The 72089-nt window shown below is 33.1% G+C and overlaps 2 protein-coding genes, 2 long non-coding RNA genes, 2 other non-coding genes and 1 pseudogene across 8 annotated transcripts; 3 read left to right on the top strand and 4 right to left on the bottom strand.

The window, feature by feature from the left end:
- Positions 1-2336: 2336 nt before the first annotated feature.
- LOC133688365 (probable NAD(P)H dehydrogenase (quinone) FQR1-like 1) lies at positions 2337-5660 on the bottom strand. Its single transcript, XM_062107838.1, has 4 exons — positions 5486-5660; positions 3766-3859; positions 2847-3109; positions 2337-2732 (listed from the first exon to the last, which is right to left on the bottom strand). Exons 1-4 carry the CDS (start codon positions 5506-5508, stop codon positions 2501-2503), a joined length of 612 nt encoding a protein of 203 aa, XP_061963822.1. The 5' UTR covers positions 5509-5660; the 3' UTR covers positions 2337-2500.
- Positions 5661-9285: 3625 nt separating this feature from the next.
- LOC133687017 (uncharacterized) lies at positions 9286-11007 on the top strand. Its single transcript, XR_009840372.1, has 3 exons — positions 9286-9487; positions 10038-10094; positions 10783-11007. It is a non-coding gene; the product is annotated as an uncharacterized LOC133687017 (long non-coding RNA).
- A 3004-nt stretch (positions 11008-14011) lies between these two features.
- LOC133678246 (uncharacterized) lies at positions 14012-49539 on the bottom strand (annotated as a pseudogene).
- On the top strand, positions 21201-25418 carry LOC133704428 (uncharacterized). 3 transcript variants are annotated; one of them, XR_009844069.1, is made up of 5 exons: positions 21201-21461; positions 21660-22013; positions 22740-22848; positions 24351-24406; positions 25220-25418. It is a non-coding gene; the product is annotated as an uncharacterized LOC133704428 (long non-coding RNA). The 3 variants fall into 3 exon arrangements; XR_009844070.1 differs by having other exon boundaries at positions 21683-22013; XR_009844068.1 differs by having other exon boundaries at positions 21794-22013.
- Positions 40365-40482, bottom strand: LOC133681247 (small nucleolar RNA Z278). Its single transcript, XR_009836481.1, has one exon. It is a non-coding gene; the product is annotated as a small nucleolar RNA Z278 (small nucleolar RNA).
- Positions 40644-40734, bottom strand: LOC133681245 (small nucleolar RNA Z223). The gene has a single exon (XR_009836479.1). It is a non-coding gene; the product is annotated as a small nucleolar RNA Z223 (small nucleolar RNA).
- Positions 49540-58581: 9042 nt separating the features above from the next.
- Positions 58582-62211, top strand: LOC133688853 (G-type lectin S-receptor-like serine/threonine-protein kinase At4g27290). Its single transcript, XM_062108478.1, has 7 exons — positions 58582-59962; positions 60103-60219; positions 60569-60720; positions 60804-61014; positions 61134-61371; positions 61541-61691; positions 61768-62211. Exons 1-7 carry the CDS (start codon positions 58678-58680, stop codon positions 62074-62076), a joined length of 2463 nt encoding a protein of 820 aa, XP_061964462.1. The 5' UTR covers positions 58582-58677; the 3' UTR covers positions 62077-62211.
- The last annotated feature ends 9878 nt before the right edge of the window (positions 62212-72089 follow it).

Genomic DNA, 72089 nt, shown 5'->3' on the forward strand with positions numbered 1-72089 from the left:
TTGCAATATATATAGAGTACATATATTACACTTCCACATGCATGTGATTCGTAGAGGAATGAGAGGAGTGGAAACTAGCTAGATACAGTTCCTCTTACTCAAATTGTCGAAGAAAAGATGATGTATCCACAAACCCTTCAAGGAAAAATGGAAACAAACAAAGATTCGTACTGTAGGAGCTTTGTTTGATTCAATCCTTACACTTTAAAAGCAAAAATCCTACTCTTGAAATACACAAGGTTTGCAATGATCATAAGTATCATATCCTCTTTTATAGATTATAGATACAAGTTCCAAGGCCCGATGCCTCTAGAGTAGAATGATATTAGCCCAGTATATCGAACCCAACAACATTGCAACAGATCATTAGGGTTTGAATTAGTTTAAAACCCTCATTATCTTGCATTAATTAGTAAATCTCTTGCCTGCTGGTCATGACACGATACTCTCATATATTTCAGTATCTACAAATGAAACTTCCTAATTGCATCTTTTTGTCATCATGTGGATTAGTTTAAAGAACTGTTTTCCACTTTGGTCTCATCTTTTGTCACCCAGTGCTGCAGCAAAGATACAACTGAGTGGGATTCATATAGAGTTAAATCTAATATCTATCAGAAAAGGAGAGCCATACTTTAAAAGAAGGAAATAATTATAAAGGGAGTGGAATCTTGTAATTGTATAGGGTAAAAATGATTGCCCCGAGACTCTAATTTAAAATAAAAAAAGTTTCTTTCTCTTGTTCTAGGTCGTGCAATGGAGTAAAAAATGTTTTCCATGAGAATTTATTGGTCAACGTGCACACCAACTGGTGTTCGAGATTTTATTATTACTACTAGTTAATGGGCATCCAACTATGCAAGCATGAGCATAAGCAGAGGGCAAGATATGAGGTAACACATGACATCAACCTAGCTACCTTGAAATTCGAGCACAGAATTCTATCTCGAAACATGTGTTTAGTTCGAGATACTATTGTACAGTGATTTTATATATACACTGGCCGGAGAAGATCACGAAATTGATTACTGCATAGGCATGAAAGTAAAGCATGTAGGCAGATAAAAGAAAAGCTTTAGGTTAGGTACATGAAAAAAGTGGCGAGACAGGATTTCACATGCGGCTGGATGTTTGGCCAAATGATGGAAGAAACAAGTTTGAGAGTTACAAGACTTCTTTTGGTGGCACTTATCTGATTCCAGTAATCCGAAGTTCATTGATTGCGAAGGAGCCGAACCCTTTTATGCATAGCAATTCCTTATAAAAAGAAATGTCTAAGTAAAATGATGAGAAGCAAAAACCTACCCAGCAAGGGCATATTTGTTCATCTCGATGCAACTTGCTGGTGCTTAGTTTATATCTACATTTTTTTTTAATCATTTTCAATATTAATATGGTTAAACTTGGTTGATTAACTAGCCAAGTGCATTCCAAAAACTTTTTATTTCAATTCTTTTAAAAAAAAAATATTATTTTTTTTAAAAAAATTTATCCACAACAATATCATTTTAAGATAAACATGATTTGACGTAACAAATCTACTATCTCGATCTTAAATCGGGTTACATGCTGGGTCGAGACTATCAACTATGGAGGAAAGTATAATCCAATATGCCATGGTGCCCCCTTTGCTATAAATAATTTGTAACAAGAAAAAGACGCTGTTATGTGTTACATTGGCACCCATTTTAATCTCTGAAACACCATACACCCATGACCGCGGAAAGCTTGCTTGAGAGCACCCTTTCTAATGAGAACAGGAGTCTTGATGGTTTGGAGAATTATATTCATATATTCTGAGAATAGTTTGGTTCTCATAGGACATATCAGCTCAAACAAAAACTAAAAATAAAACACTGATGAATCAAATTCCACCTAATATTTACCAAACCATCAGGTACTGTATATTCTTTCTTGTATGTGTGCATGAAGGTTAGGTTATGCTCAAAAGTTTGTGTAACGTTGACGCTATATTTTTTGTTAGACATGGCTATACATACATCAGTGATTAGCCTAAATTTGAAAAGGTTCTAAAGAATGACAGACAGGAAAACTGCAGGTGAAAGGATCAATGTCATGATAGAGGGACTCTAAACCATGTAGGCATCATTCAGATTTTCAAAACTTAAGACCTGCATTCACTATAAATTGTAGTGTTATGGTTCAGGTTTCTATGGTTTCAATCCTTACGCAGGTCTCTGCCGTCTTTGCCTGGCATTAGCTTCAAAGTGGTTATTGCTTTCAATTTGCAGGGGCAATTGATTGAAATTATTAGGGTTCTAAGTAAGACAGAGGAATGAAGAAATCATATTATGATGCATTGGGAATGGAATAAATGAAAACAAAACCAACCTTGATATCATTGAGACAATAATCACTGTCGTGTTACACACATGAAAAGCATATAATAAACAGTAGAATAAGAATTATTCTTTGCAAATGCATATTCTATAGGGTGAAAAAATGGAAGACCAGACCGTATTCTTGTAATTGAGTAAACTTAAGCAGCTCCTTTGAGCTTCTTCGTGATGGCAGCAATGTACTTGCCCTGGTGGAAAGCCTGCTCCAATTCAAGCTCGGTTGGCTGTCTCGACCCATCCCCAGCGAAAGTTCCTGCGCCGTAAGGACTTCCACCTTTCACCTTCTCCATCTCAAACATGCCAGCACCAAATGTGTAGCCAATGGGAACAAATATCATCCCATGGTGAACAAGTTGGGTGATAGCAGTCAACCTGTTAAAATCTCAACATTTTCATAAGACATCGTTGCTTGTGCTCCCTAACAAGTTTTTCGAGTAAAAAACTTAATTTGGTAGTTAATTTGGTAGCAGTGACACGGGGACTTACGCTGTGGTCTCTTGGCCACCACCTTGCGATCCAGTGCTAAAGAAGATTCCAGCGGGCTTGCCAGCAAGTTGCTGTGTTCTCCATAGACCTCCAGTTGCATCCAGAAAAGCTTTGAATTGGGCAGCCATCATTCCAAATCTTGTCGGGAATCCAAACACAAAGCCATCAGCTTCAGCGAGTTCACTAGGTGTAATGATTGGTACATCACTCTTCGGTGGTGCACTCATCTTTCCAAGCACCTCTTCTGGCAGTGTCTCAGGAACCTGTCACACATGAGGACTAGATCAGTATATATTTCTTTTTGCAATTTCAGAGAAAACCACAACAATGAGGAGCCTCGACTTCAAAAATAATCCTTGCCACCAGTTGAACTATCATGTTGCATTCCAAATACATTAGCTTACACATATCAGTGGCAAGAAAAACTATAAATAGCTATGCCTTCACAACCCTATAGATAATTATTATATGTGACAACTGACAGAGATGTCTAACCAAGAAAAAGGAACCATAACTGTGAACAACTCCATCACAGGTGCAAAGTTCTAACAGGACCTTGGCGCATATAAGCAACAGGACATAACCATGAGAGATATTAAAAGTTGTAATACTGATTTTACTAAAGGCAACAACATTAAAAAAAAAAAAAAATTAAAACTGCATGCAGCAGTTCACATAAAGTATGGAAGCCATGAATGTTGATGATGAATTCTGATAACCTCATAACTTCGCACGTAGGAAACATGCATTTTCAGAAACAAGTTGAGTTCATGATTCTCAAACTGTGTTCCTTTTGAATCTAAAATTCTTGTGGCATTCTACTTTGTATCATCATATACAGGCCACAGCATGCAGGTCAAATAGCTCAACATCACAAGAGCATGGACTGTGAAAGTTGACATCGGATGCACTTCCTCACCTGCCATAATTGGGCCTCAACACCTTCAACAGATGAAGCCCCTTTCTTAATCTCTTCTGCCAGTTTCTCTACATGTCCATACATGGAATAGTACCTGTAAATGCAACAATAAATTTTAAGAGGCAAAGTAAGCACGAGGAAAATAGCAGAAAGGAGAAAGAAAGAGCGTGAAGAGCATTTGGAGCATATAAAAATAACTTGCATGAAATTGTAACATAAGAGGTCAATAATGTCTTTAAAGGCAATGCTTTTTCTAAGTTTTTGAACCAGATCCACTATCAATTTATAAGATCATCTAGTCCAATCCAAAAGTGGATCTAGTAAATGAAAGTTTTTGCCAATTGAAAAACCTTGAATAGCAATGGTTAATAAAGATTGCAAATTTGCAATACCTCAAAACACCATACATCATGTTCCAGCACAGCCGATATGTTCATATGACAAATAAATGGGAGGGGACCTCAAACCCATTAGATTAAAAAATTGCAACAGAAAGTCATTACAGCACTGAAATCAGCGTGTTGACCGAAACAAATAATTCATCATGTGTAAAATGATTTTATCCTAGCTTTCTAGATCTGAAAACTAGACAATTGCAAATGCACCCCCATTCAAACACCCACAATGCCAAAAATAAGTGAATTAAAAAAAAAATTTCCCTTCTTGGATTTTGTATTTTATTAGCAATAAACCAGCTAACACGAAGTGATAATCCCACCAAATAGTGGATGCCTACACAGAGCCCACTACCCCACTATGTATAAGAACCTTCAGCCACATGAAAAAAAATAAAATGCTAGTACAGCTGGGAAAGTACTTCATACCAATAACATGACAAGAACCACCAGCTAAATTGACAATTCATAGTGAAATAATAGTGTATGCAAACTAGTACCATATCCATGCAACTGGTTGAAAATCATGAAAAAAAAGAAGAAGTAATCCATTGCAGCAGCCAATGTCTTCTTTCAATGGAATTTGACAGGATCTTTAGTGAATTATCTCAACTAATCCAGCAGAATTATCTGGAAAATAAAAGCTAACAAACTCTGACTTCAACCCTTAAGGGAAGCAGTAATAAAAATTTACTTCACTTCGCACAGAACACTTAAACAGAGTGACAAATGAAATACAAGAAAGCTCGGTATCACCGGACAAACAAGGAAGCAGCAACAATAATTACTAGACTTGATAAATAATCAAATTTTAACTTCAACTGACATGAGAAAAAAAAGTATCTGCATATGCGTAGCACAAGACCTCTAGCTACATTGCATCGCAAGATCAGAAACACATTTATATCTTAGTACTTATAAATAACCAAAAAATCCATTCCTCATTGATGTGCAAGGGTTTCCTCATTATCATTTTCGCGACTAAGATGAGCTTATCAACACTAATTAATCGAATAAAACAAAAATAATTCTAAACCGATTAATTAGAGATCTAATAAAAGATCAACACACGAAAACGCAGCGCAGATAATCATACTTTAAATTACAAAAGCACCATTACATCAACCCTGGCTCAAAGCACTTAAACAGAAACGATCTTATAAAGCAGAATAAAAATTATAAATAAATAAATAAAAACTAGAAATCCTAGTTCAAACCAAAAAAATAAAAAACAAAAACTCAAAGTTCCAAATATAGAAAATTAGAAAAGAAAAATGGTGAGGACATACAGAGAGAGAGAGAGAGAGAGACAGAGAGAGACTTACACAATATACACTTTGGTCGCCATTGAATCGGCAGAACTCTGCAAAGCTAGCTAGCTTACACTCTCCTTCTCTCTCTCTCTCTCTCTCTCTCTCTGGGTGTTAGTTGGTTGGTTGGTTGCGTGTGTGATTTTAAAAGGATGAGAAAAAGAAAAGAGCGTTGACGTTTTTTATAGAGAGGGAAGGGAGTCGCTGTAACGCTTATTTATAGTTGCTGACGGTGGTAAGGAGATTATTTTATTTAATTAAGGGGAAAATGAAAATAAAGGATTATTCAATTTTTAAAACCAATGAATAATATATATAGTAAGAGTTCTTGTTTATTATTATTATTATTTTAGTTAGTTAAGTTGGGTTGGGGTTGGACGCCGTGAAGAGAAACGGGATTTAGCTGTTAATAATTTTCAAACGGAAATGATTAGTGATTAAGGATGATGGAATATTGTGGTCATGCTTATAATCATGATCGGAGTGGTTGCTGCAAACTAATTTTTTCTAGAAGATGTGATACTGTTCTTCTTTTAATTTTTTATCATAATTATAATAACATTTTTTAATGTTTTTTTTTTCACAAAGAATAAAAAGCATAACTCAGTCTTGAACCCAGCAAACCTTGAGAAAAAATTATAGTAAAAGAGAATTATATTGATAAATTGATAAATTATTATATACAAATTAATGTGTTTGCAAAAGTAATTGAGTATTTGGAAACGCAGTAGTACCATCATTTTAAAAAAAATTAATTTTTTAAAAAAATTAATTTTTTATATGTTTTACATCGTTTTAATGTGCTGATCTCAAAAATAATTTTTAAAAAATAAAAAAACATCATTTTAATGCATTTCAGTATAAAAACATATTTTAAAAAACAATCGCAACCACACTTCCAAACAGACAAGAATAGTAGAAAATGAATCAAAATTAAAAATGAATAATAAATAATGAAATCTTCAATTGATCTTGATTGATTGTTAAAGCGATCGCATGCTTCAAAATATTCACTTCATTGTATTCTACAATAAAACTGATGCAATAAAAATATAAAATAAAAATAAAAATCTAATTCAAATATGAATAAATAAAATTAGAAGGGTGTTGGTGGGGGGCAATGAGCTGTGTTTGTTTACTTGTTTTGGAGTATGCATTTGGATTTTTTTAGAGTTTCGAACAATTCCAATGTTAATATGATTTTTTTTCCATTTTGTTCATGAAAATGGAGAATTAATTGGTCGATTTTTAGTTTTGAAAAAAAAAAGTGGATGACGTACATTAGATTGCATGCTGACCCAAAACTAAAATGGTTATCCAATTTACAAATATGCCATTCAAAATCAATTATTTTTCTTTTTTTTTTCTTTTCCATTAATCTTCCTTGTGCATAATAGAAGAGGAACTTCAGAAATTAAAAAATAAAAAGGAAAATAGAAGGGGGAAGAGCTACCTAGTACATTTTCCTAGTATGATAATCACTAAACAAAAATGAACAAGTTATACATGACAGTTATTCCTCTCTTAAATATGATACATAAATGTTTTAATCAGAAAATAGTAAGACACGTGTACAAAAATAAAATTAATTAAGGATCTTGACTAATCCCCCATTTTTTTCATAGAAAAAAGAGCTATAATTGAGAATCACAAGTGTTACAGGGGAGGTGGGTGGGGTGCATCAGAAACTTCAAGCACAAATACAAAAATTGCCTGCCGAATATTGCCATAATTTCATGGGCCATTATTTCTAACAAGTTGGATAACTTTTTTGTATTGTGAGTAAATAAAACACAAAAAATAAAAAATAAAATGATGGGCATTTCCTTGGATAGTGAGAAAACTCCATTATCATCCTTCATGATGATATCTCACAGAGGCCCACGCCACAAGGATAACATTAGCAAATTGGCTGTCGCTTCAAGGATAGTATAGGCTCTGCCACCTCCCATGATGTCAAGCAATTTTCCTACGTTTTCCTTGTTCAGAAAGCTACGTTTTTTTGACCAAATGTCTCTGTTACTGTACTTGTAATTGATTTTACATGCAATATTTAATATTAAAGATACTCGTATGGTATGTAAAGGTGGTCTTGACTTGTAGGCATGTTTATAAACGCGGGTCAGCTTAAAAAATTTATTTTTTAATATTTTTAGATTATTTTAATATGTTAATTTTTAAAAATAAAAATATATATTTTTAATGTATTTCTAAGCAAAAAAACACTTTCAATCGCAACCGCAATTATAATTCTAAATAGACTATTTAAATTTCATGTACTTTTGATGACATTTTATGCTTCACCATCTTGAATATATGTTTTTTTAAAATATATTTTTTTTCCAAAGAATTTCTTTGTGTCCCTTTTTTAAATGTTCATGTCTTTCCATCTAATAAATTTGTTAACGAGTAGTCATATCTTTCCATCTCAAATTAAATTGTGAAGAGTTTTCTATCATGCCTTTCCATCGTTGGTATATTCAACTCTATAGAATATACCAATAAAATTATTTTGTTAGTGATCTAATATTTATGGTGGTATTTGCAGTAATTCTTTTTCATCTCCCTAAAAAATACTAATGGAATCATTTTGTCGGTGATGTAAAGTTACAGTGGCATTTATAGTAATTCTTTTCTAGCTTTTTGGAATATGCCAATGGAATAAATCCATCGGTAACCCTGTCCGTATGAATTTGAAAATATTTTTTTAAAAAAAAAATTATTGAACAAAAATAGAAAATAATTAAAAATAAATAAATTTGTATAAAATTCAAAGTATTTAAAAATCAATTATCTTAATATAAAAGTTAAATATTTCTTACAAATTTATACATTCAAATACAATGAAAGTAGAACAAAGACGGTGCTGGAGGAGGAGGAGGAGATTGGTCGTTCCTGGAACTGTGGGGTCAATAAGGGGGTGTGACACGACCAAAAGATTGATGTCTTCTCCTAAGTGTAGGAGTGTCGAAGTAATAAATAACCCCGGCAAGACTGGGGTCGAACCACAGGGAGGTCAACTGTATAAACTACAAATAAAAAAATAGATAATAACAGAAAAGGAGTTGAAAAGAGCTATGAGATGTGATGTTGATGTAAGGATTTAAAAAAATATAAAATAATTGTCAAATTTAGAGGATCCACTAATAGTATTTCAAACAAGTATAGTATAAACTCTTTTTATTACTCAACTGGAAACCACACACAAAGAAGGTGTAAAACCTCCAGGCGAAAAATCATAAATTGACTAGTTTTATGTAAAACAAAAAAATTCATGACTCTTGATTGGGTTATCAAAAAATTCTGAAATTTTGCGTGAAGCCTTCTAATATGATACCTTAGCTTGGGTTAAAATTTCAGAATTTTTAGAGAAATTCAAAAATTTGACGAAAAATCATAAATTGACTAGTTTTATGTAAAACAAACAAATTCATAACTCTTGATTGGGTTATCAAAAAATTCTAAAATTTTGCGTGAAGCCTTCTAATATGATACCTTAGCTTGGGTTAAAATTTCAGAAGTTTTAGAGCAATTCGAAAATTTGACGAAAAATCACAATTCGACTAGTTTTACGTTATTGGATGTAATTTTCAATCCGACCATCGGATTGAGCTGAAATTTTATGATGAACCTTAAAATATATTGAATAAAATCTGGTTAAAATTTTAAGATGAATAGAGCTCGGTAGTGCTAGAAAAAAAAAATAAAGACCGTCAAAGAGGAAAAAATATTCATTAAGGGTATAATAGTAATTTGCCATTGAAAACAAAACATATAAGCTCTCCTTCTCTTCTATTAACTGCCGAATGGGCAGAAACAAAAACTGAAAAGAGAAACAGAGCATAACGTGAGAGAAAGAGAGAAAAATAAGGAAAAACAATAAGGAAATTGAGAAAATACCTTTATAAGCTTGCAAGTTCAACCTCTAAAACACTAAAGCAAGTGAAGGAAGGACGATTTGAGAAGGGGAATTCAGCTAACTTTGGAAGAGAAGAGAAATTGGAAGAAAAGCAATAGGTAAGCATGAGAAGTTTGGATTTAATGTTTGATGTAGATGTTTTCTTAAGCTTATTTGATTAAGTTAGGAAGTAATTTCATGGAATTTTACCTTAGTTTCCCTTAAATCCTAGATTTTTGAACTTAGGGTTCTTATGTGAATTTGAGGGAATTAGGAGGGGAAGGAAAAATGATGAAATTGAAGTGGAATAGAATGAAAATAAGTTGAAATAATAAGTAAATTCAAATTAAAAGAGAAATAAACTAGTTAAAAGAAAATATGAAGACAAGATGTCTAGATTGTGTTTGAATATAGTATTTAGATAAAATGAATAATATGATGTGAGGGTATAAAGAATAGAAGAATTATTTGATGGAGGAATTATGAACATAGAGTAAGCAAAGAAGTAACTTGAGTTAAATATGAGGTTGTATGTAAAATAATGATGTTATATTTGAGAATGAATTTTTATTAGAACAAATTACAAATAAAAATATTACGTGCTTTGTGTTTCAGCACGTAAGAAAAATATTGATGGACTAATGATATAATGACACTCGATTGATTTAGGAGTTGTGTCTGGAGCTGGTTATCAGACAGGAGGAGCTGGGTCATCCCGAGCAGAAGGTAGGTGATTCGTCACCTTATTTTGTAATTTTTAGTTTCCCTAATAATCTATGTTGCTTATTTAATTGATATTAAACGAATGGAGCAAATGAATAAATTGAGTTATGATTATGTGAATTACCGGTAAATTATGTGAAATTACCGGTTTTGTTGGTTAACAAAGAGGTTAATCGGATATGAGGTAATTCGTATGGAATTACCGGATTGTTTGGCTAATAAAAGAGGTTAGCCGGATGCTGGGTAATTCAAATGGAATTACAGGATTGTTTGGCTAATAAAAGAGGTTAGCCGGATGCTGGGTAATTCAAATGGAATTACCGGAATGATTGGCTAACAAAAGAGGTTAGCTGGATGCTGGGTAATTCGAATGGTAATAATTCGAATGGAATTACCAGATTGATTGGCTAACAAAAGAGGTTAGCCGGATGATGGGTAATTCGAATGGAAGTACTGGATCTATTGGTGACTGAGGAAGGAAACCAAATTTATGAGTAATTATATGGAAGTGTTAGATTTATTTGGTAATTAAGATGAGTTAGTTGGATTTGTAAATTTTGAAAAGATTATGTAAATTAAGAGATTAAGTTAGATTGAAGTAGAAGTATTAAATTTCAAAGGTTAAGAGTAATTAATTAATATTAGAATAATATAGTGAGTAAGTTACTTAATATTGTTATTGTTGAAACAGGTACACCACGAGGTGATGCAGATCGTTAGATGTAGGAATACTCCTGTTTATGAATTACTATTTTGGAATGTAATATTCATGTCTTTACTTTGAGTGTAAATCCTTTTGTGTTGTAAAAATTAAGTAGAAGGTGTAATATGTAGTGGATGTATTATATATATGTATAGTTGTTAGTATGACCAAATCATTTTCAAAATGATAAGATAAGATTTATTATAAATATAATATGACTTTTAATCTTAATGTTGTATTTATGTAGTTTAAAGGTTTATATGTAGTTAGTAGCATGTATTACGTTTAATGATGAATTTGTTTATCTTTTGAGTTGTTTTGGTAGTACATTTATGTTGATTTACTAATTGATATTATGAGACTTGCATATATTGATAAGTATAAATATTGAGTTATTGTTTGATGAATGGAATGTGATCCAGGATGATTGGATCAAGATGGAAGTCGTAATGACATATAATAGAAGTGTTGTCGATAACTTGGTACCAACAAAAATAGAGGAAACTCTGCCGAAATTTTCAAAAAAAAAATCCCATAATTTTAGACATATTACCCAATACTTGACATTGGTAAAGAAATGTTGGGAGATTTCATGATATTATAATTTAAGGGTGTTACATAAGGTTCCAATCAGATTATAAATTGTTAACATGATTACATTAGTTATCTTATTCAAATAATTCTAATACTTGTAAATGTTGTCAGGTATTCATAATTATAACTTATGTTAACAACAAATCAAGTTCCTTTCATAGCACAAGTGTCGGTTATACCATACGATTGCGCTATGAAAGTGTCAAGTATTTGTTGTACCAAGGGTTATACAACATAAATCTAGATTAACCATTTAACAAGCAAAGTATTAAAAGTGAACAAGATAACAAATACAAAACATGATAGTAACAAACATTAAAGTTCATGTTGAGTTTATACTATACTTATTCTTACACCATTAGTGTAACCTTTTCACATTGACATGATAAACTTAACTAAACATAATGAAAGAGAGAAACATAAATAAACAAGATAAGAACATAAATAAAATATAAGTTAACTAAGTAAAGGAAAAGAAATGAAAGGCATAAACAAGAGATTAATGAAAGCAAAACTTAAGCATTACAAAAATATAAAGAAAAAGAGCAAGAACAAGAGATATAGGCTGAACACTGAACAATGTTTGAGCTGCAGGACAAATTCTGACTTCTCCGTTGTTGCTACAATTTGAACTTGAAAATGGTCTTTTTGAATCTTGGACTCTTCATGAAAGTTTTAGGCCTATGTCTTAGCTTTCCATCCATATAGACCGGACCTAAATCCAAGTTCTACAGCTCCAGTTATGATCCAATAACCTAATGGTGTTCCAGTTTGAATTGAATCAGCATCTCTTTTCTAAGCTTAGCCTCTTCTTTGTCCTTTCACTTTCAATAGTTAATCATATCAATCAATCCTTTGAATTGTGAGATATGTCTGCATTTAAAATAAGCATTTACCATAAATTAAAGCTATTTTATATTATCAGACTTGTTATTATAAAACATGCTTAAGTTAGAGAATTTAATGATACTTTAAGTGCAATATGATGATATAAAACCTTGATAAAAATGCACTTTTAAGTACTAAAACCTTGATAAAAATTTAATTTAGTCCCTAGTAATCAAAGCGTTCAAATAGAAAAACAATTTGCAAGTTCCACAAAGCAAGGCATTCATCATTCAACTTCCATTAATCTATCCAAATAAATAAACTCTCATTAAATTTATATATTTGCTTCATACTTCTTAAAAAAAATATTAATAAACCTTTCTTTTGTGCTCAATATATCAACACATAGTTATGGGGCTTTACTTGGAAGAAAACAAAATTTTGTTCTAATGTTTAAGGTTAACTTCCTTGAGTTAGGATTATTATATTTTTTTTCTTTTTTCTTTTTTCTTTTTTTTCTTTTTTTATATATACATATAACTTAAAACATAAGGCATCTTTAACCCATGTAATGAGCTTTAGGCTAATGACTCCTAGACCAGTTGGTCTTAGGGCATTAGGTGTTGAGACACCCCTTCGAGCTTAGTAACTCGGGTTGGAGATACTGATACGTAGATAGTGTAATGTTTGATTCTTTTAAGCTTTTCTCCTCAACCCATGTAACAAGCACTAACCCAATAGCTCCCAAGTCAGTTGATTGTAGGGTATTAGGTGTTAAAACACCCTTTCGGGCTTAATTACTTAGGTTAGGGAGACTACGAAACCAAACTTATCTACGTTTTTATTATCATCAATATTATCAATTATTCTTTTTTTTTACAAATTATATACTATCCCTTTTTCTTATTTGTTAACTTTAACAAAAGAACATAAATAATGTAATAATCCAATATACAACTCACAATCATATGTTAAAGTGTGTGTGTGAAAATAAAGGTTTATGAATACTTGTTAGCTAGGTATATGAGCAGAATCAATTGATAATAATGCAAGAGTTTGTTAACCTGAATATTTCAAGAGAAGTATGTGATAGACCTTGTTATGAACATTGCAAATAACCATTAGAAAATGTTTACCAAGATGCGTCTCAAGAGTCAATAAAATTCTCCCTTACTCTGTCATTGATGCGAACCCTAGCGGAATTTAATGGTATTCGCGACCCCAAGATCAATCTAACCCAAGTTTGTTGAGATTTGAATGAGCTTATCACAATGGAAGACTTGCTCCAAGGCAACAAGACTATAAACCAACTCGATCACAACGCCTACACCTGGAGACGAGCAAAAGAAGTATAAATTCACAACAAAGAATGGTCAATTCTTTGAAAAGTTGAAAGTTTAATCAAGAACCAAGATTGAGCAACCAAAAGTCGGCTACAATGCTGAAAATATTATCCAAAGTCTGCCCTAAAATTATTCCTAAAGAGTATTTATACTCCAAGCCAAAACCCTAGTTTCCCTAATGGGTCTCACATAAACCCAATTTAAATAATAATCAACCCAAGCTAAAACTAGCCCAAACTAATTAAAATAAACAAAATAAACAAGTCTAAAACCCAAACAAATTGTCTCCTCTCAAAATAATTAAAGTTTGATAGCCCAACTAATTAAATAAGACAAGTTCGTTGTTTCTGCAATCTGTCTGGCAGCAGCAAGGCCCAACTTAAAATGGATGGTTCTCTCTCATCTTAATGAATTAGAAGGCGTGCCATATACCGTTGGAAAGTTATGGAAGTCTAGTTTCCAGCCCAACTAGAATCACATAAAAATTCGATCTGTAACTCCAGTTATGACTAAAAGAGTAACGAAAGGTCAAACTGTCCGAATCTAATCCTCTTCTCCCAATCCTTGTGTAATGGTCTTGGTTCCACCAACAAGCCCCTCTTGAACATGAATCAGATTAATCAAGGCTTACTCTTTATTATTACAAATCCTCTTGAAGTCCACCTTAGCCCATGTATCTTGAAGAAGTCCATTGAAAGCTTCTTTGAACTTCTTAGCCCTAAGGCTAGTAACTGGACCAATTGGAACCTCCAATGGATCCTTTGATGGTTGGATCGCATCATCCCCTCGCTCCTCAAAAGGATTTGGCCTCGAATCATCACCTACATCAAACGAAGAAAGATCGGAAACATTGAATGTAGCACTAACACCATACTCACCTGGTAGATCCACTTTGTAGGCATTATCATTAATCCTTTCTATGATCTGATAAGGACCATCTCCTCGAGGCATCAACTTTGATCTTCTTTGTTCATGAAACCTTTCCTTCCTCATATGCACTCAAACCCAATCACCTAGTTCAAATCTCACTAATTTTCATCCCCTATTGGCTTTGTGTGTATATTATTCATTCTTCTTTTCTATTTGTTGCTGAATTTTTGCATGGAGATCTTTCACCACCTGTGCTTTTTGATTACCATCAAGACTAACCCTTTCATCAACAGGCAAAGGAATCAAATCTAATGGTGTCAAAGGGTTAAAACCATAAACAATCTCAAATGGGAAATAATTAGTAGTAGAATGCACACTACGATTATATGCAAATTCAATGAATGGCAAACAATCTTCCCAATTTTTAAGATTCTTTTGAATGATAGCCCTTAACAATTGAATCAAAGTCCGGTTAACAACTTCAGTTTGGCCATCTGTTTGTGGATGACAAGTAGTAGAATATAAAAGTTTAGTTCCTAACTTACCCCATAAAACCTTCCAAAAGTAACTCAAAAACTTAACGTCTCGATCGGATACAATGCTCCTAGGAAGACCATGTAGCCAAATGACCTCTCTAAAGAATAAGTCAGCTATATTTATTGCATCATCAATTTTATGGCAAGCAATGAAATGTGCCATCTTAGAAAATATATCCACAACAACAAATATAGAATCTCTCCCTTTCCTAGACCTAGGTAGACCCAAAATGAAATCCATAGAAATATCAACCCAAGGTTCTTTAGGAACAAGCAAAGGTGTGTATAGTCCATGAGGCATTACCTTAGACTTAGCTTGTCTACATGTTATGCACATATCACATATTCTTTGCACATCTCTTTTCATATTAGGCCAATAAAAATGCTCATGCAGAACCTCCAAAGTTTTAGTAATTCCAAAATGCCTCATTAAACCTCCCTCATGTGCTTCCCTCACAAGTAATTCACGTAAAGAACAATTACGTACACATAATTTATTTTCCTTAAACAAAAATCCATCATGCCTAAAATATTTATCCATGGCCAAAACCTTGCATGTGTCATATATAGCACCGAAATCATGATCATCAAGATACAATTCCTTAATATACTCAAATCCTAGCAATTTAGTATTAAGAAGAACATACCTTCGAGACAAGGCATTGGCGACCACATTTTCCTGACCTTGCTTGTATTTAATCACATATGGAAAAGTTTCAATAAATTCAACCCACTTAGCATGTCTCCTACTTAACTTACCTTGACCCTTCAAATGTTTCAACGATTGGTGATCAGTATGTATGACAAACTCTCGAGGCCACAGATAATATTGCCAAGTCTCCAAAGCCCGCACCACTGCATACAACTCTTTATCATAAGTGGGATAGTTAAGAGTTGCACCATTGAGTTTCTCACTAAAATAAGCGATGGGCCGCTTTTCTTGCATTAAAACGACTCCAATACATATTTCTGAAGCATCACATTCAATCTCAAAAGCTTTATTAAAATTAGGTAAAGATAGTAAAGGTGCCGAAATCAACTTTGATTTTAACAAGCTAAAAGCATTTTCTTATTCTTCTCCCCACTTGAAACCCACGGCTTTCTTAACAATTTCAGTCAATGGAGAGGCTATCGTACTAAAGTTTTTAACAAATCTCCTATAAAAAGTAGCCAAACCATGAAAACTCCTAACATCTGTTATGGATTTTAGTGTAGGCCATTCTTGAATAGCCTTAACCTTAGCCTCATCCATTTCTATACCTTTTGCACTAACCATATATCCAAGAAAAACAATCATATCAATGCAAAAGTCACACCTTTTCAAATTAGCATATAAGGACTCTTTTCTAAGCACATCAAGAACTTGTCTCAAATGACTTATATGCTCATCAATCTCCTTACTATAAATCAAGATATCATCAAAGTAAACGACTACAAACTTACCAATAAAAGCACGCAACACATGATTCATCAATCTCATAAAAGTACTAGGTGCATTAGTAAGTCCAAAAGGCATAACCAACCACTCATACAAACCATATTTAGTTTTAAAAGCAGTTTTCCATTCATCCCCTTCTTTCATCCTAATTTGATGATAACCACTTTTCAAATCGATTTTTGAAAACAATTTAGAACCATGTAATTCATCCAACATATCATCTAATCTAGGAATGAGATGTCGATACTTTACAGTGATGTTATTGATAACTCGACAATCCATACACATCCGCCAAGTTTTGTCCTTTTTTGGAACAAGAAGCACGGGAACTGCACAAGGACTCATGCTCTCTCGAATGTATCCTTTCGACATCAACTCCCCTACTTGCCTTTGAAGCTCCTTAGTCTCTTCAGGATTGCTCCTATAAGCCGACCTATTTGGTATAGATGCTCCTGGAACAAAGTCAATTCGATGCTCAATACCTCTAATTGGCGGTAAACCACTAGGAATGTCATCCGGAAAGACATCCTCAAATTCCTTATCATTGATTAGGCATCTAGTATGGAAGATGTTCTCCTTTTATTGCTCCACATTCTCTTCCTTAGTCTGAACACTAAGTGACCTTCTAATCACCAAAACTTTATCACCAACAGCATACTCTAAATCACTAGCATCCTCAAGTGGGGGCATGTCATCACAATCAGACTCCTCACTAGTAGACACAATCTCTCCATCATCCCTTAGAATCATAACTCGACGATTTGCACATTCTGATGCATAGTGTCCCAATCATTGACACTTGAAACACTTTATATCATGATTACGCTTCAGTTGAACTTCTCCCTTAAGTTTTTGATCATTGATCGAAACCTGCATCTTCATGGAGTTAGGTTGGGTAACTTTAGAAGTCACCAAAGGCTTCGATGACGCACTACCCTCTCTCCTATAATTCATCTTCCAACCCGAAGAAGACCCCGTATAAGCTCCAGATCGTGTATTACCCTTCCTTTTCAATTGTCCTTCAACCTTAATGGCTAAGTGTACTAACTCCTCCAAATCAACATATGATTGCAACTCCACAACATTAGCTATGTCTCTATTCAAGCCATTCAAAAACCTAGACATCGTAACTTCCTTATCTTCATTAACATTAGCTCTAATCATAGCCACCTCTAATTCTTTCTGATACTCCTCCACACTCTTATTACCCTGTGTAATCATTTGTAAACGATTAAACAACTCTCGATAATAATGTTTAGGAACATACCTCTTCTTCATTATTGTCTTCAACTCCTCCCATGTGCTAACTAGTCTTTCTCTATTCCTTCTTCTTTTTACCACCAATCTCTCCCACCAAACCATGGCATAGTCAGTAAACTCCATTACAACTAACTCAACCTTCTTTTCTTTAGAGTACATATGGATGTCAAAAATCATCTCCACCTTTTTTTCCAAATCTAAATAAGCTTCTGGATCAGTTTTTCCCTTAAAGGCTGGGATTTTTAACTTAAAACTACCCAAATTTCGGTCTATATCTCCCAAATCATCAAAATCCCCTCTATGCTCAAAATCCCTATGTGGTCGAATATGTCCCCTCCTTGACCGATTCTCATACCTCTCTCCCCTATATGTACGGAACCCACTACCACGGTTAAGATCATCCTCGACTTCATCTGCAGAGTTTCCAGCAACACTCTCCTCCTTCCTAACTTCTCTACCCCTTTCACTACGCCCTCCATCAGACCTAGTCTCTAATTTTTCAATCCTAGTCATCAGCTCACCAAACATAAATTCCATCTGTTGTTGTATTCTCGAAAGCCCATCTTCTTGGATTTCACCGTTCTTCTGTGGCACACTATTAGAAGACATTATTATTTTTTTAAACCTGCACGAAAATCGTTAGCAATAAAAATAACACCTCACACACTCGTGTTTCGCACAAATTTATAGGCTTTTCACTCGAATATGCTCCCTATGCCTTTTTCCACTCAAATTGCCTTTCTTTAGTTCTTGAAATCACTTAGCAACAATTCAGAAAGAAAAACAACCAACTATGCAGTGAATTTATAAATTTGATATAGACTCTAGAAGCAAGAAATTACGAAACTAACAAAACGAACCTCGATGACAAATTCATGAATAGCAATGCAAATTTGTACGAATAATATGACAATTTGAAGACATGAAAAAAAATCAGAAAAGAGCTAAAAAATTACGAATTATCAAGAACTAAGGATTTAATTCAAAAAAATTCCAGAAAATCAACTAAACTACCCAAATTTTCAAGAAACACAAACAAGACTACTAAAAGATTCGGCCAAAATAGAAAAAGTGAATTTTTTTTTTGTGCGGCAACAATTAAGATTTCAAGATCAAGCCTCCTTTTATATATATTGGCAAGAACAAAAAAAAATCAAGAACTTAGGTGTGTATGTCGATTTTGATTAAGGAAGCATAAAAAAAAAGAACACTAACTTATAATTAAGTGTTCAACAAAGCAATAAAAAGTAAGATCCATATTTTTTTATATGTTTTTTATATATAGGTGGCCAAATCTATCAAGAATCAAACAAGAAACAATAAAGACTCAAATTGAAGGATATAACTTGTGATTAGATCAGCTCTGATACCAACTGATGCGAACCCTAGCGGAATTTAATGGTATTCGCGACCCCAAGATCAATCTAACCCAAGTTTGTTGAGATTTGAATGAGCTTATCACAATGGAAGACTTGCTTCAAGGCAACAAGACTATAAACCAACTCGATCACAACGCCTACACCTGGAGACGAGCAAAAGAAGTATAAATTCACAACAAAGAATGGTCAATTCTTTGAAAAGTTGAAAGTTTAATCAAGAACTAAGATTGAGCAACCAAAAGTCGGCTACAATGCTGAAAATATTATCCAAAGTCTGCCCTAAAATTATTCCTAAAGAGTATTTATACTCCAAGCCAAAACCCTAGTTTCCCTAATGGGTCTCACATAAACCCAATTTAAATAATAATCAACCCAAGCTAAAACTAGCCCAAACTAATTAAAATAAACAAAATAAACAAGTCTAAAACCCAAACAAATTGTCTCCTCTCAAAATAATTAAAGTTTGATAGCCCAACTAATTAAATAAGACAAGTTTGTTGTTTCCACAATCTGTTTGGCAGCAGCAAGGCCCAACTTAAAATGGATGGTTCTCTCTCATCGTAATGAATTAGAAGGCGTGCCATATACCATTGGAAAGTTATGGAAGTCTAGTTTCCAGCCCATCTAGAATCACATAAAAATTCGATCTGTAACTTGAGTTATGACTAAAAGAGTAACGAAAGGTCAAACTGTCCGAATCTAATCCTCTTCTCCCAATCCTTGTGTAATGGTCTTGGTTCCACCAACAAGCCCCTCTTGAACATGAATCAGATTAATCAAGGCGTGCTCTTTATTATTTCAAATCCTCTTGAAGTCCACCTTAGCCTATGTATCTTGAAGAAGTCCATTGAAAGCTTCTTTGAACTTCTTAGCCCTAAGCCTAGTAACTGCACCAACTGGAACCTCCAATGGATCCTTTGATGGTTGGATCGCATCAGTCATCCTAGTAATAATAGTTTTGTCAAATAGTTTTAATAATAGCAAAAACAGTTAGTGAGTTAGTTTTTTTTAATGTAAACTACTATCCTCTCCCCCTAACCAAAACGAGACATTGTCGTTAATGTCCTAAGGTAGAAAGATAGAGTATAGAAGACATCACCTAAAATAGCAAACACTAACAAACCTGAAACACACTTAAACAAATATAAAAAATAACAAAACAAAATAATATGCTATTAATAAAACCAAAAGATGCAAGGTTTCACTAACGAAGGCTTAAATCCAATCTAAGCTTTTTACGGCATTCCATAGTTAACCAATTTATGCGACTCATGGAGGGATCAATTACAGGGATGAAAGATTGTAGTTGGTCAATCAATTGTTCAGTAGTAACAGCAGAGATTATGATTTGTCGTGCCGACGATGTTACAAATTTATGTTCCACAGCTTGATCAAGAAAAGATAACAAATTATCATAAAATTCATTGACATTTAACAAACCTATAGGTTTATGGTGAATGTGCAGTTGAGCCCAAGAGCAAATATGAAAGATCTCTTCTAATGTGCTCAGACCACCTGGAAAAGCAATGAAGGCATCAGCATGGTTAAACTTCGCATTCATTCGATCAGACATTGTGGAGACCTGTAGTTCCTCTCCAATTATTTTTCCAATGATGTCCCTTTTTGCTAAAGCTTTGGGGACGACCCCCAAAACTTGACTGCCTCCTAAAAATGCAGCTATTGACACACCCCCTATTAACCCAAGTGTAAACCCCCGTAAATAAAAATAAATAATAATAATACTAATAATAAAACCTAGAAGATATGTAAACCCAGGTCAAAACACGTATTTTGACAAATTAATGATAAATGTGGTAATATTGAATTTATTGAGTATAAATTAAGGGGAAATGTCACGAGGATCTAAGTAAATAAATTAATGCATGAAATTCAGATTTTAGCGTAAAAGACATTGATTGTCTAGTTTTACGGTATCGATGATATATCTCAATCCGACCGTTGGATCGGGCTGAAATTTTATAAAGAATCTCCAGACATATTATTTTATATTAGGTTCAAATTTCGTGTCAATCGGAGTTTGGGAAGGATTTATGAGAGCACTGAAAATCGGGTAAATTGAAGAAGATGACACAAGGGGCATTAATAAGGGCATTTTTGTAATTTTATCAAAACAAATACTCTCCTCTCTTTAAAAACAGAGCACGTCCTCTGCAAATGGAAAAACAGGAGGGAGACCATTTGTTTTGTCCCATTTTCTTCATTTTCTCTTCATTTCTTCAAGCTAAATCAAAAGGGAGTGTGCTTAGGAGGATTATATCCAAGAAAACAAATTAAATGACAACTTAGAGAGTTATAGAGCTTAAGAGAAACAAAGAGAAGAAGCTGGAAATTGGAAGAGGAGGACATGATTTTTGTAAATTTTTGCAAGAATTCATTGAAATAAGTTAAAGTAGCAAAGGTAAGCAACATACCCTTTAGTAATTTTGTTTTTCTCTCTTGTTCTTGCATGAGGAGAAGAAAACCTCAAAGTTTAAAATTCTAGGGTTCATGTAAATATTTTGGGGGAGTAATTGTTCATGTGAATTTCAAGATTAATTGCATGATAATGGCTTGATTTGATGAAAAATAGAAGGAATAAATTGATTTGAAACTATAGGTTTTGGGATTGCAACTGGGCAGGAACTTCGGCAGCCATATTTTGACTTTGAACCGTTGGATTAGATTGATTTTTGGATATGTTATTATAATCAATGTCACCTACATTCGGACCTGAGGGATTACAAATATCAGACTTCGTTTGAGGGCTGTCACCGGCGGAACATTTCTGGAAAATCACCCTTCAAGACAGCTTTGTTCGTCGGCCGTTATATCATCGTTTCACCGTTGGATTGGTCTGGATTTTGGATATGTTATTCATCCAGATGTTATATAAATTCTGAACGGTTTGGATCGGAAAACAACACTCCTACCAAAAATTATACTTCCTGAACAGCAGGTCTCCAAATTTCAGGTCAGTCCAGTATTGTTTTGATATCGGGAGGTTTAACCGTTGGATGTATGTTAATTTTGGATATGTTATTCTAATGATGATGATGTATAATTCCACCATGTGGATTTATTGAATTCTAAATTTACAGAATGATGTTTTAAGTTTGGTTTGAGAAATATTGAATGAGAATATGAGGTTTAGCATAAAAAGTATGTTTTTGGACTAAGGGTAATGGCAATGGGTTTAATGATGATGGTTGTGTTTGTGTTATGTTTGAGTCATGTTTTATGTGTTGATAAGTGATGATATAGTTAAATTCTATAAAGAATAGTGATTGACTAATACTTTGGTTGTGTTAGAATGAGAAATCATGTTGTAAGTTGAATTATGATATAAGGAATCATTTTGAGTGTGCTTTTGGAAAAATTTGGCATGTGTAGTCATTGATGAAATTTAAGTTAAATTACATTGTTTGGTGATAGATTAAATGTCTTGGGACAAAAGAAAATCGGTGACGAAAAGTCATGCCCTTTGGACATTGAAGATCATTGATGAAAAATTGAATTAAATGGGCGTTTAATGTTAGTGTAAATAAATTCTAATGTAAATAAATTTAAATGACAAGTAAGAAAATAAAATACATTCATGGAAATTGTTTACGGAAGTATTCGATTTTGTGAATTTATGAATATTATGAATAAATCGGGAAGATTCAATAATGATTCAGGATGTTATATAAAAATGTAGGAGAAGCATTCACTCGACTTCTCAGGAGCTCGTATAGTAGGAGCTTAAGGAGGGACTGCAAGAGAGGCACAACAACAACAAGGAAGAGCGAGTTGAGCTTCTGCAGCTGGTAGGTGTTCTATACCTACACTTTTTACGTGGCGTTAATTTACTAACTTATTAAATTCTTGGTCTTTGTGTCTATGGGTGAAACCACAAAGAGAGAGGATAAAGTGAAATAAATGAGAAATTAAAAATGGATTTGAGTACTTGACTGGGTTAAGAATATGGATTACACTAATAGACTTCGTTGATGATCATTCCTCGAACTTGATTAGCTGGTCTCGAATGCGGAGGCTAATGATGTTAGTAAGGTTTACTAACATCAGCATAATCATCCCTGAAAACGAGGGATGCTGAACTTGATTAACTATTCAGGTGAGAATAGTTAATGATATTGACCGGTGCTGTCAATATCGGCAATCACACGAAACTTGATTAGCCGGTCCCGAATGCAGAGGCTAATGATGTTAGTAAGGTTTACTAACATCGGCATAATCATCCCTGAAAACGAGGGATACTGAACTTGATTAACTATTCAGGTGAGAATAGTTAATGATATTGACCGGTGCTGTCAATATCGGCAATCACACGAAACTTGATTAGCCGGTCCCGAATGCGGAGGCTAATGATGTTAGTAAGGTTTACTAACATCGGCATAATCATCCCTGAAAACGAGGGATGCTGAACTTGATTAACTATTCGGGTGAGAATAGTTAATGATATTGGCCGGTGCTGTCAATATCGGCAATCACACGAAACTTGATTAGCCGGTCCCGAATGCGGAGGCTAATGATGTTAATAAGGTTTACTAACATCGGCATAATCATCCATCAGCATAATCATCCCTGAAAATGAGGGATACTGAATTTGATTAACTATTTGGGTGAGAATAGTTAATGATATCGACTAGTGTTGTCGATATCGGCAATCACATGAAACCTGACTAGCTATTCCTGAAGTGAAAGCTAATGGTGTCAAGAATCTTGACATCAATATTTCCGGAAATATTCCTAGATATTATGGAAAGAAAAATCTGATTGGCTATTTCATGTTAGAAATAGTCGATAACATCAATTAGTGGTATTAATTTTGATGTTTACAATGAACTTGATTAGCCGATCCTGATATGGGAGACTAATAACACTAATGAAAATTTATTAGTGTCAGCATTCCCTTCCAAGTTTTAGGGGAGGTATTATAATGATATTTCTGATAGGGAATAATTAAAAATATTAATGAAATGGGGATTGACATCTTGATAGGATTATTCATTCGGCCTTGAAGAGGCGGATATTGATTGGAAATTATGGAATAAGATGGGCGGAGGAACTAGTTACCCGGTGATGGGCTAGTGGCATTAGTTTTGTTTTCTAACGACCGGAATATACAACTTGAGTTAAAACTTACTTGTGTAGTGTTAATATTGTCAGGATGACTGACTTGTCAGATTTTAAATGGAATGTTGGACGATACCTAATTGTTGAACAAAAATGGTAATTTATGTTCATGTTGTGGATTATTGAAGAAAAAAAAAAGAGAGAAACTGATGAAGATCTAATTCTTGTGAAGGATGGAGGCAAATATCGTATCGCTTGGGACGTGAGAATAGAAGTTCATTAACCATGGTAGGTGTTATACACTTAAGGAATGCAATGCTATATATATATATATGTGTATTTTGAATTAATTAATGAATTGTAATTGATATAATTTGAGAATCATGTCCTGCGCACATGGAGGATGTCAAAGAAATTATGACTAATAATGTAAATATGTTGTAGTAAGGTTTCGTGTTGTTGCTGGCATGATAAGAATTTGGTGATAATTATAATAGTGTAATAAAATGCCAATAATAGTGATAGATAATGAAATTTGACCTTAATTATAGTGGTTAAATGAGATTAGATTGATGAATTAAATAGAATGATGTATGCATGGTATTCATATTATTTGAAGATGGATCGGATGTGAATATTGTGAAAATGATGGCAGGTTCCATGATAATGAGAGATTTTACTGAAAATCTAAAGAAACATTGGAATGTGTCGAAATGGGCACAAGAAATTTGTAAGTTGAATATATTTATAAACTAAAATTGGACCGAAATCATGACGAGTTTGACAACTTATATGGAAAAGCCATAATGGGTATAATAGATGTTGGGATTGAAATTGATATAAAGAGATAGAGTAAGAGGGAGAGAAATCACATGGTAGATATTATAATGGATTAAATGCGCTCGTGAGGTGAAACAAGACACAAAATGAAAATGTTGAATGATTCTAGGAAGGATGAATAGAGACGTAATAATGGAAGGATAAATGAGAATTTTAAGGAACTATGATTGCATATCGTTGAATATATGTTTAATTACTTGTGCATGTATTGTGTGATTTTCCTTTTATGCTATATTTATTATATACATTACGAAATTGCAGGTCCTTCAGATTCACGCCAGGAGTAGCGTTTTAGGTCCTCTAGTCTCCTTTTGTATGATTGAATAAGAAGATGAACATTAATGTATTTTGTCTTTAAGGAACTAAATGACTTAATATGTAATAGTACTCCTTTTACATTAAGTGTCGGACATAAAAATGTATTATTCTGTATTTGTAATCTTAGTTTGTTTACTTGCAATTGTTATGAATTATGTGTGTTAATGGGAAAGCAATGAGCATACGAAATGTGAGGCATGTACCATGAATGATGTGTTGTTAAGGTTCTACATGATTATGATATGATTGAGAAATGAGTATAACTATACAGGATGATTGTCGATAACTTGGGACCTCCAGGTATAAAAGAAACTCTGCCAAAATTTCAGTGGAAATTTCGGCAACTCTTGGATAAGTTCGGTGGATGAAAAAAAAAATACCCGTTTTTTTAAAAGTTAAGGCTCAAAGTTCTTTTATGAATGTACTAAATTACAGGGTGTTACACAAGGCTGCTTTTCCTATACACTAAATGAATTTTTCTCTTAGCTAGTACCTGACCAAGATGATTTGCTGATTCTAAAAACACCTTTTCTTTCCCAGGACTGGATCCATCAAAAACACAAATATTTCTTATGTGGTGACTTGATGAACCTGCCATTTCTACAAACTTTTATATTTCTTATGTATGGGTTGAGTAGAAATGAAGGGAAGGAAGAGAAGATTTTATAGATGAGAAATTAAAAATGCAATCATACCACCTATATATGTAGGCCAGCCTCCTCTCACTCTTTCTGTCTCTTTTATTATTATTATTATTATTATTATTATTATTATTATTATTGAAAAAGCATGTGTATATACAGGTAGTTGTGATTGTGGCTCATATCTTTCCTTGGTTTTACATCCAAGAACGACTTAAATGCCCTCTATGGGTCGGGGATAGGCTTCCCATCCAGTTTTCTTAAAAACTAGCAAACAAAGTCTTTTTTAGTCAGATTCCCAAAACTATGTCGAGCATGTTCTTTATGAAATAGTGGCCATAAATCATGAATTGCACGATGCACATCTCCACTAGGATGCATCTCAAGAGTCAATCTAAAGACTCCTTACTCAGGCCATCCTTAATGAATTGTATTTTATGTTCATAGTTTATAAATATCATTCCTAAAGAATAACATTGTGTATTACAAGTCTATCTGGTACATCGGTAACAGACTTTCAGTAGTTTTGCACGATGTTTCTTTGCAAAAGTACTTTTACCTGTTCCAAGTATGTATGAAATGAAAGAATTGGAGGACTCACCTGATAATCAAACCTTTGCTTCAATTAGCCAACGAATATCTTCAGGAATTCCATGATTCATTAACAACCTCAATCTTGCACACCTAGCACGGTAAATTTTTGAAATTGCATTTGGAGGCAAAGCGGGAAAATAATTTTTCAATTTTTCAGGATGGTGTTCATTTTCAAATGAGAATTGGAGAAGAGATGAAAAGAAAGGAGAAAGAGCAAAGAATTGCACAAATATATACACAGATATCAGTTATCATGGGAAACTGAAAGAACCGACTTAAGAGTCACGGAGTACCGTTATCCGCCATTTGACCGGGTTGAGAGAGACTACAAAACAAAATTCACACCAAAAGAAACACAAAAACAATGTGAGAGAAACAAAATAATCAACCTTTATATACAGGATCATTCAAACTAATGAATTCATTTTCACTAGGAAAATTATTAAAGTAAGCTTTTAAACGATGTCTATTTACCTTAAAAACATTGTCATTCTTTGGATTCTCAATATCAAAGGTCCTATAAGGATACATATGTTTCTCAATAAATGGATCGTTCCATTGTAATCTTAGCTTTCTAGGAAATAAATGGAGTCGAGAATTGTAAAGCAAAACATTTTGACCAATATCAACTTTTTGACAATTTTCACAAGTTTTGTAGAATGCATGCGTGTCCTTGAACATGGTGGGCCAATAAAATCCACATTGTAAGATTTTTGCAGTTGTCTTATTTGATGAGAAATGACCCTTACATGCCTCAAAATGACAAAATTTAATGACACTACTTACCTCATTGTTAGGAATGCATCTTTGAAATATTTGATCAGGACAATATTTGAATAAGTAAGGGTCATCCCAATAAAAGTTCTTCACTTTGTTCAAAAACTTACTTTTATCTTGGGTACTCCAATGAGCTGGCAAATCTTCTGAAGCAAGAAAATTGATATTTTTAGCAAACTAAGACATTGAACTAAGAGAAAGTAAAGATTCATCAGGAAAGTAATCATCGATTGGTGTGATGTCGGATGTTGAATCTGTTGTCAATCTTCATAAATGATTCGTATCAACATTTTCGATGCCTTTCTTGTCCTTGATTTCTTCCTAAGAATAAATCATTTGCAATTCTTTAGATTCATCAGACTCAGTTTTACTCAAGGTATATTCAAATTGATCATAAACTAATTATTCAATAACATCTACTTGTGAATCACTATCATCTCCAAGTTACTTGCAAATGTGTTGAAAATATTCATCTCCAATGTCATGTTTTCAAATGATAGCTTCATCACTCCATTCCTACAATTAATCAATGCATTAGAGGTTGCAAGAAATGGACGTCCTAAAATAACTGGAATTGAATTACATGTTTTAACAGGTTGTGTACCCAAGACAACATAATCCACAAGATAAATGAATTTATCAACTTGTATTAACACATCCTCAACTATTCCTCTAAGCACTTTTATAGATCTATCAGCAAGTAAGAGAGTTACAAAAGTTAGTTTTAACTCACCTAGATTGAGACTCTGAAAGACTGAATATGGAAGTAAATTCACACTAGTTCTCAAGTAAAACTCTTTCAATTTTATGTTCTTCAATAAAGTAAGAAATTGTAGGACAACCAGGTGTCAAACCTGACATCATGGCGGCCTTAAAAAATAATATTGGAAAAGAATGGATTTCTGGCATCTTGTTATTTGATGGGGAATGGTCTTGTTTAAGGAGTCACCACCTAATATTATGGTCAACATGAACCCTAACTGGTCAACAGAGATTCTATGGTTCGGGACTAGTTACATAAAAAGGAAGATATTATCACCCCTTAAACGTTTTGCATGACGCCGACTGCATTGCTGGTTTTGTCTTAAATTGCTAAATATTTATTAATTTTTGCTATGATGATTTGCTTATAATATTCCTGATTCTAGCGCTAGTGAATATTCAATTACGGATATTTTCAACTCTGGTGTTGGTAAATATTACGTAGTTATAAAACAAAATAAATTTAAATCCATATTTTTATTCCTGATTCTAGCGTCAGTGAATGAAAAAAAAAATTTATTTTTATGCATACTCATATTTTTATTTTTTTATGTAGCTAAATAAAATAAAATAAAATAAATTTAAATCAGTATTTTTATTCCTGACTCTGGCGTCAGTGAATAAACCAATAAATCTATATTATTTTTTTATTTATGCATGCATATATTTTTTTGGGCCTGGGCTCAGCTCAGCCCATATGGACTGGGCTGGGCTCAGCTAGCCTGGCCCGGTCACTGGCCTAAGCCAGGGACCGGCTGGCTGAGGCACGCATGCGTGAATTATTCACGCATGCTGTGCACAGTGGGAAGGTAATTACCTTCTCACTATACTTATGCAACTATAAATGAAAGGGAGCGGGAAGATTACCTGGACGCAGGAACGAAGACGATGGCGAAGGCGTGGTGGCTGGCTGTTCTCTTCTCTGTTTTTTTTTTATTTTCTGGTTTGTTTCAGTTCGTTCACGCCCTGTATAATCTTTGTCTATTCTCTCCTTCCTCCTCCTGTTCGTTCGTCTCCTCTCTGCTTCTGGGTTTTTTCTTAGAGATGAAGGAACGAAGATGATGATGATGATGCCGGTTCTCTCTGTTGGTCTTGATTCTGGGTCCTTCTTCTTTTTCTGCTATCTTTTTAGTTTTCTTGCTTTCTTGTTGCTGCCTCCGGTTTTTATTTTCTCTGGTTTATGTTTTCGATTCCACTCTCTCTCGGTCTCCCCTGTCTTTCTCGGTCTCTCTCTTTTTCTCCGTCTTCGTCTGTGTGTCCCCTGTTTTTTCTGTTTCTGTTCATGGTCTGGACCCTACTTTTTTTTTTCTCTGGTTCTCTTTCTTTGTCTGTGTTTGTTCTTCTCCTGACCTTCCCCCTAGTGTCTCCTCTGTTTTCTTCTTTTTTCACCCGCCAGTTCCTCTCCTGCGCTCTCTCATCTTCTCTGGCTTATAGCCAGAGAATGCCAAGCATTTGAAACGGTCTTCAAGCCTTTACTCCAGAAACGGTTCCTAGGAAAGAAGGCGAAGAAGGCAATGAATAATCTTCTAAAAACGGTTTGTGTGATGGGAATAGCCATTTTTAATCTGGTCACTGAAGTTCTGAAATCATGTAATCAAGCCCCTGGGTAAATTGTAATTGGACCCCTGTATTTCGGCGTCATTTTCAAGCTAGTCCTTGGATTTTAATTTTTGCAATTTGGACCCCACTTAAACCCCAAAATTTGATATTTCTTCAATTAAGTCCCTAATTCTATTAATTAAATTAATTCCAAGTTCAATTAAGTCTAAAAACTTATCAATTCTCCAATTAAGCCCTTGATTTGATTAATTAAACTAGTCAAGAGTTTAATTAATTTCTAAACTTCCAAACATGTTGCCCTTAACCTAAATTTTAATTCATTTTTCATTTATTTTATTTATTTTATTTTTTCATTATCATTTTTCATTTTTTATTATCATTTTTCGGTAAATAAAATAATAGTAATAATAATAATTAAAATAAAAAAGATAAAAAATTGGGTTATGACACCAGGGTCTTTATATTTCAAAGCATTATTATTTTGAAGAATGACACTTACTTGTTCGGTTAAAAAGACTTTCTTTTTCACATTAAGTTGTACAAGTCTTTCAAAAATTTAGCATAAGAAGGTACCTATTTAATAGCATCTAACAAAGGTATATTGATCCTTTCCTGTTTGAAAGTTTTAAAGATTTCAGAGTTGTGATTGACTTTCCTTTGTTTGGTCATGGCATGAGAAAATAAAAGTGCTGGTGGGGAATCAGTCTTTTCTTTGCAATGTTCATATTCAACCCTTTCCTTACCCTCAGAGATTAACTCATCATCTTTTTCACAAGGTTCAATAATGAGTTTTTCAATAATCTTACCACTGCGAAGAGAGATGACTGATTTGACTTGATCCATGTGTTGGCTTCTGGAATTACTTGCATTTGCATTGTATTGCCCCCTGGGATTTTGCTATGGTTGAGATGGAAACTTACCTTTCTCATTAAAACTGAGAGCAGATGTGAATTTTGCAAGAGTATTGACATGACCAAAATATTGATGTCTTCTCCCAAGTGCAGGAGTGTCGAAGTAATAAATAACCCGGTAAGACCGGGGTCGAACCACAAGGAGGTTAACTATATAAATTATAAACAACAACAACAACAACAACAATAATAATAGTAATAATATAGTAGTAGTAATAATAATAGTAGTAGTAGTAGTAGTGCTAATAATAAGAAGAAGTTAAAGAGGACTTTGAGATGAAAGATTAATGTAAGGATTAAACAATGATAAGAACAATTGTCAAGGTTAGAGGATCCACTAATGATATTTCAAACAAGTATAGTATAAACTCTTATTACTCAACTGGAAACCACACACAAAGGAGGTTCCAATCGGATTATAAATTGTTAACATGATTATATTAGTTATCTTATTCGAATAATGCTAATACTTGTAAATGTTGTTTGGGCATTCATGATTATAACTTATGTTAACAACAAATCAAGTTCCTTTCATAGCACATGTGACGGTTATACCATACGGTTTAGGCTATGAAAGTGCCAAGTATTTGTTGTACCTAAGGTTATACAACATAAATCTAGATTAACCATTTAACAAGCAAAGTATTAAAAGTGAACAAGATAACAAATATAAAACATGTTAGTATCAAACATTAAGGTCCATATTGAGTTTATACTATACTTATTCTTACACCATTAGTGTAACCTTTTCACCTTGACATAATAAACTTAAGTAAATATAATGAAAGAAAGAAACATAAATAAACAAGATAAGAACATAAATAAGATATAAGTTAACTAAGTAAAGGAAAGGAAATGAAAGGCATAAACAAGAGGTTAATATAAACAAAACTTAAACATTACAAAAATATAAAGAGAGGAAGCAAGAGCATGATCTTGATCTGAAAACCAAGATGCTTAAATGCATGGCAAATGCCTTCTTTTATAGGCCAAAATTTGAAACTATTGATTTGATGACTAATTATTGAGTGGGTGGCCACATCTTGACTTGGTGACAATCCTTATCTTCTTGTCTGAACAAAACGTCATTGATAATGTCAGAATTTGAACATACTTAAATCATGAAAGTTCTAGGAAATTGTCTCAGCTTTCCAGGAAAAAAACAATTGAGGTCATTTGGACTTTTAGAACTCGAGATATGGACTGAACACTGAACAGTGTCTGGGCTGTAGGGCATATTCAGACTTTTCCGTTGTTGCTACAATTTGGACTTGAAAACGGCATTTTTAAATCTTAGACTCCACATAAAAGTTTTAGGCCTTTGTCTTAGCTTTCCATCTATATAGAGCACACCTAAATCCAAGATCTACAGCTCCAGATATGACCCAATGACCGAACAGTGTTCCAGTTTGGACTGAACCATCATCTTTTTTTTATAAGTTTGGCCCTCTCTTTGTCTTTTCAATTTTAGTAGTTAAACTCATCAATCAATCCTTTCATTTATGTGATAGGCCTCCATTTAAGATGAACATTTACCATAAATTAAAGGTATCTTATAGTATCAGACTTGTTATTATAAAACATGTTTTAGTTAAGGAGTTATTGATACTTCAAGTCCAAAATGATGATATAAAACCTTGATAAAAATGCACTTTTAAGTACTAATCACACCCCCCCAACCAGCTTATTACTAGTCCATAGTAATGAAAGCGTTAAAATAGAATTTTTTTTGTAAATTCCACAAAGCAAGTCATTCATCATTCAACTTCCATTAATCTATCAAGATAAACAAACTCTCATTAAATTTATATATCTGCTCAATACCTCTTAAACAAGATATTAGTAAACCTTCCTTGTGTGCTCAATATATCAACATATAGTTATGGGGCTTTACTTGGAAGAAAACAAAATTTTTGTTCTAATGTTTAAGGTTAACTTCCTTGAGTTGAGATTATTATCTTTTTCTTCTTTTTTTTTTTAATATATATACATATAACTTAAAACACAATGCATCTTAAACTCATGTAACGAGCTTTCGGCTAATGAGTCCCAGACCAGTTGGTCTTAGGGCATTAGGTGTTGAGACACCCCTACGAGCTTAGTAACTCGGGTTGCAGATACTGATACGTAGATAGTGCAATGTTTGATTCCCTTATGCTTTTCTCCTCAACCCATATAGCAAGCGTTGGACCAATAGCTCCCAAGTCAGTTGACTTTAGGGTATTAGGTGTTAAAACATCATTTTGGGCTTAATTGTTTAGGTTAGGGAGGCTACGAAACCAAATTTATCTACAGTTTTGTTATCATCATTTTTTTTTTGGTTTTTTTTGCAAATTATAAACTATCCCTTTCCTTTATTTGTTACCTTTAACAAAAGAACATAAATAATATAATAATCCAATGTGCAATCCACAATCATATGTTAAAGTGTGTGTGTGAAAATGAAGGTTTAAGAATACTTGTTAAATGAGTATATAAACAGAATCAAGTGATAACAATGCGAGAGTTTGTAAACCTGAATATTTCAAGAGAAGTATGTGATAGACCTTGTTATGAATATTGCAAATAACCATTAGAAAATGTTTACTAAGATGCGTCTCAAGAGTTAATAAAATTCCTCCTTACTCTACCATCCTAGTAATAACAGTTTTGTCAAATGGTTTTATTAAAAACAAAAGCAGTTAGTTAGTTAGTTTTTTTTTAATGTCAACTACTACCCTCCCCCCACCCAACCAAAATGAGACATTGTCCTCAATGTCCTAAGGTAGAAAGATAGAATATAGAAGACATCACTTGAAACGGCGAACATTAACAAACCTGAAACACATTTAAACAAATATAAGAAACAACAAAACACAAATATTATGCTATTAATAAAACCAAAAGACACACGGTTTCACAAACGAAAGCTTAAATCCAATCTAAGCTTTTTGCAGCTTTCCTTAGTTAACCAATTTATACGACTCATGGCAGGATCAATTATAGGGATGAAAGATTGTAGTTGGTCAATCAATTATTCAGCAGTAGCAGCAGAGATTATGATTTTTCATACCGAAGATGTTAGAAATTCCTGTTGCACAGCATGATCAAGAAAAGACAACAACTTATCATAAAAACCATTAACATTTAACAGACCTATGGGTTTATGGTGAATGTGCAGTTGGGCCCAAGAGGAAATATGAAAGATCTCTTCCAATGTGCCCAGACCTCCTAGTAAGGCAATGAAGGCGTCAACATGGTTAAACATTGCATTCATTCGATCAGACATTGTGGAGACCTGTAGTTCCTCTCCAATTGCTTTTCCAATGATGTCCCATTTTGCTAAAGCTTTGGGGATAACCCTCAAAACTTGACTACCTCCTAAAAATACAACTATTGACACACCCCCCATTAACCCAAGGCTGCCTCCATAACTATATGTTGATATATTGAGCACACAAGGAAGGTTTATTAATATCTTGTTTAAGAGGTATTGAGCAGATATATAAATTTAATGAGAGTTTCTTTATCTGGATAGATTAATGAAAATTGAATGATGAATGCCTTGCTTTGTGGAACTTGCAAATTGTTTTTCTATTTTAACGTTTTGATTACTAGGGACTGGTAATAAGCTGGTTGGGGTGGTGTAATTAGTACTTAAAAGTGCATTTTTATCAAGTTTTATATCATCATATTGCACTTAAAGTATCAATAACTCCTTAATTAAAACATGTTTTATAATAACAAGTCTGATACTATAAGATACCTTTAATTTATGGTAAATTTTCATCTTAAATGTAGGCCTATCACATAAATAAAAGGATTGATTGATGAGTTTAGGTACTGAAATTGAAAGGACAAAGAGAGGGCAAAACTTAAAAAAGAGATGCTGGTTCAGTCCAAACTGGAACACTGTTCGGTTATTGGGTCATATCTGGAGTTGTAGATCTTGGATTTAGGTCTGCTCTATATGGATGGAAAGCTAAGACATAGGCCTAAAACTTTCATGTGGAGTCCAGGATTTGAAAAGGCCGTTTTCAAGTCCAAATTGTAGCAACAACGGAGAAGTTCGAATCTATCCTGCAGCCCAGATACTGTTTAGTGTTTAGCCCATATCTCGAGTTCTAGAAGTCCAAATGTCCTCAATATTTTTTTCCTGGAAAGCTGAGACAATTTTCTAGAACTTTCATGATTTAAATCTGTTCAAATTCTGACATTATCAATGACGTTTTGTTCAGACAAAAAGATAAGGATTGTCACCAAGTCAAGATGTGGCCACCCACTCAACAATTAGTCATCAAATCAATAGTTTCAAATTTTGGCCTATAAAAAGAGGCATTTGCCATGCATTTAGGCATCTTGGTTTTCAGATCAAGATCATGCTCTTGCTTCCTCTCTTTATATTTTTGTAATGTTTAAGTTTTGCTTTTATTAATCTCTTGTTTATTCCTTTCATTTCCTTTCCTTTACTTAGTTAACTTATATCTTATTTATATTATTATCTTGTTTATTTATGTTTCCCTATTTCATTATGTTTAGTTAAGTTTATCATGTCAAAGTGAAAAGGTTACACTAATGGTGTAAGAATAAGTATAGTATAAACTCAACATGGACTTTAATGTTTGATACTAACATGTTTTGTATTTGTTATCTTGTTCACTTTTAATACTTTGCTTGTTAAATGGTTAATCTAGATTTATGTTGTATAACCTTTGGTACAACAAATACTTGACACTTTTATAGCCCAAACCGTATGGTATAACCGTCACATGTGCTATGAAAGGAACTTGATTTGTTGTTAACATAAGTTATAATCATGAATACCTGACAACATTTACAAGTATTAGCATTATTTAAATAAGATAACTAATGTAATCATGTTAACAATTTATAATTCGATTGGAACCTCCTTTGTGTGTGATTTCCAGTTGAGTAATAAAAAGAGTTTATACTATAATTGTTTGAAATACCATTAGTGGATTCTCTAATCTTGACAATTATTTTATCCTTGTTTAATCCTTATATCAATATCACATCTCAAAGCTCTCTTCAACTCATTTTCTGTTATTATCTATTTCTTTATTTGTAGTTAACCTTCCTATGGTTCGACCCCGGTCTTGCCGGGTTATTTATTACTTCGACACTCCTACACTTGGGAGAAGACATCAACTCTTTGGTCGTGTCAGTAATGAAGCCTTAAGATAACTAATGTAATCATGTTAACAATTTATAATCCGATTGGAACCTCATTTGTGTGTGGTTTCCAGTTGACTAATAAGAGTTTATACTATACTTGTTTGAAATACCATTAGTGGATCCTCTAACCTTGACATTTATTTTTATCATTGTTTAATCCTCACATTAATCTTACATCTCAAAGTCCTCTTTATTACTATTACTATTACTATTACTATTACTATTATTGTTGTTGTTGTTGTTGTTGTGGTTGTTGTTGTTATATTATTATTGTTATTTATAATTTATATAGTTAACCTCCTTGTGGTTCGACCCCGATCTTGCCTGGTTATTTATTACTTCGACACTCCTGCACTTGGGAGAAGACATTAATCTTTTGGTCGTGTCAATAATTATAAAAATTTCAATTAAGTAAACGAAATAACATAATAAATAGTAAAAATCTTAAGATAATACTAACCTTAAATCTTGTAAACCATACATCAACTTGTTGTTTCCATTCAGGATGTTTAGAAACCTGGCTCCATTGAAATAATGAAATTTCCATCGATAATTAAAATGCCAATGTTATTATTCTGGCAGCCTCAATGTTTGTGAACTTTAAAATTGATAAATTTAATGAAATATTATTTATTCATAAATTGTTAAACATAAGCCAACTCAAAGCAAAACAAATTTACATTGAAAGGTCATCTTTCCACTACGCCTTGTACTTTTAGGTGAATACATCCTGTTATGAAAGGACCCCGCCTTGCGTTGCGGCATCGCACTCGAAGAGGCAACGTTGTGAGTCGACGCATGTGCTTCAGGTGCCTCTTTTTGGTTAGCACCTAATGATACGTTGTTGTTATCATCGCTACTAGAAGAACTAGCAGTGATCTTATGCTCACGATGTGCAATTGATTTTCCCCTATGCATCTACACAATTACAGAAAAAAATAAACAATTTTGAGTTTTCTTTATAAAAATTCGGCAGTACCTCTCCTATATCGGAAACTACCCAAAATGTTTATTGCTGCAAATAGACAATATATATGCCACAAACCAGTTAATTTTATTTTACTTCTGCCAACAATTTTGAATAATTCAATTTCATAGAAAATAAGAATTTTCTACGTGATAATATTTTTAATCCTAAATTGACAAGAATTTTGTTTAATTAAATTTAATCTTATATATTCAATTGAAATTGAACAATAAATTTGAAAATAACAATTAAAATTCAACAAAACAATAAAAAATCATTGCAATAACAACTAAAATTCAACACAACTATTACTTCATAAAATTATAATGAACAAATAATTGAACAAAAATAGAGACAAAAAAGAAAAAAATAATGCATAGACAAATAAAGAATAAGGAATAAATTATTACCTTAGTGGCATGCTTTATTTCATATTTGAAGTAGGTGTGATACCAAAAAAACAAAAATAAAAAAGAGAAATACGTTGTTAAAAAAACCACAAAAAAGAAGAAAAATAAGTAGAAAGTATTCAAAAAAACAATATCTATAAATGCCTATTGATTGTGTTGAGAGAAATGAAGCTTAATTTGTAGCCTTGATATTTGAAAGACAGAATTGACGAATAGACATATAGAAGACAGAGAGAATAAGAGAGAAGAGTAATGTTTTTAAGCCAATTGAAGAAAATGAAGGTCTAGTGCGCCCATAAAGTTTTTATATTAGGTTTTACGAATAGAATTACCGATAGACTATTAAATATTATTATTTTTAAATATTTTGTTGATGATTCCGTCTATAAAATCCTTTTAAATTTTCGTTTCGCACTAAGAATTTCAAAAACCCCTATGGATTTTTTTCATTCCGTTCGTGATTTTGTTGGTAAAATAGTAAATAGTTAATAGTAAAAAATGCATTAATTACTAGCGCGTTGGAATTCATAGTCCGTTTGTGATTTTGTTAGGAAACCTGCCACTCAATTAGTAAAAGCATTAAGTGCCAACGCGTTATAATTCGTAGTCCGTCAGTGATTCTGTTGGCAATATGAAAACTTTAATTGTTATCACCGACATGTGAAGGGAATAATTCCCCTTGACTTTAGAATATACTAATGGAAGCAGACCATCGGTATACCCATGTGTAATTTATTCCATGAACAGTGCCAGCAAGTAGGAAAACAATTCCCCTCACCTCTGGAATATGCTAACGGAAGTAGACTGTTGGTATACCCGTTTGTAATAAACAAATCATCAGTATTTCCATCAGTGTGAAACAATGTCTGATGCCATATTGTATATGTATTTCTTATCTATCAATCTTGCAAATACTTAAATTGATAGCTACACGCACAACACAATAACACTAGTTCACTTAATAATAATAAAATAATACTTCTTTGTAGAGAATTTTGTTAATAAATATTACATTATAGTTTATGGCATTACACTTTCATGTTTTAATAATGAGTTAGGATTGTCTTCTTCTTCTTCAATTGACTCGTCATCAGCTCCATCACAATCTTCTATGTTAATTTCATTGCTATAATCATCTTCACCGACTTGTGCTTGTCCACTGGAGCTTAGAACAACATTTAACTCCTTAGCGTTAATATCAACAAGAATATTCTCAGCGACGTGAAAATTTGAATTTTCTTCTAAGTCAATCGATGGAGTAACTCGATATGAATCAACTAACTCACTAACTTAAAAAATATCATCTCTCATGTTTGATTAATCATTCTCATCCTGAAAAACCTTGACATGACTCCTAGGTTTGGTTTTCAATACAGATAACTAATCAACTCTTGAACGATCATTTCTAAAGGAAGGGATGTATGTGTAATAAACTAGTTGTCATTAATTGGCAAAAACAAAGACATCATTGATGTCTACCATTATGTCGGTATCAATGCCACATCACTTCACGGTTTTCCTATTTGAACCCTACTATAATTTTGTTGGTAATTGCATCTATAAAACCTTACACGCCATTGCATTGTTTGGCTTTTTTTTTATTCTTTCTATTCTGACTGCGATTCCCTCAGTATATATTGACAATATTTTTCCATCAGTGTTTAGAGATGGGGTTAGCGATGGAAAAATTTGGTCAGTATATATCATCACAAAATACCAACGGAAAAAATCCACCGGCGTTTTCATTTGTATTTGTTAATTTTCTGGTTGTATCTAGTTTTTTTATTTTCAATAAGGTCCTTTTTCAATTGATGGGATTAAGATTTGAGATTGGTTTTTTGATTCGATTGTCTTAATAAGATTCTTGTGGTTGCAAAAAAAATAATTCAACTTTGAGTTAACGCTCGATTTTGTTAAAAATAGTTTGACTATTTTGCTTTTCATTAAATTAAAACTGAAAGGATTGGGATTGAAAGAGTAGAAAAAACAAAGGGCTTTCATTTACCAAAATAAAATGTGCATGAAATGAGGGGAGGAGAGAGAATGAAAGTGAGAAAAGAAAGAGAAGAAAACATGGTTGTCATAGCCAAACCGAGTCTCTATAGTCGACACATGTTGCCTTGGTAAAACAACATCAACTTGATGAATCCACATGCACCAAAGAAGATTGGTTCTAAAAGCTGCATGAGGGCATACATGCCGCTTAAACCATGACAACGCCTTATATGTTATTGAGGCGTAATATCTTATATGTGATTGTGTGAATGTGTATTTTCTCATATGTTATTGGTTTATTCATTTTAATTAATATACAATTGTGCAGACATGCCATCTTAATGGTGCTGTTATATTATATGTAAAAAATGTAATTTTACTTTTCCTAAAAAAAATGTAAATAAAGACTTGTTTTTTTTTTCTTTCCAATGAATCAATGTGAGAATGATATAATTCTTAAAAGGGTTGTCGCACCCTTGCGGCGATCCTCACTTGATTTCAGAGTTTTTTTTTTCGTTTTTTTGTGAATAACAAAGTCGCCACCTAGTATTATGGTCACTAGGAACCCTAACTGGTCTTTCAGAGATTCTAAGGCAAGGGACTGGTTGCATAAAGGGAAGGTATTAGCACTCCTAATATGCCCTACCTAAGGTAAGCTTCTTGGTATTTTGTTTGCCTTATAATTGCTATGGTGTTAGTGTTTTCTAATCCCATCAGTTTTTCTAGGATACATTTTGCTATGATGAACAAACTCGAACTGAAAGTCTAAAAAGAAAGAACCCTTGGTCAATGTGGATCAAACCCTTAGATGTGTCTACAAAGTACCAAGGAGAACCAATGCAGATCTCGTGAAATCCGTGTTCAATTCAGATTAAACTTATTAAGATAGAAATCCAAGGAGATTCCATGTGCTTTTAAAGCTCATTTTTCCTTTAGTATTTCAAGAGTTTGCGACTCGTAAATCGCAAGGAGGAGGGACAAAAAAGAAATATAATCAAGGTTATATTAACAATTAACATGATATATGACTCAAACCTTGCATCAAGTCAACTATTATTCAAGTTTTAAAATTATAATAATAATTATTTTTATTTTTATATTAATACAGATCAACCCGATTAATTCTTATGCAAAAAATTTAACAATCTTATTCTACTCCTTTTAATAAACAAAAATCTCCACTGGCCTTGTATAGAACAAAAAATAAATACTCCAACAAAACTTCCCAAAAATATAATACCGTCCAATCCATTTTTTACAGCATATCGAACACTACATAAATTTCAAAATCAAATTACCTCAGTTAAATCCATTAATATCATCGTAATGTAGCTTCCACCAAGTAGGTTCTCCCTGATAAACAGGGACATGGCTCCACTACACCTTAAACAAATTGGATTATATCATCATAGGCAATCTTACATTACAATTTTGCTCAAACCAAAAATTACCATAGCCAAGTCTCAAAAACCTTAAACCTCCTACATATTTCTTAACATTAAAAATAGATATACAAGGAATTCATGAATGGATGCAATGTAATAAGCTATTCAAACTATTTTGTATCTATAAATTAAATGGCTCAGAGTTATAACAGCTCTATCAATCAAGAATTTTCAGTAGCAGAACTGGCATTAAAGCTGTATATTAATCATCACTGCCAAAAATTTCTGGAAAAAAGCATAACTTTAATCACAGAGCAAACAGAACCCAAGATCAATCAATAAAAAGAAAACTTGATGAATCCAATCAAAACTTGATTTATCTCTTTGCTTCATTGATTTCTCTCAGAAAAGCGATAACTCCAATCTAATAATCGCCAACGAATTCAAAAACATAAAACAATCAAAACTTTGGAGGGACTTTTTAGAGGCAAAACATTGACACAAAGGGTATAAGCCCCCAAGTGAACAACACCAAAAAAGACTCAATCACATATAAGAAATATAAGGAAATTCAGGGCGCTTTAAAAGCCTATTTTTGCCTTAGTGTTTCATACCCTCATGACTCGTAAACCGTGGAGTAAAAAAAATTGAAATGTCCTTGATTATAATCAAGGCTTCTTTCAAGGATGTGTAATGACTTATTATTCCTAGAAAATTATTTTGGATATTTACCACTTAGGGTTTCTTTATCAAATATTAATAGTGAATAATAACCAATTATTCCCAATAATATTTTGGATATTCATCCATTTGAGATTTCTTTATCCAAACATTAACGGTGAATAATAGATAAATTCCCCACAAAATAAGATTTTTATATTTTTTGGAATATTGGCCAATACCCTTTGGAATTTTACAAACATTTTGTAAAATCCAGAAATGCAAAAAAATAATTTTGTTGTGTTTAAGAAATCCATGCAAAAACACATTTTCGAAAACTTCCAATATATTTTTTTATATAAAAGAAAAGAACATTCAAAACATGTTAGGGTATTGGCCGTATGTAACACACAAGAAAACAAATTTTGATATATATGCATATTTGCCGTAGTTGCGTCGAAAACTGGGTATTCTAAATATGAGATTGGTATATATTTTTTTTACAACATAAAAAAAATTCAGACTTTAAAATAAATATTCCAGAAAATAAATCTCTTTCTCTTTCTTTTCATTTTTTTAATTTTTTTTTTAAAAAGAATTAGGTCCGGCCGGGTCACTTGCCTCAGCAGGGGACCCAGCAGGACACAAAATTTAAACAATTGTTCAAGTGAATTATAATTCACATGAACAGTAACCACAAAAAATTGCACAGTAACATATATAATTAAAATGCAAAGCAAAGAGAATGCATGGACTTACCTGGCGCTGAAACAGGAGAAGGAGATGGCACTGCAGTTGCTGCACCCGGTCGCTGGCTACTGGTTTTGGCGAAAAAAACAATGGCCACGCTGGTTTTGGCCTCTTTTCCTTGCTTCTTCCTGTTTTCTTCTCTTCTCTTTCCCTCCTTCTCTGTTCTGCTTTCTTTTTCTTTTTTTCTCTTTTCACAGTAACGAACAAAAACTCCTGTTATTTGTGTTTTATCTACACGTCTTTGGCTATTTTTTTCTACTATTTTCTCTCTATTTTTCTCTTCTTTTTATCCTCTTTTTTTCTGCCCCTGTTAGGTCATTAGAAGGGCTTATATATAGTCTAAATATATCTCTATTTAGGAAAGATTCAATACATTAATTCTAGGATGCAAATCCCTACTGATTTGCAGTAAAAAAACACAAAAAGGAAACTGCAATACTTTGATTTTGATTTTGTGCTCACGTCTAATTTCTTTCAAGTTTTAGAGGATGGTGTGGCTCTTTTCTTTCCTTCCATAGGGCCAACTGCTCCCTTTGAAATGAGTCAATAAAAACATGGTTTGCAGCTCTCCATTCAAGCGAGAGAAACATGGAAACCAAAAAAAGGAAAGAAAGAAAACAGATAGCTGTGCAGGTAACGTGTTTTCTTCAATGTCTTTCCTTCGGCAGAATTCCTTTCTATTTTTTATCTTCAATCATCCTCCTTATTTTAGCACTTTTTCCATTTGGTCCTTGGTCCAAAAAAGGATTCAAATTGGCCTACAATTGGTCTTCAAACTTTAAGCATCTTGCAATTGTGTCCTTGCAAACTTGGGCAAAAATCCTTCTCGCGACAGGAATCCCTGCTTTCACACTAAATATTCAAACGGGAATATCTTGAGCTTCTGATATTGAAATAAAGCGATTCAAAAGCTCAAATTCATCTATGCGTCCAGGACTACAACTTTGATGAAGGAGTCAAAGGGAGATAAAATTGTTTTAAAGAACAGAATCTGACAGTAATCTGGTTGATCAAAAAAGGTCTCCTGATCTAATTTAGAAACTGACAATGCCGAGAATTCTAATATGACTGAGAGAGCTAAGAACAAATCATCAAAATTTGTGAAGAAAATAGAGTTTTTAGTGCAAAACTCGGGTCAGGATCCTTCTCGCGGCAGGAATCCCTCCTTTCACACTAGATATTCAAATGGGAATATCTTGAGCTTCTGATGTCGAAATCAAGTGATTCAAAAGCCCAAATTTATCTACGCGTCCAGGACTACAACTTTGATGAAGGAGTTGAATTGAGATAAAATCATTTTAAAGAACAGAATCTGGCAGTAATCTAATTGGTCAAAAAGGTTCTTGATCTGACAATACCAAGCAATCCAAATCTGATTGAGAGTCTGCCCTAAGATCAGTGATCCCTAGGACCTAATAAAGGTTTAGGTTAATTTTTCAACATGTTATGAGTGACAAAACATAGCTAGAATGGTCAGATATCGTACGAAACCAAGTCAGAATTAGAGCCTAATTTGGAATAAAAAATTACGACAGTAGCAGAATCAATTTTTTTTTAATGCAAATTTTGAGGGATTTATCCAACCTTAAAAACAAGATAACGAAGGAACGAATTTAGCATTATGAAGACCCTTAGTCAGTCTAAGAAAATCTGATGTTTTTGGCAGCAAAGGGGAAGGATAAAGAGAGCAGAAAACAACTCAAACAGGGTTCAAAAAAAATATTTCTTTCTCCTCCGCTTTTGTCAATTTTCTAGCAAACATGAGCTACACTCCTACACTTGGTTCAAAACGGGTATGCATCATCTCCAGCACATGGGGTCCAAAATTGAGTAACAACAAAGGTTATGATCACGAGAAGTTGAAACTTCGATGGTTTTCAAAAAATTAAATAAAATTTTTTGTTTTTTTATTGAAGAATCAATCTATGAATTGTATAATCCTTAAAAGGGTTATATTCATGAAGTTGAAACTTTGTAATTTTTAAAAAATATAAAGTTTGTTTTTATCAAAGAATGAACTTGAGAATGGTATAATCCTTAAAAGGGGTTATATCCTCATGAAGTTGAAAATTTACTTCTTTTCTTGTTAAAAAAATAGAAACATGTTCTTGTAAATATTGTTGTGCCCCACACGCGATGTCGAACAATGCCGAGTCAACTTCCTAAGAGGTGTGTTGAAAAGGTGGTTTGGGCATAAGGTTATGATTATAAGGTTTAGGAGTCGCCACCTAGTATTATGATTATTAGAAAACCTATAGTCTGCGAGAGTTTGGGTAAAGGACTAGTTATGTAAGGAAAAAAGCATCACCCCCAGTACACCCTACCTAAAATAAGCTGCATTGTTGTTTGATTGTTTTTCTAGGTTGTGTTTCTGTCTATTGATCTTGTCTGTGATTCAAGATAGATCTCCCATCATGAGGAAGCCTCTATCTTATTGAATTAAATCCCAACTGTTCCAAGGTCCAAATTTATTTATTTCTTGAATATAACTAAGTCCTAGAATTCTAAATAATAAAATAATTGTTATGGGTTTTTTTTGTATTTTAATCAAACCCTAATGGATAATCATAAACTGGTTACGATATTTATTTTTGCATTTTTTTTAAAACATAATAAAAATATGATTTTTATCTTTTAGAAAATATTCATGAAAAACCTTTAGGATTTGGTTGTATGTAAGAAAACAAAATATTTTTTTTTGTTTTTTCAAAGAGGAAATTAATTTGATAATTTGATAAATTTTTTCAATTTTTTTTAAAAATTAAGAATAGTTTCGGAGAAAACCAAGTATTTTAATACTGGATCTATATGTTACAGTGTAAATATACAACAAGATATTATGCAAATTTTTTGAAAAAACATGCAAGAAAATCACAAATATTATGAAAAGACACTTGGATTTTTTTGTTTATTATTATTATTATTATATTTGTTGGGATCGACTTAAACACTTGGGCTGGCCTTAGTTAGATCGGGTTAGGCCGACAAGCAGCCTAACAAACTTGGCCTCCCTCTCCCTCTCGCTCTCTCTATTTTTTTTAAATGGGCTGGATTAAGCCAAGCCATTTGGGTGGGGTCCAGCCCAGACCTGCATGGTCACTAGCCCAGCCTAGTGAGCAAGGAGTTAATTATTTTGGCCACTGCATGCAAAATGTAATGGCATAGGCAGAGTTCGAGAAAGAAAACGAAGAGGAAAGCTTGCCTAGCCAGAGGAGCAACATTCCTAGTGGTGCAAGGAAGACCCGTGTATTGTTGGTGGTGGCAACGGTGGTGGAGGCATAGTGGTTATGGTAGTGCAAAGGAGGCTGGTGGAGGAGAACAAAAAAAACTATGGAAAAATTGATTTTTTCCCCAACTTTAATTTCTGATTTCTTGATCTCTAAAGCTTGGAATGCAGCCCTATTTATAGGGGATAAAAGAGGAATACTTTGTCTTTATTAGGGATAATTGGCCCTTGATTTGAATTGGAAGTGTCCCAACTGTTGGTTTAAAGTTGCAATTATGACCTGAAAAAGTTAGCAACTAAAGGCTGCCTGAGTTATCCAATTTGGGCGACTTTGCGGCAGCTGTAGGTACAGTTGGTAGGCAAGAGTACTCTAGGGTGTACGTAGGCCATCATGGTGGTGTATGGTTTGTCCGGTTTGGTTGAGAGATGAATTATTAAATTCCCCAGAAAAGTAGTCACCTAGATAGCTTTTTCAGGTGAAAAAAGAAGAAGAAGATGGTGGTGTATGATTTGTCTTTTTTCTTTCCTTTTTTTACTGTTCAAAACATTGTCATTTTGGACTTTTTAAGGTTTTAATTTAAGGGGTTGGCCAAAGCTCAATTTTGTCCTCCGACTTTTAATTTCTTTCAATTGCATCCCTAATTAACCCTAAAATTCTAATTTTATATGCAATTTTGCCCTTGTAAACTTCAATATCAGCCTCGGATTTCAGCGCCCTTTTTATTTTGGTTCTTGGTTTCGGATTTATGCAAATTGACCTTTAATTGACTATGAAACTTTCAAATATCTACCATTTCACCCCTGATTTCATTAAATTTTGTCCCTAGAGTTTGACATCTTTTTCTGAAAAGGTCTTTAGCTGTGAATTTCTTCAATTGTTTTTATCATTGTTTAATCCTTATATCAATATCAAAGCTCTCTTCAACTTCTTGTTGTTGTTGTTGTTATTACTATTTATAATTTATATAGTTGAACTCCCTGTGGTTCGACCATGGTCTTGCCAGGTTATTTATTACTTCGACACTCCTGCACTTGAAGACATCAATCTTTTGGTCGTGTCAATAAGAGAAGGTTGTTTTGGACCTGTGTACAAGGTAAATTTCTCAAAATGACTATATTAACTTCTAGTGACTAGTTTTATTGAGATAAGCATAAGAATCTGGGGATACCATTTTCTAGGGTACTCTAGAAGATCGCCAAGAAATAGCAGTAAAAACGCTATCAAAGAGTTCTGGACAAGGATTAAATGAGTTCAAAAATGAAGTTATATTGATCACGAAGCTTCAGCACTGAAATCTTGTAAAATCTGCATTCAAGGAGAAGAGAAAATTCTGGTTTATGAATACATGCCCAATAGAAGCCTCGATTCCTTCATTTTCGGTACTTTTCTAAACCAGAAAAGCTTTGTTATCCTATCATTACATAGTTCTTTGATTTTAATACAATCAAGCTCATGTTTTAGTGGCATGTTGCACTCACAAACACTTACAGATCAAACAAGAGGCAAACTATTAGACTGGTCCAAGCGTTTCAGCATTATATATGGTATTGCTAGGGGGCTTGATGCGAACCCTAGCGGAATTTAATGGTATTCGCGACCCCAAGATCAATTTAACCCAAGTTTGTTGAGATTTGAATGAGCTTATTACAATGGAAGACTTGCTCCAAGGCAAAGACTATAAACCAACTCGATCACAACGCCTACACCTGGAGACGAGCAAAAGAAGTATAAATTCACAACAAAGAATGGTCAATTCTTTGAAGAGTTGAAAGTTCAAACAAGAACCAAGATTGACCAACCAAAAGTTGGCTACAATGCTGAAAATATTATCAAAAGTCTGCCCTAAAATTATTCCTAAAGAGTATTTATACTCCAAGCCAAAACCTTAGTTTCCCTAATAGGTCTAACGTAAACCAAATTTAATTAATAATCAACCCAAGCTAAAACTAGCCCAAACTAAATAAAATAAACAAAATAAACAAGTCTAAAACCCAAACAAATTATCTCCTCTCAAAATAATTAAAGTTTGATAGCCCAACTAATTAAAAAAGACAAGTTCGTTGTTTTCGCATTCTATCTGGCAGCAGCAAGGCCCAACTTAAAATGGATGGTTCTCTCTCGTCTTAATGAAGTAGAAGGCGTGCCATATACCATTGGAAAGTTATGGAAGTCTAGTTTCCAGCCCAACTAGAATCACATCAAAATTCGATCTGTAACTCCAGTTATGACTAAAAGAGTAACTAAAGGTCAAACTGTCTGAATCTAGTCTTCTTCTCCCAATACTTGTGTAATGGTCTTGGTTCCACCAACAAGCCCCTTTTGAACATGAATTAGATTAATCAAGGCTTGCTCTTTATTATTACAAATCCTTTTAAAGTCCACCTTAGCCCATGTATCTTGAAGAAGTCCATTGAAAGCTTCTTTGAACTTCTTAGCCCTAAGCTTAGTAACTGGACCAACTGGAACCTCCAATGGATCCTTTGATGGTTGGATCCTTTCTTTCTTCTCTCCACTCATTTTCTCTCCACTCTCGGCCTTCTTTTCATCTTTTTGTTCTTGGCCATGACCCTCCCCTAATGTCCTAAGGGCTGAAACTTTGTTCCCTTTTATTTTCAACTCATGACTCACTTTCTTTTCTCTCTTCCTCACATCCTCACCATGTTGTTCAGCTTGTTTTTCCATTTTAGCCAAATCTTTTTGTTCCTCCACTTTGGCCGAAACATGTTGCTCTTCCTCATAACCCTTCTTCAATTGAATTTGATCTTCATACACTTGCTTTGGTGAGAGTGGGGCAAGTCTATAAATCCTTCCATCATTCTCTAATGAATACCTGTTCTTAAACCCATCGTGTTTGAATTTTCTATCAAATTGCCAAGGCCTCCCTAGTAACAGATGAGTAGCATGCATAGGCACAACATCACATAACACTTCATCCTTATATTTGCCTACTGAAAAAGAAATCATCACCTGTCTATTCACCCTAACAACACCACATTCATTCAACCATTGAAGTTGATAAGGCCTCTCATGCTTTATGGTATTCAATCCCAACTTTCTAACCAAATTAACACTAGCAACATTAGTACAACTACCACTATCAATGATCATACTACATACCTTATTGTTCATTAGGCATCTAGTATGGAAGATGTTCTCCCTTTGTTACTCCACATCATCCTCCTTAGTCTGAACACTAAGTGACCTTCTAATCACCAAAACTTATCACCAACAACATACTCTTAATCACTAGCATCCTCAAGTGAGGGCATGTCATCACAATCAGACTCCTCACTAGTGGACACAATCTCTCCATCATCTCTTAGAATCATAACTCGATGATTTGCACATTCTGATTGCATAGTGTCCCAATCATTGACACTTGAAACACTTTATATCACGATTACACTTCGGTTGAACTTCTCCCTTAAGTTTTTAATCATTGGTCGAAACCTGCTTCTTCATGGAGTTAGGTTCGGCAACTTTAGAAGTCACCAAAGGCTTCGATGACGCACTACCCTCTCTCCTATAATTCATCTTCCAACCTGAAGAAGACCCAGTATAAGCTCCAGATCGTGTATTACCCTTCCTTTTCAATTGTCCTTCAACCTTAAAGGCTAAGTGTGCTAACTCCTCCAAATCAACATATGATTGCAACTCCACAACATTAGCTGTGTCTTTATTCAAGCCATTTAAAAACCTAGACATCGTAACTTCCTCATCTTCATTAACATTAGCTCTAATCATAGCCACCTCTAATTCATTCTGATACACCTCCACACTCTTATTACCCTGTGTAATCATTTGTAAACGATTAAACAACTCCCGATAATAATGTTTAGGAACATACCTCTTCTTCATTATTGTCTTCAACTCCTCTCATGTGCTAACTGATCTTTCTCTATTCCTTCTTCTTTCTACCACCAATCTCTCCCACTAAACCATGGCATAGTCAATAAACTCCATTACATCTAACTCAACCTTCTTTTCTTCAGAGTACCTATGGATGTCAAAAATCATCTCCACTTTTTTTTCACAATCTAAATAAGCTTCCGAATCAGTTTTTCCCTTAAAGGCTGGGATTTTTAACTTAAAACTACCCAAATTTCGGTCTATATCTCTCAAATCATCAAAATCCCCTCTATGCTCAAAATCCCTATGTGGTCGAATATGTCCCCTCCTTGACCGATTCTCATACCTCTCTCCCCTATGTGTACGGAACCCACCACCACGGTTAAGATCATCCTCGACTTCATCTGCAGAGTTTCCAGCAACACTCTCCTCCTTCCTAACTTCTTTACCCCTTTTACTACGCCCTTCATTAGACCTAGTCTCTAATTTTTCAATCCTAGTCATCAACTCACCAAACATAAATTCCATCTGTTGTTGTATTCTCGAAAGCCCATCTTCTTGGATTTCACCGTTCTTCTGTGGCACACTATTAGAAGACATTATTATTTTTTTAAACCTGCACGAAAATCATTAGCAATAAAAATAACACCTCACACACTCGTGTTTCACACAAATTTATAGGCTTTTCACTCGAATATGGTCCCTATGCCTTTTTCCACTCAAATTGCCTTTCTTTAGTTCTTGAAATCACTTAGCAACAATTCAGAAAGAAAAACAACCAATTATACAGTGAATTTATAAATTTGATATAGACTCTAGAAGCAAGAAATTACGAAACTAGCAAAACAAAACTCAATGACAAATTCATGAATAGCAATGCAAATTTATATGAATACTATGACAATTTAAAGACACGAAAAAAAAAATCAGAAAAGAGCTAAACAATTATGAATTATCAAGAACTAAGGATTTAATTCAAAAAAATTCCAGAAACTCAAGAAAATCAACTAAACTACCCAAATTTTCAAGAAACACAAACAAGACTACCAAAAGATTCGGCCAAAACAAAAAAAGTGAATTTTTTTTTGCGGCAACAATCAAGATTTCAAGATCAAGTATATATATATTTCAGCAAGAACAAAACAAAATCAAGAACTTAGGTGTGTATGCCAATTTTGATTAAGGAAGCATAAAAAAAAAGAACACTAACTTATGATTAAGTGTTCAACAAAGCAATAAAAAGTAAGATCTATATCTTTTTTATTTTTTTTATATATAGGTGGCCAAATCTATCAAGAATCAAACAAGAAACAATAAAGACTCAAATTGAAGGATATAACTTGTGATTAGATCAGCTCTGATACCAACTGATGCGAACCCTAGCGGAATTTAATGGTATTCGCGACCCTAAGATCAATCTAACCCAAGTTTGTTGAGATTTGAATGAGCTTATCATAATGGAAGACTTGCTCTAAGGCAACAAGACTATAAACCAACTTGATCACAACGCCTACACCTGGAGACGAGCAAAAGAAGTATAAATTCATAACAAAGAATGGTCAATTCTTTGAAGAGTTGAAAGTTTAATCAAGAACCAAGATTGAGCAACCAAAAGTTGGCTACAATGCTGAAAATATTATCCAAAGTCTGCCCTAAAATTATTCCTAAAGAGTATTTATACTCCAAGCCAAAACCCTAGTTTCCCTAATGGGTCTCACATAAACCCAATTTAATTAATAATCAACCCAAGCTAAAACTAGCCCAAACTAATTAAAATAAACAAGTCTAAAACCAAAACAAATTATCTCCTCTCAAAATAATTAAAGTTTGATAGCCCAATTAATTAAATAAGACAAGTTCGTTGTTTCCGCAATATGTCTGGCAGCAGCAAGGCTCAAATTAAAATAGATGGTTCTCTCTCATCTTAATGAATTAGAAGGCATGTCATATACTGTTGGAAAGTTATGGAAGTCTAGTTTCCAGCCCAACTAGAATCACATCAAAATTCGATCTGTAACTCCAGTTATGACTAAAAGAGTAACTAAAGGTCAAACTGTTCGAATCTAGTCTTCTTCTCCCAATCCTTGTGTAATGGTCTTGGTTCCACCAACAAGCCCCTCTTGAACATGAATCAGATTAATCAAGGCTTGCTCTTTATTATTACAAATCCTCTTGAAGTCCACCTTAGCCAATGTATCTTGAAGAAGTCCATTGAAAGCTTCTTTGAACTTCTTAGCCCTAAGCCTAGTAACTGGACCAACTGGAACCTCCAATGGATCTTTTGATTGTTGGATCGCACCAAAAAGTCTTACTTTATAATTCTCGACTCTATTTATTTCCTGAAAAACTAAGATCAAGATGGAGTGGTCCTTTTATTGTGAAACATGTGTATCCATATGGGGCCTGTGATATCGAGAATCTAAAGAATGGCAATGTTTTCAAAGTAAATGAACATCGTTTGAAAGTTTACTTTGATAATTTTTCAGTTGAAAATGATTCTATTGAATTGGGTGATCCAATATATAAAGATTGATTCTTTTTCTCATATTGTTTTGTGTTTCATTTTGCTAGTTTCTCTCACCCTCAGTCAAATGGCAGATAACGGTACTCCGTGACTTAAGTCGGTTCTTTCAGTTTCCCATAATAACTGATATATGTGTATATATTTGTGCAATTCTTTGCTCTTTCTCCTTTCTTTGAATCTCTCCTCCAATTCTCATTTGAAAATGGACACCACTCTTAAAAAATTAAAAAAGTATTTTCCCGCTCTGCCTCATAATGCAATTACAAAAATTTACCATGCTAGATGTGCAAGATTGAGGTTGTTAACAAATCATGGAATTCCTGAAGATATTCGCTGGTTGATTGAAACAAAGGTCCGATTATCAGGTGAGGCCTCTAATTCTTTCATTTCATACATGCTTGGAATAGATAAAAGCACTATTGCAAAGAAACGTCGTGCAAAATGATTGAAAGTCTATCACAGATGTGCCAGATAGACTTGTAACGCAACATGTCATTCTTTAGGAATGGTATCTGTAAACCGTAAAGATAAAATACAATTAATTAAGGATAGCCTGAGTAAGGAGTCTTTAGATAATCTTCTATTGACTCTTAAGATGCATCCTAGTGGAGATGTGCATCGTGCAATTCATGATTTATGGTCACAATTCCATAGAGAACATGTTCGACATAGTCTTAGGAATCTGACTAAAAAAGACCATGTTTTCTAGTTTTTAAGAAAACTTGATGGGACGCCTATCCCCGACCCATAGAGGGCGTTTAAGCTGTTCTTGGATGTAAAACCAAGGGAAGCTGTGAGCCACAATCACAACTACCTGTACATACATATGTTTTTTCAAAATAAGTAAATAAATGAATAAAGAGAGAGAGTGTGAGACTCCAGCTGGCCTACATATAGGTGGTATGATTGCATTTTCAATTTCTCATCTATAAAATCTTCTCTTCCTTCCCTTCATTTCTACTCAACCCATACATTCAACAAATATAGAAGCGTGTAGAAATGACAGGTTCCTTAAGTCATCACATAAAAAAATATTTGTGTTTTCGATGGATCTAGTCCTGGGAAGGAAATATAGTTTTTAGAATCAGCAAATCATCTTAGTTAGGTACTAGCTCAGAGAAAGATTCATTTAGTGTATGGAGGAGGCAACCTTGTGTTAATGAGGGGTGTCAATAGCTGTATTTTTAGGAGGTAGTCAAGTTTTGGGGGTCATCCCCAAAGCTTTAGCAAAAGGGGACATCATTGGAAAAATAATTGGAGAGGAACTACAGGTCTCCACAATGTCTGATCGAATGAATGCAATGTTTAACCATGTTAATGCCTTCATTGCCTTACCAGGTGGTCTGGGCACACTGGAAGAGATATTTCATATTTCCTTTTGGGCCCAACTGCACATTTACCATAAACCCATAGGTCTGTTAAATGTTAATGGTTTTTATGATAAGTTGTTGTCTTTTCTTGATCATGTTGTGGAACATGAATTTCTAACATCTTCGACACGACAAATCATAATCTCTGCTGCTACTGCTGAACAATTGATTGACCAACTATAATCTTTCATCCCTGTAATTGATCCCTCCATGAGTCGCATAAATTGGTCAACTAAGGAAAGCCGTAAAAAGCTTAAATTGGATTTGAGCCTTCGTTTGTGACTCCTTGTGTCTTTTGGTTTTGTTAATAGCATCTTATTTTGTTTTGTTATTTCTTATATTTGATTAAGTGTGTTTCAAGTTTGTTAGTGTTTGTTGTTTATGGTGATGTCTTCTATACTCTATCTTTCTACCGTAGGACATTGAGGACAATGTCTCGTTTTGGTTGGGGGGAGAGGGTAGTAGTTGATATTAAAAATAATAATAATAATAATAACTAACTGTGTTTTCTATTTCATAAACCATTTGCAAAATTATTGTTACTAGGATGACAAAGTAAAGGAGTTCTTTTGTTAAAGTGACTCTTGAGACGCATCTTAGTAAACATTCTTAACAAGGTCTATCATAATACTTCTTGAAATATTTAGGTTTACAAACTCTCACATTGTGATCACTTAATTCTGCTCATATACTCATTTAACAAGTATTCTTAAACCTTCATTTTCACACACACAGTTTAACATGATTGTGGGTTGCACATTGGATTATTGCATTATTTATGTTCTTTTGTTAAAGGTTAACAACTAAGGGAAAGGGATAGTATATAATTTGCAATAAAAAACAAAAAAAATGATAATAATAAAAACGTAGATAAGTTTGGTTTTGTAGCTTCCCTAACCTAAGTAATTAAGCCCGAAGTGGTGTTTTAACATCTAATACCCTAAAGTCAACTGACTTGGGAGCTATTGGCCCAATGCTTGTTACATAGGTTGAGGAGAAAAGCTTAAGGGAATCAAACATTGCACTATCTACGTATCAGTATCTACAACCCGAGTTACTATGCTTGTAGGGGTGTCTCAACACCTAATGCCCTAAGACCAACTGGTATGGGAGTCATTAGCTGAAAGCTCATTACATGGGTTAAAGATGCATTGTGCTTTAAGTTAATGTATATATATTAAAAAAACAAGGAAAAAAAAAGAAAAAGATAATAATTCCAACCCAAGGAAGTTAACCTTAAACATTAGAACAAAAATTTTGTTTTCTTCCAAGTAAAGCCCCATAACTATATGTTGATATATTGAGCATAAAAGGAAGGTTTATTAATATCTTGTTTAAAAGGTATTGAGCAGATATATAAATTTAATGAGAGTTTGTTTATCTGGATAGATTAATGGAAGTTGAATGATGAATGCCTTGCTTTGTGGAAGTTGAATGATGAATGCCTTGCTTTGTGGAAGTTGTAAATTTTTTTTCTATTTTAACGCTTTGATTACTAGGGACTAGTAATAAGTTGGTTGAGGGTGTGATTAGTACTTAAAAGTGCATTTTTATCAAGGTTTTATATCATCATTTTGCACTTGAAGTATCAATAACTCCTTAACTAAAGCATGTTTTATAATAACAAGTCTGGTACTATAAGTTACCTTTAATTTATGATTAATGTTCATCTTAAATGCAGGCTTATCATATAAATGAAAGGATTGATTGATGAGTTTAGGTACTAAAAATGAAAGGACAAATAGAGGGTCAAACTTAGAAAAGAGATGTTGGTTCAGTCCAAACTGTAACACTGTTCGGTATTAGGTCATATCTAGAGCTGTAGATCTTGGATTTAGGTCTGCTTTATATGGATGAAAAGTTAAGACATAGGCCTAAAACTTTCATGCGGAGTCCAAGATTTAAAAAGGACGTTTTCAAGTCCAAGTTGTAGCAACAACGGAGAAGTTTGAATCTGTCCTGCATCCCAGACACTTTTTAGAATTCAGCTCATATCTCGAGTTCTAGAAGTCAAATGACCTCAATTTGTTTTTTGTTGGAAAGCTGAGACAATTTCTTAGAACTTTCATGAGTAAAGTCTGTTCAAATTCTGACGTTATCAATGATGTTTTGTTCAGACAATAAGATAAGGATTGTCACCAAGTTAAGATGTGGCCACCCACTCAACAATTAGTAAACAAATCAATAGTTTCAAATTTTGGCCTATAAAAAGAGGCATTTGCCATGCATTTAGGCATCTTGGTTTTCAGATCAAGATCATGCTCTTGCTTCCTCTCTTTATATTTTGTAATGCTTAAGTTTTGTTTATATTAATCTCTTGTTTATGCTTTTCATTTCCTTTCCTTTATTTAGTTAACTTATATCTTTTTTATATTCTTATCTTATTTATTTATGTTTCTCTCTTTCATTATTTTTAGCTAAGTTTATTATGTCAAGGTGAAAAGGTTACACTAATGGTGTAAGAATAAGTATAGTATAAACTCAACATGGACCTTAATGTTTGATACTAACATGTTTTATATTTGTTATCTTGTTCACTTTTAATACTTTGCTTGTTAAATGGTTAATCTAGATTTATGTTGTATAACCCTTGTACAATAAATACTTGGCACTTTCATAACCCAAACTGTATGGTATAACCCACACCTGTGCTATGAAAGGAACTTCATTTGTTGTTAACATAAGTTATAATTATGAATGCCTAACAACATTTACAAGTATTAGCATTATTCGAATAATATAACTAATGTAATCATGTTAATAATTTATAATCCGATTGGAACCTTCTTTGTGCGTGGTTTCCAGTTGAATAAAAAGAGTTTATACTATACTTGTTTGAAATACCATTAGTGGATCCTCTAACCTTGACAATTGTTTTTATCATTGTTTAATCCTTATATCAATAGTACATCTCAAAGCTCTCTTTATTATTATTACTACTACTATTATTATTATTACTATTACTATTATTACTATTATTGTTGTTGTTGTTGTTGTTGTATTATTGTTATTTATAATTTATATAGTTAACCTCCCTGTGATTCGATCCCGGTCTTGCCGGGTTATTTATTACTTCGACACTCCTGCATTTGGGAGAAGACATCAATCTTTTGGTCGTGTCACAAAGCTAAGACTTTTAAAGATTTTTTTCTTTTAAAAAGATTTTTGTGCTGAAATAGAACCAAAAGGCCCTTAATTTGATAAAAGACAAATTAAAGCATTGATAAAAAGCAATGACAGATCATGCATTTTTTTGGAAAAAAGGTCTTTAAAAACGGGTCGGGGATTTCTTCTTTGAGATGTGATGGGTAAGAAGGACGACATGAGAGACAAATTTTAGCATATGATTTCAAACACATGAATAAGCTCATGCCAAGAAAGAGTTTTACGAAATGAAAAGGACCTATGTTTCAGAACAAGGTAAGGATGCATGCATGACATCTAACCTCAAAGCATTGCACATACATTTTTGATTAGTTACAGGAAAATCCTCAATGAAATCTAGCAAGATTGTGGACAAAGAGAATCATTGAGTTGATAATAACAAAGAATCATGGTTGTGACCATGGAACGGGAAGAAGATGAGATGAATCCTACTATTAGGAAAATCTCAAAGAAATGAGAAGATCAACCTTGTCATCATGAGGAGTCTTCAAGTCAACCCTACAATCGGGAAGCACCAAGTCTTCCAACCTTGTCATCGAGAAAAATCAGTTAATTTCTGTCATCAGGAAGGATAGATGTCAACCCTGCAATTAGGAAAGACCGATCTCAGTCCTACAAAATCATTAAAAAAAAACATCAAGTGAAAAGTTTGATCAAACCTTATCATCAAAAAGAAAAATGAGAAGAACCTGACCATTAGGAAATTCTCAAAACAAAAGAAGAAAGTTAAAACCCTGCCATCAGGAAGAACACGTAGAGTTTGGTTCTGGTTAAAGGGGATCGCCATATGGGATCTTAGTTTAGCCCAATCAAATAAATTTTGGTTCTGGTTAGAAGAGATCACTAGATGGGATCTCAGTTTACAGGTATTTTCAAGAAAATAGATTTGAAAAATATCAATATGAACACGCAATATATGTGAAGAAAGAAGCTGATGGAAGCACACTATTTGCATGCCTATATGTTGATGACTTGATATTCACCGGTAATAATCCTACCATGTTTGAAGACTGCAAGAAAATCATGGTACATGAGTTTGAAATGACAGATATTGGTCAAATAACACATTTTCTTAGTTTATAAGTGATGCAGAAAGAAGAAGGAATTTTTGTATCCCAAAGCAGTTACCCCAAAGATATTCTTGAAAGATTCAAAATGAAAAACTGCAATTCGGTATCAACTCCAGTTTGAAATGTCTTTCCATCACCCATAGATTCTGATGAACTAATGCTGTCAAGGGCGGTGGAGAACTTCAACAGGAAAATAAGTGCAATAGCACCGGTAAGTATAAGTGCAAGGATCATACTCATGATGTCTAATGTTCAAGCTGTTTAATCCCTTTCTGGTTATGGAGATATAAATCCTATAGACTTGGGAAACATGAAATTTGAATTGGAAAACGATACACAGAAAGGTCATTGTTCGATGTCGATAGATAGCAACAGATTACCTTCATTTCTTCCTAGTGGTCCACCATCTATTAGAATCTCAGAATATTCTTTGTTTTTATTCTTTTTCAAAAATCTCATAATTTTCTTCGTTTTTGATTCTTTTTCAAAAACTGTCAGACCACACTAAAATCTTAAAACATACGAATGTGTTCTATCACCTACTCCTAAACCTCACTATATATAGCAATACTTGTTGGCTACATCTTTTGAAACATTGTCTTCTAATTATTTGGAGAATATTTACCACTAATTTTATATTTAAGGATGTCGTAAAGAAATGAAATTGATGATTTTTTATAATCGATGAAGAAGACCGACAGTTAACAAGGATTCATTGCTGTCCCAAGGCAACAAAAATTTGTTTATTGGACTCTTACTTTTCTTTGCCTTCGTAAAGGCTGGTGAAAATTCTCTGAAACTGACAATCGGTTTTGAACTTCTTTGCTTACAAGTGACAGCTGAAAGGTACATATAAACGGCTATACCTTCGGCCAAATAAGTGGCAGCCAGGGTTGACGGATTACAAGGGCGTTGGAGTCATGGGTAGTGAGTCTAGTGACTTGTTGATTTCCCTTGAATGCGTCAAAGTTGTTGTCTGTTCACCACTCTTGCCTTAATGCTTACAGGACAGAGTAGCAACCTTGTCATACTTCAATAATTCTGTTTGGTTATTTTTTAAAAATAAAAAACTGATAAAAATAGTTAAGATAAATAGGAAGTGTTATTTTATGATTTTTGTTTTAAAATATTATAAATTCATTTTAAAACTGTTTTACAAATACATTTATTTTTATTCCTACAATCAAACATGTTCGGTCTTTTCTATAATCATCCCTTATAAATATTAAGACACTAATCAAATATAGTCTAAGTTTCTCGTGATTCCTCGTCATCCAAATATTTATGGGGTTATCATAGTAAATACAACGCATGATGTGAGAAAGTTTATAAATTTTGTTTAATATTTTGAACCACTAATTGTATATCTGATGTTCTGATTCCTGATATCCTAACCGTTTCCTTTTCTTGATCACAGAAATTTCCCTCCATCTTTATTTTTTTTCATCTTCAAAAAGAGAAAAGAACAGAAAGAAAGATCATAGCAATTTTCTTACGTAAAAAAAGACTTGTCCACTTCTATTTTACTTTGACCCTTGTAGATTGGAAACCATACCTGTATTCCAACTGTTACAGAAAGCAAAATAGTTCAAAGTTTTCCCAGTTGCTAATGGACACTCTTTCTTCAATGCTAATTATTATTGCGAATCTACTCCTTCTATTCTCTAGATTCTGTAATACAGATAATACCCTTACTTTGTCTCAATCTATTCGTGATGGAGGGACAAGAACCTTAGTTTCGAAAGATGGAAATTTTGAGCTTGGTTTCTTCAGTCCTGGAAGTTCCAGGAACCGTTATGTCGGAATATGGTACAAGAACATCCCAGTTAGAACTGTTGTTTGGGTTGCAAACAGAAACAACCCAATCAATGATTCCTCTGGCTTCTTGATGTTAGACAACACAGGAAATTTTGTACTTGTCAGCAACAACAATAGTACTGTTGTTTGGTCATCGAACTCAAAGAAAGTAGCGCAGAGTGCAATGGGAGAACTCCTGGATTCTGGGAATCTGGTCTTAAGAGATGAGAAAGATGTCAATTCTGGAAGCTATTTGTGGCAGAGTTTTGATTATCCATCTGATACAATGCTTCCAGGAATGAAGCTTGGATGGGACTTACGGATTGGACTTGATCGGCGGCTATCAGCATGGAAGAGCCCTGATGATCCATCTTCTGGAGATTTTACATGGGGAACACAACTACAGAGTAATCCTGAGTTAGTTTTTTGGAAGGGATCCAAGAAGTACTATAGAAGTGGTCCATGGAATGGTATCGGGTTCAGTGGTGAGCCGGCGTTAAGGATTAATCCAGTTTTTTATTTTGATTTTGTCGACGACGGGGAGGAGGTTTATTACACATACAACCTCAAAAATAAATCTTTAATCACGAGGATAGTTATGAACCAAACTACCTATTTTCGGCAGCGTTACATCTGGGATGAAGTCAATCAGACATGGGTACTCTATGCAAATGTGCCGAGCGATAACTGTGACACTTACAATCTTTGTGGTGCCTATGGAAATTGCATCATTAGCCAGTCCCCAGTTTGTGAATGTTTAGAAAAATTCACGCCTGAATCACCTGAGAGTTGGAATTCAATGCACTGGTCTCAAGGGTGTGTACGAAATAAGCCACTAGATTGCCAGAAGGGAGATGGATTCGTTAAATATGTTGGTTTGAAATTGCCCGATGCTACAAATTCTTGGGTGAACAAAACTATGAATCTCAAGGAATGCAGGTCAAAATGCTTACAAAACTGTTCTTGTATGGCATATACAGCTACAAATATTAAGGAACGTAGTGGCTGTGCTATTTGGTTTGGCGATCTGATAGATATTAGACAGTTTCCAGATGCCGGGCAGGAAATATACATTCGCATGAATGCCTCAGAATCGAGTGAGTGCTTATCCTTAGTCATAGTTAATCCATGAGTATATAGATTAATATTTAAACATCATTTTGTAGCTTCTCTACTATTTTAGCTGCATGGTAACTGTATTTCTTTCTTTCTTTCTTCTTTCTTATCGACCATGTAGAGGCTAAAGGTGCATCTAAGATAAAGATGGCAGTGGGAATTGCACTATCTATTTTCGTGGCCTGCGGGATGCTTTTGGTCGCCTTTTACATCTTCAAAAGAATGGAAAAACTCAAAGGTAAAGTTAATTTGATTGCTTTCAGTAAATGAGCATGTTGTTTTTAGCGAGTTTCATAGAAAGGAACAGCTTTTTGACTGGCTTTGAGCTTATCGTTGGTTAGAATTTGGAGAAGCCGAGAAGGTTCAATAGATTTACAATTAGAATAACTGAAATAACTACATGATTTAGCCTTGATTAGATAGTAGCATTCAGGAAAATTACAGAGTGAAATTCAGTGTTGCCTCAGTTTTGTAATCATTGTCTCAACTGCTATCTTTGATCTGAACATTCAAAATCTTAGCTCATTATTCATTTCTCCTCGTTTATCATGTATGTGATTCCCATTCTCTACTGTCTGAGAAAACAGGAGGCAACAGAGAAGAAAATGATCAGATAGATAGTGGACCAATGGAAGACATGGAGCTACCCCTATACCAGTTCACTACAATAGCCAAGGCCACCAACGGCTTTTCATTCAACAACAAGATAGGAGAAGGTGGTTTTGGACCTGTGTACAAGGTAAATTTCTCAAAATGACTATTAACTTCTAGTGCCCAGTTTTATTGAGATAAGCATAAGAATCTTGGGATACCATTTTCTAGGGTACTCTAGAAGATGGCCAAGAAATAGCAGTAAAAACGCTATCAAGGAGTTCTGGACAAGGATTAAATGAGTTCAAAAATGAAGTTATACTGATCACAAAGCTTCAGCACCGAAATCTTGTAAAACTTCTTGGCTGTTGCATTCAAGGAGAAGAGAAAATTCTGGTTTATGAATACATGCCCAACAGAAGCCTCGATTCCTTCATTTTCGGTACTTTTCTAAACCAGACAAGCTTTGTTATCCTATCGTTACATAGTTCTTTGATTTTAATACAATCAAGCTCGTTTCTAAGTGTTTAAGTGGCATGTTGCACTCACAAACACTTACAGATCAAACAAGAGGCAAACTATTAGACTGGTCCAAGCGTTTCAGCATTATATGTGGTATTGCTAGGGGGCTTCTATATCTTCATCAAGATTCCAGATTGAGGATTGTACACAGGGATCTTAAAGCAAGCAACGTTTTACTTGATAAGGACATGAACCCAAAAATCTCTGATTTTGGTTTGGCCAGAATGTTTGGTGGAGACCAGACGGAAGGAAACACAAACAGAGTTGTTGGAACTTAGTAAGCACTTACCACTTACATGCCATACATTATTATTTTTATTTTATATTTGTTAACAAAGCACATAATTTGTTTGCTCTAGAGTCAAACATAAGAAATCTGTTTATGAGCTAGATGCAATACTAGTATACTTACATTTATGTGTTTGTGTTTAAATGACATTCGGCAGTGGTTATATGGCTCCTGAATATGCTACTGATGGGCTCTTCTCAGTGAAGTCTGATGTTTTTAGCTTCGGAATCTTAATGCTTGAGGTAGTAAGTGGAAAGAAGAGTAGAGGGTATTATCATCCAGACCATAGCCTAAGCCTTATTGGACATGTATGTGTCAAGGTTTCAATTTCTTACTTGTATGTACTGTACAAGTGAATGACGGAAAGTTCCTTTTCATTTCTAGGCATGGAGATTGTGGAAAGAAGGAAAACCTTTGGACTTAATTGAGGCGTTTCCAGGAGTCTCATGCAATTTATCAGAAGTGATCATGAGATGCATAAACATTAGTCTCTTGTGTGTGCAGCAGCATCCTGATGATAGGCCAACCATGGCCACTGTGGTTTGGATGCTAGGAGGTGAGAATACACTGCCTCAGCCAAAGGAACCAGGCTTTTTTAAGGGTAGCGGTCCGTTCGAACCATCTTCTTCATCAAGCAATATTGAGTTATCTTCGAACAATGAATTTACTGCCTCACTCTTGTATCCTCGGTAGTTGATTGTGCTGGATGAAATGTTCACAATTTTTGACATGTTCCTCCACTCGCAAGTCATTAAACCTATTTAAAGGTATATTGAGTTTTCAGATGTATTAGATGATTGGTTTTGAATGCATTCTGCTTTTACCTGATCCCGAATTTGGATTAGAATTGCATCTATTTAAATGCACATTTTCAGTTTTTCTTTTCTTTTTTAAAGAAACTTTATCTAATACAATTTGTTTTTGCCTTTTTTTCCTTTTAACGAGTAAGAGCGTACAAGGGGGTAAAAAACTATTGTTCTAGTTATAAGACAACAATAATATCTAAGGGATGTGTGGATTAGGTATTCTACTAATTATATCAAATAATGAAAATAAATATACTAAGCACATATAACACAATAACCAACAATATAATTAAAGTACTTAAAGTAAAGAGATAAGGGAAGAGAGATTACAAACTCGATTTTTAACGTGGTTTGACAAGTCTACATCCATAACTCAAGTACCAATAGTACTTGAATATTATACTCTTCTACTATTTCAAGTGAAAGATATAATGAACTTGATGAATCCACACCAAGCAATTACACCACTTGAAAATATTTCCTCTTAAAGATTCTTCTCTTGGAGACAATACCTAACCAATGCCAAGAGTTTATCCAAACTCTCAAGTATTTACAAGTATGATTTGTTTACAACAAAATTCACACTCTAAAATAGTAGATTATACAATTAAAAACTATAATCTCTATAGCTAACTCAATAGCACTTAGGATGATTGAAGGTGTGTAAGTGTAATGAGTATGAGATTTTATACTCTTATGCTATATATATATATATATATATATATATATATATATATATATAGTTTTCAAAAGAAACTAGTCGTTTATAGCCATTAGAATGTCTCTGATTGCTAAAACGATCGATTAGTTAAAATGACCATATCATTTGGTTGACCAGTTCCTGCAAAATTCACAAGAGTTCATCAAGGATGAATGGCGGTCGACCAATTTAGCTTAAAACCAGTTTTAGCAGTTTTAAACCTGGTAAAACTTAAACAGATTAAATGTATATCAATCATATTTATGTATGCAATGTAAAGTGTGTGAGTTCATTTTAGTTTGTTATTGTGTAAGATATAAAGATTTAACAATAAGCTCTAAAATGAATCCTTAATACCTAAATCTTCACTTGCTTTGCATCTTGGACTTGTTGATAGATATAGTTTAAAGGTTTTGATGGGTTCCTAATCGATAGTTTGTCTATGGTTTAGATAAAGATTTACTCTTATGAATAAATCTGACATTTTAAATTTATTACGGACTCGTATGCCCAGATAAATTCTTATGGGAAGGGTCCATATAGGTGCCTTGACAAAGTTCACTTATCCTGGAAGGCGAAAGGGTTCTCCATAACTCATATATTATGGTGAAAAATACTCCCGATTAAAATTGATGAATATATAAAATAATTCTTAAAATTTTCTAGTGAACTCCTGGTATTTAAATATCATCCTACTTGTAGCTCCAACACTTATATCAGGATGTTTGACCATTAACTTTGATGAATTATAATTTTTAGGGTTACTGAAATATAGGCCAAAATCCTTTGGAATTTTACAAACTTGTTGTAAAATCCATGCAATATCTTTTTAAAAACATGTCAAAGTATTTTAAATTTTTTAAATAAAAAAACTCAAATAATTTTAAGGATTTTTGGCCATATGTAGGAAAAAAAAAAGTATTACTTTATAATTTTTATTGTGTTTATTTTAAGCTTTGTATGGCAAAAATCTATTTTTTGTAATAAAACTCCCCAAAACAAGCCTAAGGGGTGTTTGTCAAACACACCCTTAAACAAAAAAAAAACCTTTAGCAAAAACATTGCTAGCCAAACAAAGCCTTAGCCATTGATTCAATTTTGACCCGACCAGGTTAACCAAAAATCTTTGGTTCAACCATAAACCAAACTAAACACATGGGTTTGACCTCAAAATAAGCAAAAAAAAAAAAACCAAACCCAAAAAATATTAAACTTGCCAAAACTAAAAACACTTGGTGAAAATGGATCAAAACCTAGAAAAAACAAAGAACACAAATAAACATTCGAAGTGATTCTAGCAACACAATCTCTAAACCAGACCATATTTCATGGGAAAAAAAAAGGAAACATAAAGGTTGTAAACGTTACAAGGATAAATAATCAAGCAATAAAACTCAACAATTATCACTTAATAATCCCGATTTGACCAAAAAAGTTTATATACTAAAAACAAAACCCTTGGATTAAAACTCATAAAAAATAGTTATTGATGCATTAAGACCCTAGATTATTCTCTAATGATGTTATGCAAATGTGAAGATGCAAAGAAATGAAATAAAACAGGTAAAAAAACTCATAGTTAAGGCAATGTTCTCGGGAAGAACATGAAGAACACCAACCCAAATTTTGCCCAGAAATACATTAGCCTACTACCAAACCTAGAAATGCATACCAAGCCTCCAAACTGAATATTTTTAGTTGACACAAACCACATTGTCATATTCATTTGCGTTTGAATCAAAATAAACAATAAAAAATAACAAATCATGGAAAACATGCATGAAATCCCATTTTTCAAAATTGGCAAATAAAAACAGCAAGCTCATCCATGCAATTTGGATTCAAATTTGACTTTCAAAACATATTTTGGTCATGACCAAAGCCTTATAAACCCATGATTAATAACATGGCTTATTAATGCATTAACTGAACTAACAAAACTAAGAAAACAAGCATTGTTGTATCAAAAACTAACTTAACTAGAAGACTTTTAAAGCTTCCAAGCACATTTCCATACTTGTAAACTGACACGATCAATAAATGATGTTTTGTCCCAAGTGCAAAAGTGTCAAAGTAATAAATAACCCGGCAAGACCGGGGTTGATCCACAAAAAGATCAACTATATAAATCACAAATAAAAGAAAAGATTTGAAGAGAGCTTTGAGATGTGATATTGATGTAAGGATTTAAACAAAGATAAAACAATTGTCAAAGTTAGAGGATGTACTAATGGTATTTCAAATAAGTATAATATAAACTCTTTTTATTACTCAATTGGAAAACATACACAAAGGAGGTTCCAATCGGATTATAAATTATTAACATGATTATATTAATTATTTTATTTGAGTAATGTCAATACTTGTTAATGTTGTCAAGTATTCATGATGATAACTTATGTTAACAACAAATCAAGTTTCTTTCATAGCACAGGTGTCGGTTATACCATACAGTTGGCTATGAAAGAATCAAGTATTTGTTATACCAAGAGTTATTCAACACAAATCTAGATTAACCATTTAATAAGCAAAGTATTATGAGGGAGTAAGATAGCAAATACAAAGCATGTTAGTATCAAACATTAAAGTCCATGTTGAGTTTATACTATACTATACTTATTCTTACATCATTAGTGTACTCTTTTCAACTTGACATAATAAACTTAGTTAAACATTATGAAGAAGTGAAACATAAATAAACTACATAAGAACACAGTTATGATGAAAAACATAAGTAAGAGATTAATGAAAGCAAAACTTAAACATTACAAAAATACAAAGAAAAAGAACAAGAACAAGATCTTGATCTGAAAACCAAGATGCCCAAATGCATGGTAAATGCCTCCTTTTATAGGCCAAAATTTAGAACTATTGATTTGATGATTAACAAAAGAGTTGGTGGCCAACCCTTGACTTGGTGGCTAACTCTTAACTTTGTTGGCAGGCCAAAACGTTATTACTAACATTATAATTTGAAATGATATTCTTCATGGAAGTTCTGGTAATTTGTCTCAGCTTTCCAACAAAATAAGAATGAGCTCATTTGGACTTCTAGAACTTCAGATATGGGCTGAACACTGAATAGTGTCTGGGCTGCAGGACAGATTCCGATTTCTCTTTTGTTGTTACAATTTGAACTTGAAAACGACCCTTTTGAATCTTAGACTCTTCATGAACATTTTAGGCCTATGTCTTAGCTTTGTATCAATATAAACCTAACTTAAATCTAAGTTCTACAGCTCCAGTTATGATCCAATAACCGAATGGTGTTCCAGTTTGAATTGAACCAGCATCTCTTCCTTAAGCTTAGCCCTCTCTTTGTCTTTTCATTTTCAATAGTTAAACACATCAATCAATCCTTTAAATTATGAGATATGTATACATTTAAAATGAGTATTTACCATAAATTAAAGATATCTTATGTTATCATACTTGCTATTATAAAACATGCTCAAGTTAGGGAATTTAATGATACTTTTAGTGCAATATGATGATATAAAACCTTAATAAAAATGCACTTTTAAGTACTAATCATAAACATAAATACAAACTAAATGACAATCAAAATCAACTCAAACAGACCATATGGACTCCACTTTTAGGTTAAGACATATACCTTCAACCCCTAGAACATCTATCGCTCTTCTTTGCTTTTCTTTGTAAGGTTTTGTTTCCACAAACTAGCTTCCTTTTGAAAGATGAAGAAACCCTATGCTAGGTTTGTCAACCTTCACAACTAGGGTATTTTCTCAGTATTTCTCACCTTTTTTCCTCCTCCCTTCAGCTCGAGTTTTTACAGGTATTTATAGGGTTTTTCTAGGTTTTTTGATGGATTTCATCAATTATTGATCAAAGTTAAGCCCTTTGATCAAAATGAGAGAGTTATAAACAAAATTTCATTGTTGTAACCTCTATCCTTCAATGTTTTTTGCAATGGTGGTTTATGCCTAAGTGGTTTTCCTTTACTTGAAGATAAAGGCATTCATTCTTTACCTTCTGATCTTGGGGGAATGATTTATAGCCCTTAATAAGAACTCTCTAGGAGCTTTGAAGTGTGAACACACAAAAAGATTAGGTGGTTTGCACCAATAGGTAACCCAGTTAGGGTTGTTCGAGCTAGCCATTTTTTAGGCTTCGTTGAAGCAATTCTAATGCCATCATTATTGAAGACCACATGAACTTGGTAAAGGGGGGTGAACATCTTTTGTTTGGATTCAACCTTGCTCAATTTGGAGATTTGTAGCTCTATATTCACTTGCTTGAAGGTGCCAACTTAATCAGCCTATAATCTGAAAATTGAGTTATGGTTGATCAGGGACAAGATGTTGGGCTTTTCTATGGAAGAATTGGGACGTAAACGTCCAATTTCATGGAAATACAGTTGTAGAGGGGATGTTGCTCTTTCTTTTGCAAAAAACCAAATGTCATTTGGAGGTCTAGAACTCCACAACGAGCTCTTGAAATGTGCCAACTTGATCATTATGAACTGCCAAAGAAGAAGATGAGCAACTGCTAAATGACGCGTCGTCTAGGTTAAACTCTAGAATTTAAGGTTTTTAATTTAGGATTTGACAAAGTTTCAATTTAATCTTTGTTCTTCCAATTGAGGCATACACACACTTAATTGACATAGAAATTTTAATTGCATGTAATTTAACCATCGACAGACTCAAATATTAGCCTGAAAGTTTAGCATCATTTTCATTTTGGTCCTTGGTTTTTGATTGTTCAATTGGACTCCTAATTAACCATCAAAATTTTAATTTCTTCAATTTTTCCCCTGATTTGGTCAATTTTAGCCTTTGAAATCTTTCGCCTTTTACGATTTGATCCTTGGTTTTGAATTTTTTCAATCAAACCTTTAATTAGCTATCAAACTTTAATTTTTCACAATTAAGCCCCTGATTTGACTAATTAAACTTTACAAAGTCTAATTTTAGTCCCCAAACTTCAATTTCTTCCTATTAACACCCAAATTGACTTTAAAAAATTGAGTTTCCTTGCAATTAAGTCCTTAATAAAATTAATTAAGCCTTTCAAAATTCTCATTAAGTCCTTACTCATCCAAATTTGTATATCTTTACCCCAAATACAAATATTTTTGCCAAATAGGTCTTTTGTCAATCAGAATTGGATCGTCAATTTTGTCAATCTTGTACATTCTGATACTTCAACTTTTTACTTATCATTTTGGTCCTTCGCCACAACTTGAACAATCTTCTAGGCTTTCTTCATGTATATCTTCTTGTATTTTGGATTTTTTTTCTTTTGTTGATTTTTTTATGGTGTAAAAAATGGAAAACAACATGCTTATTGATGTGATCTTTAAATATAAAACCTGTTCAAACTTAATCTCGTCCAAGCATATCATTAGTCCATTTTTCATTTAATTTTTATCATCAAAATACAATATCTTATAAAAATTAATAAGTGACCCATAGGTTAACAAAAACTACTACTTATTCTTTTCTCATAACCATTAAAAACAATTCTTAGGTGACAACAAAATTAAACATATTTTTAGATAGTGTTTTGTTACTATATTGCAATAGAAAAAATAAAGATAGTTGAGACAAAAAGGATGAAATAGAATTGATAGTGATATATAAGATATCGTAATATATGTTGTTTTTAAAGACATTTCTCTTTTGTACCTTTTATTTTAAAAGTATAGAAATTCACTCCAAAATTATTTTAGAGACAAATTTATTTTTATATCTTCATCTCTATCTCTTAAATTAAACACGTTTGTATCCCTATTATTTTTATTTTTTGATTGTGCAATTGTAATCAAACACTTTCTTATTGACAAAGAACCTATATAATACTTGGAATGTATTACTATGAGAATTATATCTTTTTTTAGTAGAGTAAACTTGAAATGGTCTTCCACGTGCTTGTTGAGGTTAATTTGGAATTCTTTAGGCTGGTAGTTTATAGTACCCTTAATCATTAGCATTTTAAATTTTATTTCTCTAGAAATTAAAAAAAAAAAAATTTTTTTAAACAAATATTTTATCATTAATATTAAATTTGATTTTAACGATAACCCTCGTCATAAAGCACTATCCATTGGTATGAATAGTGCTTTGTTTTTTTTTCATCTTTGATTTTTTATTTCAATTAATTTTTTTAAAATCATCATTTAATATTAAATTTATTTTTTATTAGGTTATTCTACTTTCATGACACAGATTTCGAGTTTGACAAGTTAACCTTGTTGACTCAGGTTTTTTTATTTTTTCTCAATTAATGTTTTTCTTAATTTTTTCATTTAATATTTGGTTGATTATGAATTAAGCTTCATGATTTACTTTGTTTCTTTCTATTAAGTTATTCTAGTCTCATGGCCTGGGAATAGTGATTAATGAATTAATCCGAGTTGACTCGGGTTGTTTTTTGATTTTTTTCTAATTTTATCATTCAATATTGAGTTGGTTGGGAATTGAGCTTCATAATCTATTTTAATTTAATTTGTATAGGGATACCTTTTTCTCATGATTAGGTTCTTAGGTTTTGGCATTTTAACTCTGGTTAAATTGGGTCATTTTTTTATTTTCTTTCTAAGAGGTTATCTAAGTCTCATAACCTGGGTCATAGGTCCTTCAACATTTGAATTTTTATATATTTTTATGTCATTTTTTTAATTAAATTTTTTAATAATTTTATTGTTCAATATTGTGCCAATATGGTTGATTGGAAATTGAGCTTCAAAATTTATTTTGATTTGCTCTCCATTAGATTATATGAGTCTCATGATTAAAGTTACAGATTTGAAAAAAATTGAAATTTATATTTTTTTACTTTGCTTCAAATTAATTTTTTTGGTGTTTTCGAATTATTTTGATGTATAGATGTCAAAAATGAATTTTAAAAAATTAAAAAAATATATTATTTCAATGCATTTTCAAATAAAAAGTATTTTAAAAAGTTATTACAATACCAAACATGCTCTAAATATGAGTGTCGTTGTGAATGAGCCAAGGACAAAACTAACTACAGTTTATTTTTTAAAAGGTTGTAGCCAATGAAGGCATTGATTGAGCTGCATGTCGTTTTGTAACTTGAAAGGGATGTTTTTGTGTAATGCCAAAAATAAATGAAAATGGAGATTAGACCATTCAATCAATCAATGAATGTCATTAGATAGAAAAAAAAAAAAAAAGGAAAATGCAATTTAGAAAGGCTCCGTGCTTGACTTGACAATTATTTAGGTTATGTTTGATTAGTGTTTTGGGATAGGATGAACATATATAAAAAAAACAGAAATATGTTAAGTAGAGGAGATAAAAACAACTACATAAAATAAATATCTTTAAAATATCTTTTGTGAATTTTTATACTTTTGAAATAGAAAATACAAGGAGACATGTTTTCTCTACCACTATCATCTTTGTCTTTTCTATTTTAAAACAGTAACTAAATGTTACTTTAATGATCATGTTTAATATTCTCCCCCTATAAATGTATACTTGAAGCTATACTTATTGGATTTAACTTTGTATTGTGACCGTTAGAATATGAATTTTTTCATGTTTCAAAACCTAAAGTTACCTTCACCTTAAACAAGTATATATAATTTTTTTTATTTATGAATAACTTAAAAATCTACAATTTTTTAATGGATATATTTTAAATATAGCTAAATTGATAAATTTAAAAAATGTAAATTATATACAATGAAAGTCATGACTCCAATATGTTTATGGAACAGTCATTCCATTTAATTATACCATTTAATTATAGGGATATATTTTTAAAAGAGATATGAAATACAGTGACAAAGATTAATCACTTTTCAGAGATAAAGGATACAGGTTTGAGAAATGACGATGGAATTGCTGATATACGTGCAATTATATCAAAAGAAATTATAGAGGTTTGACAAATGAAAATGAAATTAAAAATAATAAAATCTCCAAAGGCAAATCCATCGGGAATTGTTAACGTACTAATAAGCTAATGAAATTACCAATGAAATTTCCATAAAAAAAAAAATCTAGGTTATAACCCAACAGTTCCCCTCTCTCTCCATTTCATCTCAGTAAAGCCCAAAAAATCATCGTCACCCTTCTCTCACTACATCACCCCTAACATTGCTTTTTCTCTCGCTTCGTAACCCTTAGCCCTTTTTTCTCATCGCTGGCCAGCCTCTCACCACCCATTCTCTCTCTCTCTCTAAGAGTAAGTTTCTTAATTCTCATGAAGTTGTATATGATAGTTTGTTTTGAGTTCTTAGTTTTGGAGTGGATTTGGTGTTTTGGGTTATTAGTTTTAGTGTTTTTGTATTTGTTCTATGTTAATGGGGTTGTTAATTTGGAAATGAAGGACTGTTTTTATTGGGTTTCAATAAAGGATTTGTGTTGTAAATGGTGATAGAAAGTGGATAAAGTTTTTTTATTTGTTTCTCCAATGCGGTCATTGAGGTAGATTGTTAAGAGAAGGACGAAGGTAGAGCTTATTTTTTGGTGATACTACATTCTGAAATTGAATCTAGTTGGAGAAAGTTCTTATTTTGTGATGTTGTTATGGAAATTTTAATTGATGATGAGTCTAGTGACTTGTTGATTTCCCTTGAATGCGTCGAAGTTGATGTCGTTCACCACTCTTGCCTTAATGCTTTCATAGAGGACAGATGTAGTAACCCTGTCATCCTTAAAAAAAAAAAAAAAAAAAAAGGGGACAGTTCTCTCGCATTAGGGTTGCGTTTGTTCCTTTTTTTTTTAATAAAAAAGATAAAAAAATTAAAAAAATATAAATTCACTTCAAAATTATTATAAAAATACATTTATTTATTTCTCTATCTTCATTATATATTGAGACATTATCCAAATATTATGAAATGTTATATAGTATATACTATGCATGCTGTGAGAAATATATATAATCTCTTTTATTTTTTAGTGTAATTTTCTCCACAAACTTACTATACAAAGTTAAAATATATATAAAAAAAATCCAATGTCTTTGCATAATCCATTTTAACACTCCATTTTTTAAATATGTTTTTGAAAAAGGAAAAAGCTCAAAAAATAAAATAATAATAATAAGAGAGTGAAATGGTGATTAAAAAAAGAGGACTAAGATAAATATAGGACTTTAATTTCTGATAAAGAAGAGATAAAATATTTTATAAAAAAGGGAAAAGATATAGAAAAAAAAGCTAAAGAGAGAGAGAAATAAATTGAGATAAAAAGGTA

Source organism: Populus nigra, chromosome 1 (genome assembly GCF_951802175.1).
Source record: "Populus nigra chromosome 1, ddPopNigr1.1, whole genome shotgun sequence".
NCBI classification, from domain to species: domain Eukaryota; kingdom Viridiplantae; phylum Streptophyta; class Magnoliopsida; order Malpighiales; family Salicaceae; genus Populus; species Populus nigra.

What these genes read in the sequence shown, in the direction of transcription:
- LOC133688853 (XM_062108478.1), top strand. Translation starts at nt 58,678, where the DNA reads ATGGACACTCTTTCTTCAATGCTAATTATTATTGCGAATCTACTCCTT. An exon ending in CCTCGATTCCTTCATTTTCG is followed by an intron (nt 61,015 to 61,133) that starts GTACTTTTCTAA and finishes AAACACTTACAG; the next exon opens with ATCAAACAAGAGGCAAACTA. An exon ending in AACAGAGTTGTTGGAACTTA is followed by an intron (nt 61,372 to 61,540) that starts GTAAGCACTTAC and finishes GACATTCGGCAG; the next exon opens with TGGTTATATGGCTCCTGAAT.
- LOC133688365 (XM_062107838.1), bottom strand. Translation starts at nt 5,508, where the DNA reads ATGGCGACCAAAGTGTATATTGT. An exon ending in GCGACCAAAGTGTATATTGT is followed by an intron (nt 3,860 to 5,485) that starts GTAAGTCTCTCT and finishes TTGCATTTACAG; the next exon opens with GTACTATTCCATGTATGGAC. An exon ending in TTGAGGCCCAATTATGGCAG is followed by an intron (nt 3,110 to 3,765) that starts GTGAGGAAGTGC and finishes CATGTGTGACAG; the next exon opens with GTTCCTGAGACACTGCCAGA.